This window comes from Nilaparvata lugens, chromosome X (genome assembly GCF_014356525.2).
Source record: "Nilaparvata lugens isolate BPH chromosome X, ASM1435652v1, whole genome shotgun sequence".
NCBI lineage: Eukaryota > Metazoa > Arthropoda > Insecta > Hemiptera > Delphacidae > Nilaparvata > Nilaparvata lugens.
The window spans coordinates 55,102,684-55,174,772 of record NC_052518.1 but is presented as its reverse complement, the minus strand read 5'-3'; the positions used below and the strand labels follow the sequence as shown (position 1 = coordinate 55,174,772).

General features: G+C 33.1%; 1 protein-coding gene across 2 annotated transcripts; it reads left to right on the top strand.

Moving 5' to 3' along the window:
• Positions 1 to 29,486: 29,486 nt before the first annotated feature.
• Positions 29,487 to 67,746, top strand: LOC120355058. 2 transcript variants are annotated; one of them, XR_005573400.1, is made up of 2 exons: positions 29,487 to 29,616; positions 67,429 to 67,746. XR_005573400.1 is itself a non-coding variant. In XM_039443352.1 (2 exons), the coding sequence occupies exon 1, from the start codon at positions 54,720 to 54,722 to the stop codon at positions 55,185 to 55,187; it is 468 nt and encodes a 155-aa protein (XP_039299286.1). In that variant the 5' UTR covers positions 53,593 to 54,719; the 3' UTR covers positions 55,188 to 55,248; positions 67,429 to 67,746. The 2 variants fall into 2 exon arrangements, 1 of the variants encoding a protein (XP_039299286.1); XM_039443352.1 differs by lacking the exon at positions 29,487 to 29,616 and adding an exon at positions 53,593 to 55,248.
• Positions 67,747 to 72,089: the final 4,343 nt, after the last annotated feature.

Here is a 72,089-nt window from a genome sequence, read left to right as displayed (position 1 = left end):
AGTAAGAGCACCTCATTTTTCAAACATGAATCTTATCTTGTCAGTGTTTTCTATCATCAATGAGATAACGCATTTTAATATTTAACCAACCAGTAGCAAAGTTGATGCATTTCATTTATTTACAATATTGCACACATACACTCATATGTTTTGATCTTCCTTTGTCAATCCTGTTCTAAGCCTGTCTCATCTGCAGAATCTCGTAAAAAATTCCAGATAAGTTGATTTAATTGTTCTTCTGTTGAATGAGCATTGTTTTCTATTATAACCTTCTTAATTCTATTGATAGACTGTTTAAGGATTGCACACTGACGATAGCTGAGCTGAGAGAAGCATATCCGATTATTTCATTTCGTCAAATCAACACATGTAAGTTCATTTTTACTTAAATATTTCTCCTCCGAGGACAATTTTGTCCTCCGAGGACAAAACCTCTCCTCCGAGGACAAAATTGACCTTCTACATCATACTGCATGCTTGTGATTTAACTTCATCTTTACCGCTCTTCTTTCTCACACTCTTAATATAAACAAAACGGTAAATGTATTACTTTTTCAAATAGATTTTCGATAATATATTTACAATAGACACATTGCAGATAGAATGAATTTTTATGTAAGAAATAACCATTTCTCGCAAAATAGTCTGCTTTATTGGATAATGATTTACAAAAGTCACAATGTAAATGATGATGCTTTTCAAAATACTCTCCTCGAACGGATGAATCTTCTCACACAATTAAAAGTTGAATATCTTTCTTCATATTCTCGTAGAATATTATTATCGAAATTCTCATCTTCAATTGTTATATTTCCTTTCCTTCTACACTTAGGGCTGTACCTTGCATGTTCCATTGCTGGTATGTCACTTTCTTCCCATTTTCCCAAATAAATTGAACAAAATACACATCGCACAATGTCTGGTGCAGATGAGAATATAAATCCCTCTTTCGCCATGTTTTCCGCGGACAAATTCTGACTAGTTTTTGTCAATCTTTTATCAAAAGATAATGATCTCAATCTTTCATGCAACATTATCTGTCCTTGTGATAACATCATGAATGCTTATTCACAACTGATTGTGAATTGTAGTTGTACTCCTTTACACACACACACTATTGCCTATGCCATCCTGATCATTATTCTTTTGTTTTTCAGCATCATGCCGAGGGAACGCAGACTTCGTGGCATCAATTCAAGCGCAGTCCGCCATCGCATCACCCTCAATGACGAGGATATCGACATTACCAACGTACTTGAGAGCTCGAAACGTCGAGTTTTCAATATAATTAGGGAACATGCGGCACGGTATGATGGGAATGTTAAATGGTTTATAGTTTTAAACGTTTTATTGAATAAATTAGTGGTGCTGGATGACAAGCAGGTTGATGAGTCTGTCTCATCTCTAATAAATCTACATAGTTACTCCAACATAGCGCTAAATGTGCTTGAGAACTATGAAGATTTTAATGAGCATTTTTTCTGGACTGTGAAAAAAATCCTCTCATCTTTCGAAAATTTCGTAAGACATGGGAGTGGATGGGTGCTAAAGAAAATTGAATCACTGGATGTGAACGTGATTAAATTTAATCCTATATACACATCCAGTTTCATTCAAACACCCCAGTTTTTGAAAAACAGAAATTGTATTATAAATGTCAAAAATCTCTCTGATGAAAAATGCTTTTTATGGTCAGTGCTCGCGTATTTCCATCAGAAGCCAAGGAACTCCAACTTGAGTGTAAAGTATTTGAGCAAGTTTGCTCACACACTTAATATGCGAGGTGTAAATTTCCCGGTGACGACACGCGATATTAAGAAATTTGAAATACTCAATCTGGACATTGCAATTCACGTCATCGCGTATGACAACAAAAAGTTTTTCCCCTTCCGTACAAGCATTTTCTGCACTCGTAAACACCAAATTAATCTTTTAATGTTGAAAGGTGATGCAGGAAAAACTCATTTCTGTTTAGTAAATACCGCGAACGGGAAAAACGGGCTATCACGTCTTCTCTCCCACCTTTCAAAACACAAGGGTCAAGTACATGTTTGTAATTTTTGTTTCCACCGGTTCATATCAAACAAAACTCGAAATGTAGACGGTAAAGCAAATTTGTTGAAACATGTGGAACTTTGTTCCAAGTTTGAATCTCAGTGCATTTCATATCCTAAACGCAGAGAGACAATTAAATTCAAGAAACTAGGCGCGACGTTGAAGAAAAAGTACACCATTTACGCGGATTTAGAAACTTATGTTGTTAATATCACAGATGATGATGATTCTGATTCTGATGAAATTACTCGTAGTTACACAAAGAAAACGGCGCGTCATATTCCCTGTGGCTATTGTTTTGTTGTTATAGATGTTAACGGGAAAATCGCCTACGGACCTGTACTCCATAGATCGAGTAGTTTAGACAAAAAAATCATGGAGAAATTTCTTCAGGAAATTACAGATCTCGGCGACATTTTGTATGAGGATATGAAACGAGAAATTCCTATGCAAGCTTTATCCGGAAGTCAAGAGCGCGAATTTCAAAATTCAGTAAACTGCGGGCTTTGTGCTGAACCGTTTTTAGACAGCGATATTAAATGTCGTCACCACGCGCATGAAACCGGTAATTACTTGTGTGCGGCACATGTTCCTTGTAATTTAACAGCTCGTACTCCGGAGTACATATCATGTTATTTACATAATTTCTCCGGTTTTGATTCGCATTTTATTCTGAAATCGCTCGGTAAATGTAAAAAAGAAATTTCCTGCATCGCAAATACATCAGAGAGATTTTTGACACTTTCAGTAGGCAAAATTAAATTTTTAGATTCCTACAAGTTTATGTCTGAATCCTTGGAAGTATTGGTGCGTAATTTGGTAGAAAGTACAGACATGGAAAAGAAGTTCGAACGATTATTTTTGGTGTTTCATGATCCACCTCGCGAACACAGACAGCTCTTGTTGAAAAAAGGATTATATCCCTACTCGTACATGAGCTGTCCCGAAAAATTTGCGGAAACATCGCTCCCTCCCATCGAATGTTTTCATAACGATTTAACTGATACACCTCTGTCTCGCGAAGAATATGAGCATGCGCAAAGAGTGTTCTCAACATTCAAGCTAAAAAATCTGGGTGAATATCACAATTTTTATTTATGTTTGGACATAATGCTATTAGCGGTAGTTTTTGAATCCATGAGGTCTACGCTTTTCAGCTCATACGGCCTTGATGTGACCCATTTTCTTTCTCTTGCGCACTTCACCTGGAATTGCATGCTGAAACACACTAAAGTCGAGCTAGAATTGATTACTCATCCTGACATGCATCTTATGTTTGTGGCAGTGATGAGGGGTGGGGTGTCATTTATCGGTAAACGTTATTGCGAAGCAAATAACAAACATCTACCCGAAACATACGATCCTTCAAAACCGTCTAATTATCTGCTTTATATCTATGCAAACAGTTTATACTCGGAAGCTATGAGCCGAAGCTTACCTGTTGGAAATTTCAAATTCCTCTCAGAGGAAGAAATTTCCAGCCTTGATTTCGCGAATTTGGACAGCAATTCAGAAACCGCATATATAATAGAATGTGATCTCAAGTACCCTCAAGAGTTACATGACAAGCACGCCAGCTTCCCACTCGCACCTCTCCACCAAACGCCGCCGCACGAATTGCTGTCCAACTACCAAACAAATGAGAACGGTCAAACTGGAACCAAAAAGCTCATGAACACACTTTTCGACCGTGAAAAGTACATTGTTCACTATGTCAATTTGAAGCTCTACCTTCAGCTCGGTTTGAAATTATTGAAAGTGCATCGCGTCATTAGCTTTTCCCAATCTCCCTGGCTGAAAAGCTACATCGACTTCAATATCCGGAATAGACAGAACGCGAAAAATAAATTTGAAATATCCTTCTTTAAGGCCTGTTGTAACCTAATATTTGGCAAGACGATACAGAGTAGTCGTGAGCAAATGAATGTTAAAATTATCACGGATGAAAAACGGTTAGATAAGTACATTTCAAATCCACTATGTAAACGCTGGCAAATAATTAGTCCGAAAATGATCACAGTTTTCTCTCGCAAGTTGGAACTTAAAATGAACAAGCCTGTCTATTCCGGCTTTTCCGTACTGGAGTTGAGTAAATTCCATATGTACGATTTTTTCTATTGCAAATTACAAAAAATTATACCATGGGATCGTATAGAACTGTGTATGACTGACACCGACAGTTTTCTTCTAAACCTAAAAGTCGAAGATGTGTATCAGTTGATTAGAGAAAATTTGACCCTTTTTGATACTTCTAACTATCCACCTACCCACCCTTGCTTTTCCATGGAGAGAAATAAAGTTGTAGGAAAGTTCAAGGATGAGTCCGCCTCAAAACCTGTCCATAGATTTGTAGGCCTTAGATCGAAACTTTACTCATTTTTAGTATGTAACGAGAATGAAGAACCTGTAAATAAATGTATAGCAAAGGGTGTACAGAGCGGAGTGAAATGTAGAAAACTTAATTTTAATTTATATAAGAAATCATTGTTAGAAAGTAGTGAACACATTGAAAAATTCAATATGTTAAGATCCTATAATCACACCATGTATCAGGTTGAATGTGCAAAAATCTGTTTGAGCCCTTATGATGATAAGAGGTACATTGCTAAGAATGGTGTTGATACTCTCCCATTTGGACATTATAGAGTGCCAACACTCTAACTGATTGCTCAGTATGTTCCGTGACAATCATCCAACACCACTGATTTGACTGTTGTAAATATCATGAATATTATTAGATCTAAGCTAGCTTTAGAGCTTCATAGCGTGCCGCGTGTGAACTATCCCACTCGCAAATATGAGTTGAAAAGTGAAAAAGACTTGCTTCAAGCAGATCTCATTGAGATGATGAGTTTATCGCGTTTTAATAAGGGTTACAAATATATCTTAGCTGTTATTAATTGTTTTTCAAAATTTGCATATTGTGTACCATTAAAAGACAAGGCAAGCCAATCTGTATTCAACGCTCTCGAGCCAATTATTTCTAAAAATAAGGGAGTTAAGCTGTTCCAAACAGCTCAGGGAACAGAATTCTTTAATTCAAAAGTTAGAGCGTTATTGAATAGATATAGTATTAAACATTATCATGTTTTTACCGATAAGAAAGCCTCCATAGTTGAAAGGTTTAATAGAACACTTAAAGCAAAAATTTAGAGATATTTAACTGAACATGGAACCAAAAACTGGATATCGCAACTAGACAGTTTAGTTCGTGATTATAATGCAACAATGCATTCATCCATAAGAATGAAACCTAAAGATGTGGGGAAAAAAGATCATAATCATGTTTTAATGTCTTTGAATTCTGCATTCAATAGACGATATAAATTGAAAGATTCAAAACCGAAATTTAAGCTAGGAGATGTTGTACGAATCTCAAAGAAAAGGGTTCTTTTCGATAAATCTTATAACATAAACTGGAGCGCAGAGTATTTTGTAATTCATTCTATATTTCCTTCTCAACCTGTAACATATAGCTTGCGAGATCTAAACGGAGAAGTAATTAGTGGTAGGTTTTATGCAGAAGAAATTAAAAAAACACAATTAAACGAAACGGAGAGACAAGTGTATTTGATTGAAAAAATATTAAAACGTGATAAAAAAGGATTGTTAGTGAAATGGATTGGATTTTCTAAACCTAGTTATATTAGTAAAGATCAATTATTAGATGAAAAATAATCTTTTGTAATCAATTGTAAATAACATGTATATTTATTGTAAATAATCTATTGTCAATAACATGTACATTTATTGTAAATAATCTATTGTAAATAACATGTACATTCATTGTAAATATCATGATGTACATTCGTTGAAAATATAATAGCTCCTCATCAAACATTGGTTCTCATTTCGTAATATAAGAATCTTTTGAACATCCATAATCTGTCTGATGATGATGATGATGAGGAGAGGAGGTGGAGAGTGTTGCCTGCATTCCAATCTCTGGGAAATGTCTCTCTATACATGTAGCGCCAACATGCGCTCGGTCATTGCTCTGACGGCATTGTTCTAACTATTGTAAAAATTTTCAGTACCTTATCAGATCACGTTCTGTACGTTTGTAATCATGAGTCAATTACCAATTGTTAACTTTGATAAATTAATTACAAATAAAGAAAAGCCTGCATTTTGTAAAAATGGAGAGCTACTACCTCACAATGCAAGAATGTTAATTATATCACCCAGTGCTGGGGGAAAAACAAATCTCTTATTTAATTTAGTATTTGCTGAAAATGGTTTAAAATTTAAGCACATTTACTTATTTAGCAAAAGTTTATATCAACCAAAATATGTTTTTCTCAGCAAGGTATTTGCAGGTTTGAAAAATATCGGATTTCACATGAAAGATGATGTGAGCCAAATTCCCCATCCAAACCGTATCCCTGAATATAGCTTGGTAATTTTTGACGACTTGCAACTGAGTAATGTCCCACAGATAAGAGAATATTTTACTATGGGACGACATCGAAATATTGACACTGCATATTTAATTCAGAGTTATGGAGCTACACAGAAACATTTCACTAGAGATAATGCAAATATGATAATAATTTTTAAGATGGATTTATTGAGTCTGAAATTAATTCACAGAGATCATGTTGGAGGAGATAATATCTAAAAACGTTTCATGCGGAAAAATTGAATAATTCAATCAGTTATAGAATTTCATATAATTCTAAAGATGACGTGTATTATATTGGAAATCAGCAAGTAATATTCGATAACGGTTATATAGATATTAATAATGAAAGATTGCGTTTAACACATGGTCTACTTGAGTTATTATTCAGTGCGAGACCAAACTCAAATCTTTATAATCAGAGAGATCTGGATAAGTATAAAAAAATCTTAACACTTACAGGCATACATTTAGATCGAAGAGGCTATGTTAAACGAAATCAGGGAATTAAATCGCAAATGATTCAAAAGTTATTTCCCAGTAAAAAACTTAGTAAAAGGAAGGGTTGGGGTTTATTGAAATTTGCAAAAAATAATTCTCATGATAGAATTTATCAATACTTTGATAATTTTGACGAATTAGTGGAAAGATTAAATTTACTCTATTCCTCAAAAGCTAGTGGCAACACCAGGCATGATGTGGAGATCGTGTCTATAATTGAAGAGCTAAAAGAAGCAAAATTAATTGTTTAGTGTTACGATGACTCTACATCGATTCGGACGAATTGATACGGCTAGTGCTAGCGGAGCTGTTGCTTATCTTACGTGTGATATTGACTCGATAACACAGAAGATAATCGAATCGATAAATCAACAAGGAATCAGCGAAGCTGTGAAATTTTATTTAGATTGCAAATAACCAAACTCGTTTCGGAAAATACAAAGAATATTGGAGTGAGCATAATTGAAAGAGAACATATTCTAAGTACATTACAAAATTTCAGTGCTAATATCGATAAAGCTATTGCAGAGAGAACTCTAAATTTAGAATCCGCTCTAGGAGAAGTGAAAACTTTAACAGACAGCTTTTCATCTCAGTTGCTTAGTATTAACAACGATAAAGTTGATAAAGCTTATTTAGATGAGAAATTAAAAGCCTTATCAGATAAAATTAAGAATTTGGAGGTGCTGGACAGAAACTGTCTCAATACTAAATTGAAACAACTTAGTACAGAAATTTTTACTGAAGTAAATGAAACACAGCCATCGGGAATTGATAAGCAATATTTAGGATCTGCTTTGCAGAAATTGATTAGTTCTTCATTAACAAAGGAAGAGTTTGAAAAACGATTATCTGAAATGGCGAGTGCAATAAAAGCTAATATTATGGTAGGTATTGAACAGTTCATTACAAAAGATGCTATTGCTATTCTAATTAAGCAAATTGCGGAAAAGTATGCAACTAAAAATGATATAGGAGATTTTATTAAGAGAAATGAGTTGGGAGTCGCTGTGAAAAGCGTTCGTGATGAAATAGCTGAGGCAATAAAAAATTCGGAAGAGGGTACTGTCATGAGACTGCAATGTTCGGCTCCATTCATTGAATATCTAAATTTATTCATTCACAGAATCGCCCTGGACATTGTATCCAAATACGCCCAGGTTTCTTTTCACATGAACTGGATTGAGGCAAAACAACATAACCTTTCCGAAAATCAGGTAGTGCAAATTATTACAGAAAAAATGGATTTAGCCAAATATAAGGACTTTATATTGGGGCCGAAAACATAAAATCTTGTAAACAGTTGCGTGAGAGAGAGTAAACGATATGTTGTTTCAAATTTCAGTCTAGACATTTTTGACTATGATTGATTGTGGTGTGAATTCATTTCCAACTCGATTGAAAATTAAACCAATTCAATTCAAGTTGATGTATTGATTAATTAACCTCAGTTAATGTTCAACCATTGAGTTGAAAGGTAATGAAAATGGTATGTAGGAGAAAAAAGTAGAGTTCAAGGAAACGGGGTAGAGGAATCTTGAGTTCAGCGGCAAGAGTTTTTAAAGGTGTGTCAGGTTTGGCAGGTAATGTGACATCAACTATTTTAAATAAGGTAATTGATAACCTGGGAGAAGAATATCATATTCGGGGATACGAGTATTGCGGGCCGGGCACCAAGGTTAATGAAAGGTTAAAGAGAGGTGATCAAGGTATAAATTCATTAGATAGAGCTTGCAAGATACATGATATGGCCTATACTCAAAATAGCAATAATAAAACTCGAGCGGTAGCTGACAGAGCTCTAGCAAACGCTGCATGGGACATTTTCAAAAATCCTCAAACACCCCTTGCCGAGAAAGCACTTAGCTATCTTGTTACAAACGTTATGAAAGCTAAAGCGGCGTTTGGTGGGTCTTTGAGAAAGAAGAAGAAGAAGAAGAATGAGAGGAGAAGTTATAGTAACGATATCAGACGCAAAGCTATAGCTCAGTTGAAACAACATATTGCAGGAAAAGGATATTATTTGAAGCCTTACCCACCGCTTAGTGGTGGCAGACTTCTAGCCGCAGCCCCACCACCATCATATGGTGTGAGTTTATTCCCTCAAGTTAAGAAACGTAGAACAACAAAGAAGGGTAGTAGGAAGAAGACAAAGAAGAAGAAGACATGAATATTGAAGGAGAATTGAGTAATTATGATTTGATTGATTGGTCAAAATTATTACAGATTCAGCTAAGAGGAATATATATGCTAGATGCATTACCCAAAAAAATTCTAAAAAACGAAAATGCCATTGTGAATTTGGCAAGGGAAAGCGAGGATGGTACACATTGGGTAGCATATGAGAAAGTTGGCTCTAAGGTATGGTATTTTGATCCAATTGGAAATTTACAACCGCCATACGAATTGGACAAATATTGGAAAAAAGAAAATAGGGTAAATATATTTTATAATGTGGAGCATATGCAGCCATTAAATAGTGATATTTGTGGTCATCTCACGTTATTGTTTCTTGCAAATCAGTTGTAATTAAGTGTTTGTGGTGAACACACAAGATGGTTGTTATTACCTTAAGATCAGAGTCAAGTAACCTCTATGAACATTTACAAGAAATTATAGAATTGGACAAAAATTGTGAATAGGAAATTGGACTGATTAATTTTTGTAGTTACAATAGCATTGAAAACGTAAACAAAGGAACAAATTCTAGCTTCAAATATGGCGATAAGTTAATCATGTTGGATACCGGCGCATATGAACTTGAAGATATTATAAAATCTTTAAAGAATAAATTGAATATTGATGGGAAGAAGAATAAACTTATTATACGTGCAAATGCAAATACTATGAAGATTGAAATTTATTCTGATAAGCCTATTGATTTAACACATTCTGATTCGATTGCTAAGATACTCGGTTTTGATAATGTTGTTTTGCAAGCAAATAAATGGTATTATTCCAAACATTTGGTTAACATAGCAAGCATTGACAGTATTCTTGTTGAGTGTAACTTAGCATGTGGCAGTTACTTTAACGGAAAAGAAAAACATATAATCTATGAATTTTTGCCAAAGGTTCCTAGCGGTTATTTAATAAACGAAGTACCCTCTCCAATTATTTATGTACCTTTGAATACGCATCGAATTCAAACTATTAATGTAAAGGTAACAGACCAGAACAGATCGTTTATTGATTTCCGCGGAGATACAATTACAATTAGACTGCACATACATGAAAAACAAAAGTAATGGGATATCTTGTTTTTAATCCGCGTTCGAATAAGACCAATCAACTCATTAGAGAAAAGGTCGCGATAGCGTCAACATCTACTAAAAGCAATAGGGCGTTATCAGCTAAAAGCGCGAGAATATTGGAAAAATTAGGTTTCATAGTTGATTGGCGAAATGTCAGGCGCAGCAATTAGTGATATTCTGGATGTGGAGACAGAGCTTCAGTTTTATAATGACATAACCAAATTCCAATTTCATACTCATACAGTTTATTCGGGACAAGAAATAAAAAACTCTGATGGAGCTCAGATAGGAATAAATTCATTGGATGTGTACACTTTACCTTGTAAAACATTTATATTGATTGGGGGAACGGTTAGCTGCACAAAACCGGCAGCGCCTGCAATTACAGTAGCAGGGGAGGCAACTCAACCGGCTGGTGGGCCCGTTGCGGCAGATTATAAATTAAGCAGTAACATAGTGGGCAACCTTTTTGATGAAATACGATACGAATTAGCAGGCCAACAAATTTCCAAATCAAGATTAATTGGTTTAACTTCTACAATTAAAGCTATTCTTGTGAAGAACGCATCTGATAAAAACACATATCATTTAGCTGGTTTTGACAGAGCAGGATATGAGCTAACAGATAATAAATTCACTTTCTGTGTGCCGTTGAAATCAATCCTTCCATTTTTTGAAGATTCTCGAAGAATAATTTTAAACTTGAAACAAGAGCTTGTATTATTGAGGTCGCCCTCAGACCTCAATTGTGTCGAGTCTGCAACCGGTACAAAGGTTAGTGTAAAAATTACTAAGCTCCAATGGCGGATGCCCTACATTACTTTAAAAGATCATGTGCGATTGAAATTTTTGAGACTGCTCGATGCCGACACTCCACTGAAATTAAGTTTCCGCCATTGGGAAATTTGTGAATTACCAAATTTGCAAAATTCGCTTGTTCATTCTTGGTCAGTACGCACGACATCGAATTTTGATTCTCCAAAATATATTATAATTGCATTTCAAACTGATCGAAAGAATAAAATTGAAAAATCAATATCTAATTTTGACAGCTGTGATATTTACAATGTTAAAGTATATTTGAATAGTGAGTATTATCCATACGAAAATCTTCTAGGTAAGAAGGAAGTTTTATACCGGATGTTCCTGGATTTCACACCCTCGTATTATAATCATTCAATCAATAGCGAACTCGGAACAGAAATCGATTTTAAAACGTTTTGTGAATCAACACCGCTGATTGTTGTAGATTGTTCACACCAACCAAGTCATTTGAAATCATCGACAGATGTTCGTATTGAAATGGAATTTAATAGTGCAGTACCTGCAAATACATCCGCGTATTGCGTTTTAATTAGCGATCGTGTGATGGAGTACACGCCTCTCATGAGCATGGTGAAAGAAGTTCAGTAATTTGTTGATAGAGTGCATCACTGCATGCAATATTATATATAAGGTGTGTACTGCGCCAAATGTAAGCCATTATCAGTTTTACCTTTGAACAGGAATCATGTCCTATTCTTTGTGTTCTGATATTTTGGACAAGCCACAAACTCGGACTGTTGGTATCCAGTGTGATCTCGATTCTGATATTTTGGAGAGTGAGAACAAAGCTCAAACTCAGTCGGTACTTTACGATATCGAATCTGATAGTTTCTATTATGAACCAAGGAGAAGCAGTACTCCAATCCAGAAGTCGGGAGAGGAGGAGGGAGAGGAGGTGGAGGAGCAGAAACGTGAGGAGGAACAGATATGTGAAGAAGGACAGAAAGGAATGGACAAGCAGACGTCTACGAAAATTGCTACGGTTGATCTTCACTGGTTTAAACAAACTTGTAATCAAATTATTGTGAAAGAACTTGCCATAATTGATCAGTTTAATAATTATGCTGTATTCCATTTCAAATCACCATTTGCAAAGACAGAATTGAGTGCAAAATTGTATAACGATGTAACATGGTTAGAACGTCACTATCATAAAATAAAATGGGAAGATGGAGATTTAGAATACAGTGACTCATTAATACGTGATTACCTTGCAGGTTATGAGGAAATTTTCACAAAAGAAACTGAGAAAGCAAAGTTTTTAAGAAGATTGCATTCTAACGTACAATGCATACCAGAGGATTTTCCAAAACCTGATTTCAGCTTTTTCACCACTTCGTGGTGTTATGATGCATGTAAGATACATAAATATAGACCCGATGGAAGATGTGCTTTATTCTCTGCCCAACATTATAATTCTTTGCTATTTAAAAATATGTATCAAACGAATAATTTCTTGTGTGAAAACAATCGAATGCAAAGTATGAAATTGGCACCGATGTATACGAATGCGCAGAAAAGAAACTTTGCTCGTTATGGATTCTTCTACAATGGAAAGGATCTACAATGTGTTTATTGCCTGCATGCATTGAGACTGCATAAAGCACGCACGTGTTGTCTGTCGTCAATTATTAATGAAGAAAGACTGTTTAATTACTCTATAATAGTGCCTGCCTACACATAGTTTACTTCATTCGCTCGACAACAATGGATCCGACAAAGTGGTTAGCTGCTGACAACCAGTTGGAAGTGAGGTTAAAAAACTGCATAGACTGGTATGATGAATGCGAAATTGCAATTAAGAAATCATCTCGTGAAAATTATAGTTTGGCGAAACAATTAAAGGCTATTTTTCTAAGCACAGTTAATTTGAAGGATATAAAAGACTATTTGTGCTATTACCGTCCACATAATTTGTCTATAGATAAATTAATTAAAATTGAAGATGAAGTTATGTATTGTTGTAGTGAAATGTTGTAAACAAATTTTTAATTCAGATATTTCCTCGAACATTTTGGTTTAGTATCAGTGTAGACTTGATTGAGTGAGGACGCAAGATACGCCCCCCTCAGACACAACTGTTACAGCTAAGTGCACATTCCTACCTTATCGAGATACGCCCCCTCAGACACAACTGTTACAGCTAAGTGCACATTCCTACCTTATCAATTATAGTTCATAGCTTGATCTAGGTCATGCAGTGTTTTAGCTTTGCAAAATTCAAAAAATTAACTCGCCTCTTGATGTCAATTTCATTCAATGTATTTGATTCTATTGCAAGAAATATTAAATTTTCAACAGGATTCCAAGGCTATGATGTTGATCTAGCGTTAACAAAAACAGAAAATGTACATTTTCCAATTTTATCTGAGATTTTCGAACTGCTCGATATACTAGATACAGGCCATCTACATTATTGTAGTGCAAATGATTTCTCAACTATTGTTACAAATTCCGATGAACTTTGGAAATGCTTGTATGACATTGCAGATAAAAAATGTAAAAGATCAACTTAGATCATTGACCTCTCTCTGTTAAGACATCAATAGAGCTGATACCCCAAGTGATATAGGTCTGAGGATATCTATACCTATTTTTGGATATGCTTGTTCATTCTAAATTTACTATAGATATTCTCGGAGAAACACTTAAAAAATAACGCCTGCGGTTTGTACAGCACATAGAAAATTTCAATATAAATTTGTGAAATTTTTCTTAACTGTCGGGTGGAAAGCAAACCAATTGTATTAATTTGCAATCAATTTAATTTTACAGTATAAAGATGTAACAGATTCACTCAGTATAAAGATGTAGAAATATGGATTCACTTTAACTGACAGTATAGGAAGGCGGTTAGACTCAGTTACTTGTCTGATTTTTGTCATGGCTTTTGTAATAGCAAAAAGGAATTTAGAAATATGGTGATTTGAGAATAGGAGATAACGCATGGGCCAATCTGTTTTTTCCACCTAGTAGTTTGCACAATCTTTAAGCTTATGCGAGAGACAGAGAAACGATGGGTGTATCACTCTCTCTCTTGTACCCTCCGAATTATTCAATTTGCAATCACTTCAATTTTACAGTACAAGTTATTAGATGTAACAGATTCACTTTAATTTGACAGTAGAGAATACAGATTCACTTTAATCTGTCAGTATAGCATTAGATGTAGTAATATGGATTCACTTTAATTTGACAGTAGAGAATTTTTCCCTCTCAAAAAGATTTTTTTCCCTCATCTAGCATTCACTTTAATTTGACAGTATAGCATTAGATGTAGAAATATGGATTCACTTTAATCTGTCAGTATAGAGAGGGAAATTATTTTTTCCTCAGGGAAATTATTTTTCCCCTCACTGAGAGAGAGAGAGAAAGAGATATATCTCTCTCTTTTCAACCCCCTCACCACCACTGGACAAGGGGAAGGGGAAATCTATTTTTAGAAAGAGAGAGAGAGAGAAAGATATCTCTTTTCATCCCCCTCACCTCCACTGGGGGAGGGGAAGTGATGAAGGGGAGAGAGAGAGAGAGAAAGAGAGAGATTGCGCAAAAAAGTCAGTCCAAAGTATCTAACTTCATCTACTGACATTCCTTACCGTAGCTCAGTTAAAAATTTAGGCATTATTCTGAATAATACTCTTGACTGGTCAGAACAAGTGAACAAAACTTGTAAAAAGGTATTCCCAGCCATGTATGCATTGAAGAAAATGCACGATATCCTCCCTAGAAACATTAAATTATTATTGGTTCAATCTCTCATCTTCCCACATTTAATGTATTGTAATTCTGTTCTTAATGATATGCAAGTCACTCTGAATGATAAACTACAGCGTTGCCAAAATTATTGTCTACGTTTCATCTACTCTCTCCAACGCCATGATCATATCACCCCAGCCCACATTGCTAGTTCAACATTGAAGCTTCCCGATCAGAGGCTTTTTCGAATAGTCAAGCTTGTTAGAGATATCTTGAAATACGGTAATCCGAACTATTTTAAAGATTATTTCAAATTTGTCTCTGAAAGTAGGAGGATAGATGCTTCACATACTAGAACCGGAGAAAGTACTTTAAGGATACCCAATCATCTAACTACTATTTTCACAAAATCCTTCTTAGTCAGTGCCTGTCGTGCATGGAATACACTTCCTGTTTCTATCAGGTCTATCGAGAGCCGAACGAGCTTCAACCTGACTTTAAAAAAACATATTTTGGAACAAATGACTGAAACTGTCCAGCTCTAGAACGATCACATGACAACCATCCCTCACCCATTCCACCAATATAAACCTTTAAACCATGTTATAGAACGAATTGTATATATATATATATATATATATATATATATATATATATATAATATATATATATATATTATATATATATATATAATATATAAACTCATGTTATTTCAATTATCCACTGCATACTGCTGTATATTACTGAAGTTTGATAGGTAACCCTGATCTACTTTCAGCCTACTTCATTTTATTAATCAATTATTTGATCTTATCTACCTATATAATTATTTTACTTCATCAATTTTCTGTTTTTTTTCTCTTCAATATTCATATTGATTAAAACTTTTACAATATTTCCATTAATAAATAAATCCTTAGTTTAAATAACGAAATTAACGTTTTGGTGGAGAGTTAGTGGGGAGGATATTTTTAATATTCTTCCCAAAGAATGGGCATTGATATGTCCAAAGCTCTGACAATTTATGTAGATGCATAACAATATGATTATTATCTATAGTTATTATATTACAAATTGCTTTTTCATATCATATACAGTTCAATAGTTATTTTCTTAGTCAATATTATGTAAATTCATCTATAACTTTGCTGTATTGTAAGCTATTGTATATAAGTGTATAATCCAGTATATATTGTAATCTACATAAATAAAGTACTCAATCAATCAATCAATCAATCTCTCTCACTGCTTTAACTCCAGCCGCTGCTGCCATCATGTTCTTCTTCTTCTCTTCTTCTCTCTCCTATTGAATAATGACCCCACACTGTTTTTTCTATCCCATTTGACTCAATATATCTCTTTGTGTCAAATGGTGATAATGCAATTTCTGCATATCTTATCTGATAAATATCATGGGAATAACAACGTAATTGTAAAAAGCATTTGCATTGTATTAATCTATCTGTCAGATATTTCATATACATATCATACCTCAGTTTATTATCTATAACCGTTCTTGCTACATCCTTAGCTGTATGTTTACTCATTATTTTAGAAAAACTACTTGCTGAATCCTCACCACAACTATTACTACTACTACTACTACTACTTATGCTGCTGCTGCTGTTGCTTAGAATATATTCAAAACTGTAAAGTTTCACGCGTAAACCCAAAAAAGCACTTATTTGAAATCCAGGTACCTCATCTTTAAATGTACCCGACACAACACGATTTGATTGGCTATAACAACAATGAGTGGTGGGGTAAGCACTTGTTTAAAAATGTTGGTGATTTTGTTTGATAACTGCATAGATATCGTCTGATTTGATATGATATAGCAAAGAGTCTGTATCGCTCATGCATAATTTCACACAGCTTGGATCGAACATTTTCAAGAAAATGTGGTAGTGGAAATTGAACATTGTAAATTTACTCAAATCAAGAATAGAAAAACCAGCATAAATTGGACGATCTAATTTCATTTCTGTTTTACACATTTGTACACCAACAATGTCTTTGTCAAACACAATCCATCGTTTACAACTTGGTTTTGCAATCAATCTTTCTAATGATTTCTGACTGGTAATTAGCTTAAAATCTATTCGTTTCCTAGAACTTTCAAGCATCTTGCCGTACAGTGAATTACTCAAAAATTTAAAGAGCTGACGTTCAAATGAATTTTTAGCCTCCTTCCTAAGTTGTGCATTCAAATCAATGAATGGTTGAAGCCAGTATGACTGTTGAAAAGCGATTACTCTATGTACAGCAGTCAATTTCATGCCTAAGCTTGAATAAAGTTTCAAATTTCTATAGTGAAGAACATAACGATTACGATTATGAAGGGTTGCTAACAATCTTGTTGATGCGCTAGCGCGCGCGTCCGTCACTTGTGAGGATGACGGCGCTTCTCTGTGCACAACATTGTCTTCTGTTTGATATGATGAGAACAGGCTGTGAGGCGGCTGATCTTTTAATGGTGCAAGTGGAAAGTCATTATGTAAATCATGTAAATTAACAGGAAACAACAGGTTTGCTTCGATTATATAGCCAATGTCTGCTTCATCATCAATACTTGTAGAATCACCTAAAACTGTAATTTCATCTTGTGATAAAAATCTAAAATTTGATTGTGGTAGTTTGTATGAAATCATTCAATGAGTGTATAAGCTTGTACAATTAAGATACAACAAAAAAGTAGATTCAATAGCTGGATTATAATTACGGCCCATTAATTTATTGTTAGCAACTGCATGACGATGGGGAATGACTGACAAGCCGCCACATAAACCAGTTTCTATAAGCAGGTTCAAATCAGCATTGCTGATTAATCCCAAGTGTACTTTTGACAAATTAAAATTGCATTCAATGAAAAATGTGGTGATAAAACAAAGTGAGAAATGTCAAGCTTCTAAATCGAAAAAAATACATCCCTTAAGTATTGAGAAATATCTGCCAGCAATAAACAATCGGTGAGAAGGTAGAGATCATGATAATCGCCCAATGTTTGAATGTCAAAATCATGCCATACTTTTTGTGCATGGTTGTAATCGCTTACTTGTAATGCTGTGTTATTAAGACTACTGTAAAATGCCTCAATCGGTGGTAGTTGCTGTTCATCAAATTTGTCTGCATCTGTTATATATTCATAGGGGTACACACTCTTGCATGATAACAGTGTTGTTGTTGGTTTTTTTTGTTGAATATGCTACACATTACTTTGAAATTTTTTTCAATGTTTCCTCTATCACTTGCAAGATTGGCAACAAGTGTCTGTAGACTTGAGCACAAAAATTGATAGCTATCAAGAAATCTTACCCAATCTACTGTAATGTGAGGAATTTTTCTGATGAGTTTGCAATACAATGATTTTTTCCTTTCGTCCTGCTAAAGCCTTTACAATGGAATGACTGTCATATCCACGAAAATTATGAAAAAAAAACAGTTTAAGAATTTCGGTGCTTTTGCATTTGAATTAGAAGTCTTTTGCAGTGCACCCAGATACAACCCAGTCATATGCGAATGATGTCCGCTTCGAATATCGTTGTCTTTAAATTCATCGATGCACAAAAAACAGTTTTTACTATTGTTAAAATCTGATAATTGTTGTTCATTTAGTTTAATCATTGGCACTTTGCGTTGCATATCAAAAGAACAGTTTCGACCTATGGCTATGATTTCATCTGGAAATTTTTCAACAATTTTCTCACTAACACTTATAGCTCTATAGACGTGTGGACCATGAAATATTTCACCTAATTCATCTAAAATAATAAATGAGTAACCACAAGCAACGTGTTTTTGTGTTTTCCTTGTAAAGCTATTTCTTATATCAGTTCCAAGCAAATCACCATCCACATCATCATCATCATCAACATCATTATCATTATTTGTTGGTACAATAAAACTTTCAAAATCAGCAAATGCAATGTATTTATTTTTCAAAGTGTTCAAATAATTGCTAAACTTCAAAATTTCACCCTGTTTGGGCAGTATTGTTTTTGTATAGCAAATGTTGAGCACAAATCTATGTGCTTGTCTTAATTTGCTTTTCCATCACAATTTGCTTGTCTATTAGTTGTGAATTTATTGAAACAAAATGGACAAATAAACACTTGTCCATTATGTGATGACAAGTGGTGGCTCAGTAGTCATGACAAACCATTATACCCTTGACGTGTGTTTATCAGAACATAGTGCCATTTTTTCGGTGTTGTATCATTTGACAAAAGTAAAAGATTTATTTTGTGTTTGCGTTGTCTATAAATTGAACAACAGTACGGGAAAAACTTATTCTTACTTGAATCATAGGCAATCACTGTGATAGATATGTTCATATTTTGTAATTCAAATTTTTTAATGTCATGCACTGTGGTAGGGAACTTTATACTGGTCAAATTCAGTGTATTTTCAAATTGTTTAAGATAATCAACAGTCATACTGCTACGTCTAAAATGAAATAGCTAAGTATGCTCCATAGAAAAAATTTGCTATCGTTTCTGTTTGTTTTTTTATAATGGCGTTTTTTGCTTTTATGAAAGCAGGTGTTCCACTATATGTGCTATTTCCGACAGTTTACCCTTCGGTAACCCACACTGCTGCACTGCGTGCCACAGATTTTGTTTATTCATCATATCTTTGTTTTGAAGTTGATTTGTTGACATAGTCGGCCAGCTAACATATGCTTGAAATGTTGTGATTGCGTCAGCACGTTTCTGGCTATTCCTCCCACTCCTGTCAGTATGATCTCGACCTTTGAATTGAGCACTACAGTTGTCAGCACTCCGGGCTGCGCGTGGTACAACACAAAAAAATAGTCTGCACTCTATGCCGCACGCAGTACCACGTGATTTGAAATTAGTGAATGAAGTATATTAGTGTATATGAGTGTATCAAGTGTAATTGTATAGTTAGTATAGTATTGTATACAAGTTATATATGTAGTAGTGTATATAGTGTTATATACACTAGTTATATCAAGTATATAAGTGATTTATTATGAGTGAACAATCTACTTACGGACAACATGACTACCAGCGTGTCCTACAAGAGCTCTCAGATGAGGAACCGGGGAAAAATTATGATTTTTTGGACAATAGTGATGGCGAGGAAGAAAATATTTTGGTGGATAATTATTCAAGTGACAGCGAGCAGTCTGCAGACGAAGATAGTGTATTTCCTGAAGTAAGAGATTGCGATTTTAGTGTATTCATGGGCAAAGACCAAGAAACATTCTGGCTTTCTAGTTCACTTGCACTGCCCAAGGCAAAAACACCAAGTAGAAATATTGTGAAGACTTTACCAGGGCCTACTGGCATTGCTAGGGATGAAGAGGGACGAACAGGGATGAAGTTAGTGAAATTGATTGGTTTCTGAAATTCATCTCAATTAATATGATTGACGAGATAGTGTTACATACAAATCAAAACATATTGAGTCAAAACGTGAGTTGATGAAGGAAAAAAAAATGGCAGAAGGGAAAGAATACAGGGATCGAGACTATAAACTTACAGATAGGGCAGAAATGATGGCCCTTATCGGTTTACTCATGATTTTGTCAGTGCGTAAGGGTAACCATGCCAATGCACGTATTTCTTGGAATTCAGATAGTACAGGGATGCTGGTTTGTAGAGCTGTATTCAGCTACAACAGTTTACAGCTCGCTACTTCTTCAAGCCTTCAGGTTCGATGATCGAGAGACAAGAAGTGAAAGACAGCAGACTGACAAAATAGCAGCAATCAGGAGTATATACGAACAGTTCAACAAAAACTGTAAGGAGAATAACTGTTTATCTGAATACGTAGCTATTGACGAAATTCTTCATCCTTTCCGTGGGCGCTGTGGATTTGTACAGTACATGCCTGCAAAACCGGCCAAATATGGTTTGAAATTATATGCTCTATGTGACAGCAAGACATTCTACACATTCAACTTCGAAGTGTATTGTGGTACTCAATTTTCAGGTCCCTTTGCAGTCTCCAACAAGCCAGAAGATGTAGTGAAGTGGCTTGTACAGCCTATTATGAACACCAACTGCAATCTGACTACAGATAATTATTATTCCAGTTATGCACTAGCCATGTATCTTCTTGACAATGGAGTAACATTCACAGGGACTATAAAAAGAATAAGAGAGATTCCCCCCCGAATTTCTGGCAAATCGACAATGTCCTGTTCGGTCATCTCTATTTGGTTTCCAAGACAACTGTACTCTTGTATCCTTTGTGCCAAAAAAGAATAAAAGTGTTCTACCACTTTCAACAATGGACAGTGTATGGAAAATCGACATTGACACCGGAAAGCCCGAAATGATTCTACATTATAATAGTACGAAAGGAGGGGTTGACACTGTTGATCAAAAATGCTCTGCATATTCAACAGCAAGGAATACCAGATGATGGCCTTTGTCACTATTTTTTCGATTTCTTGATAAGGCTGGTGTAGATGCTCACGTAATATATGTTGCAAATAATTATGGGAAAATCGAACCAGAAAAATTCAGGAGATCACAATACCTGCAAGGATTAGCATTCAGTCTTTTGGAGACAAACTTCAAATGTAGAGCAACGCTGAAAAATCTACCCACAGACATTCAGTTGTATCTTTCTTCATATCGTGAATCAGTATTTCAAGCAGCTGTGATGGGAACTGAGCTTCCAAATGAACGAAAAAGAGGACCATGTCATGAGTGTGGTAAACACAAAGAAAATAACACAACAATTCGATGTTTTGAGTCCAAAAAGTTTGTTTGTAAGAATCATTAGAAATCACTCACAACTTGTCGATCCTGTGAGTTGATACAATGAAAAAACTGTTGTTCATTGGTGTTGTTTTTCTCAAGCACAGACTTGTACACACGTAAGTTACTTGAATATACATATACGTACTACTTATTTGTGAACTCACTAAAAACATAAAAAGCTTTTAGAGTTTCATAATAGTATATACATTATTGAATCTATAAAGTTATTTCAATAAAGGTTGGAAATAAATGAAATTGATAACATAATATTCGAGTTAATATCTAGACCTAATACAGAATTGTAGATTCAAATACTGGTATTATAAGTTAAAGTGAAATAGGCTCACGTATTCAAATTTTTTGTAGGCCCACAATTCAATTCTTATTGATAAACTCCTGTTTGTTACATGGACTTATTCAATAAATTTTTTTTTTTTAACTTGTCATTCATAGTTATGATCTTGTAGGTTCATTGATTGATGTTCAACACCTATCTCGAATATATTTAAAAAGTAATCACACTTATAATTCAGGATAGATTCAGCAATTACTAGTTGTGGCACGGAGTGCTGCATGCGATACAATTTGAAGAAAAGTGGTGCTCGGGTAACAGAGGGTTAAAGGATTATAACAAATAATATTTGAATCAAGGGAAATAATTTTAACAACATTCCATCCACTACCATATCTTATAAATTTGTCAAGTGTCGATTCTATTTTTTTTACACCTCTTATAAACTGATCTTGCAACACATCTAAATGTTCATCAACATTAACTAACACAGATGTAAAACTATAGAATGATGCATTTGTTGTAGTTTCAATAATTTCTTGTTGTTGTTCATTGTTATCAACATTTACTTTTTTCAATAAAACAGTTGTAACAAAATACCATTTAATATTTCTGTCGAAATGTTCACTTTCTTCAACAATTAGTTCAATTAGTTTAGGTTTCAAAATTTGCAGTAATGTTTGAACAACATCGATAAATATTTTTCTAAATAGAAGACTATATCGTATTGTGCTCGAATTTATGCTGGTTATTCTTTCGATTGTATAATCCATTATTTACTTGAAGTACTAGTATTAGTAATAATAATAATAAGTAATTTCTCACCGCTTGAAAGTTGTTGTTGTTGTTGTTGTTGTTGTTGTTGTTTGTGGATCAATGTTTTCTTTATCGTTATTGCCATGCTCGTCCTTTGCAGCAGTCACTCTAGCACACATGTTGTTGCTATCGCACAAAATTGCAGCTGCATCTAGTCCCTGCTCACTAGTACGACTGGTTAATGAATTCTGTAACCACTCCCCCTCCTCTGATGGCGCGAAGATTCGTCGTCCTCTTCCGACACCGTGTTCTTGCATCCAATGCTTCTGGTCTAGTATAATTCGACCATGACCTTTGCCCAGTTTTGGTGTAGCTTGATCAGCACAAAAAAGTTTTGTTCGCGGTGAAGTGCTGTCAGCCGCATCGGCTTCATAGTCCATTATATCCTCCTCCAGACTGGAAACAACAAACATATAGAATGAAATGTGTGTGTGTGTGTGTGTGTGTGTGTGGTGTGTGTGTGTGTGTGTGTGTGTGTGTGTGTGTGTGTGTGTGTGTGTGTGTGTGTGTGTGTGTGTGTGTGTCAGTGAAAGTAATAATCATATACTTTCTGCAAACCCTTAATCTCATGTTTCTCCCATTTCCAATACTCTGTCTCGACTGCATCATGAAGGGTTGCTCGAGCCATATCTTCCTTATAGAGCTCCCAATGTAATGACCACCTTGGACAGCTGAAACATAGCTGCATAATTGGAAAATTAGTATGTACAATCTCAGCTTCAATGATAGCGAGCTCAAAAGGAATATCTCTAACAGGATCACTAATCAATTTGATTCTTCTTTGGAAGAACTTGAGAAAGCAGTAACTAATCAGTTCACAGGCTCTACACCGATTGCATCTTTGTGAGCTATGCAAATGGGCAAGAGCTTCATATGCAGAGCAGCTTTGTTTGTATGAATTAATTGATCTACATAACCATTCATCTTTGTATGGACAGCTCAATATATTTACATTACTTTGAGACAACTGATTTTCATACATATTTCACAGAAAAAACAATAAATCAAATAGAATACACTCGGGTACCAACCTCTGTTACAAACTTACAACAGCACTGATCGCTCACACATACAAAAGTATGATACAGGTGGTGTGTGTATGTGTGTGTGTGTGTGTGTGTGTGTGTGTGTGTATGTGTGTATGTGTTTGCTCTACACTAGTACTAGTGAGCTATACCAGTAACAGTTATGCTGCTTTACAAAACCAGTACTAGGTGCTACACACAAGTGCTCCACTGAATGCTCTAAGCCTTGTGGGCACTGGGTAGGCAAGCTATTTGCAGTGGGCAATGGATATGAAATGCAGCATGTGTATATGCTCAAAACTAGTATTATATGCTTACAAAGCAAGTAACTATTCCTATATACTAGCTATGCTGGATAAACGAATATGATGATACACAGAAAACATATTTATAATAAAATGGATACTTGTGTAACCTCTTTTGTACAATTGAAGATCGAAGACTATGTAGCAGACTGGACTGTGTGTATATGTGTGTGCTCTACACTAGTACTGGTGAGCTATACCAGCAATGGTTATGCTGCTCTAGAAAACCAGTACTAGGAGCTATACACACAAGTGCTCCACTGAATGCTCTAAGCCTTGTGGGCACTGGGTAGGCGAGCTATCTGCAGTGGGCAATGTGTATGAAATGCAGTGTGTGTGTGTGTGTGTGTGTGTGTGTGTGTGTGTGTGTGTGTGTGTGTGTGTGTGGGTGTGTATGTGCTCAAAACTAGTATTCTATGCTTACAAAGCAAGTAACTAGGTGCTACAACTTGCAGCGGTGTGGCATTGCTGGGTGTTTGTGATAATAGTATTAATTATTACACACACACACTAGGGATGGGTATCGGAAGACAAAACATCGATGTTTTGAACATCGATGTTTTTTCACCTTAACATCGATAAGTGAAAAACATCGAACAGTAAACATCGATGTTTTCAAACATTGATGTTTTTAAACATTGATATATCGCCCTACGTTTTTGCGGATGATACTATGAAGACTATTGCATGTCATTAGAGTGACTCAGATAGTGAAAATCAATTCCATTTTTATGTACATATAAAAGAAAGGGACTTTGAAAAGTAATTAACAATGAAGAAATATTACTGATTGGCAGCTGCAGCCAAACTGAAAGTTTATAAATGTAATGTTCGTAGGTAATCAGACTCAACGTTTAAGCCTAGGTTTCTCTGAACCACTCAGCGTTATTGCGTGATGCGTCATCAGTGATACGCGGAAATCACGCGTGCGTGATAAAAAAAGCTGGTGTTTTCTCTGGCACCAACCTCGCAGCGCGCGATCATATTTTCAGTCATAGAAAACATAGATGTTTTCTATGACACGTTGCTGTAGTTTTGATGCTGGACGAAGAGGATAATGAAAAAAACCACTAATGAACTTTGTAAATGAAAACTAATACTATCCATCAGAGTAAATTCTGTCCTGTCTTGTTGTGTCGGCGAGATATCGGTGTGAAAACAGCTAATGGCTGATTTGGCTGTTTGGTTTGGTGTATTGACAATGCTATTGGATTCATTTGGATTCAATGCAACATTGGATTCCATAGTTACAGTTGTATTATATAATAACCAGTGTCGTATCCAGGGGGGATATGGGGATGTATTGTGAAATTTGACAAAATTATGAAAAATTGAAAAAATAGCGAATGAATAAAGTTGAAACTAAGCCTATACTATGGTGTTGAAGTATGTATAAAAATTTGAGCTGAAATTATAGTTTGCTATCTATTAATGAGTTGGCCTATTCGGGTTACTAAAACATTATTATTTTTGAAACAATTGGATTACTAATGAAATTCATTCCATTCTATTTGTTATTAAATAAAAGAATCATAGGCCTATGACATTTTCAAAGGGGAATCGAAATAATAATTTCAATTTCAATTTATTGCCAATTGGAATATTTCTAGAAATATTACAAACTCTTTATATTATGACATATCATTAAAAATATAATTAAATAGACATATATATTCAATATTCATAAATTTAATTAATTTTATTCAATTAAAATAGAATATGAAATCTATGCATCACCAGAAAAAAGAAAATCTTTGCTCGCTGGGCAAATAATATTTCGAAATAATGCAGAAAATCTAGGCCAACTTGAACAAAAAAAAAACCTTGAATGAAATTTTATTTTTGAGTGGAAATCGCTTTTTGAAGATATATCATAAACATTTTCCGGGGGGAGAGCCCACAGAACCACTTTTTGTGGAGGATATTCAATATCCCCACGCCCCCCGGTGACCCCCAAAAGCTTAGGCTCTTCCTACGTCAATGTTATGATCCCCCATGATTTTATTCTGGATACGCCACTGTTAACAACACGTCTTATCACTAGTAGATGGTGGAATGAAGGAGGTGGAATGGCGACTTCTGGCGAATAACTACTGCGTGCCACGCAAAAGTCTGGGATCCCAGTGCGTCGCGCACAGGGATCACGCATTGCTGAATTGGCGGGAATCACAGAGAATTGCGCGCAAGAAGTCAGAGAAAACACTTCTTTAGCAATAGCTGCAGCGGACCTTAGCGTGATTACGTCATCGCGCATCCCGCAATGATGCTGCGTGGTTCAGAGAAACCTAGGCTTTAGTAACGGAAATTGATATTTAATCGAATTTAAAAGAGAAAATCCAATATTCTGAAATATTGTTTCATGGATTTGAATTCTTGTTAGATATAAAACGAATTAAGACGGTATTCTATAGTCCAAATTTTGTGAAGAGAATAAAGTTGAACTATTACTTTTTTTATTAAATGGATGAAAATAATGATCAAATAATTTTGAAAGAATGAATACTCAAAAGACATGTCAGAAACGATGGATGGATAGATTTTATTAGTATCAATATTGATACAGTGAAAATGATATAATGTGCAGTATAATATGATACTTTACACTCTTATTCTTTTTAAAATGATAAAACAGGGTGAAATCAATTTAATTGAACCCACATCACTTCTGTTAATAAGCACACAGCGAATTAGTTTATTATTTTGGTATATAGATTGGAAGTCACTTATTTCGGAAGTTGATAGAGTTATTGGTATATATTTTTCATAAATTTCGAAAAAGTGATTCTAAAGTGACTACAATTTTATCCAGAGCTATTGTTCCAATATACTTTATCAGTTACTAACTGGAATTACAGAAATTTTGGACTTGTGGTATCAAGTAATAGTCTTTTGAATAATTGAAGTCAGGTTGTTACAAGAAAGATTCATCAACTCTTGTTCACAAGATTTGTCATCTTCATAGTTGAGTCAGAAACCTCTCGGGATATCCTCGAAGATTCTGTCTTGAAATTTCATCCTGAGCTAATTTTATCAATCATTGATACTCATATCGTATTCATTCAATACCTGATACGGTTTCATTTAGGGAATGAAAATGAATTGAGTTTTCTTTTTACATGGATATCTGCACTCCTCACAATATGATGACTAGTTGGTGTTAAACGCATGTTGAGGAAATCTCTTGTAAAAATTCAATTCCAAGTGAGTATCTAACCTTGACACGGTCCACAGAAGTTATGTAAATCTTCAAGAGTATCCAACAGTCTCACATAAAAATACAGAGAGCCTGATTGAAAAATAAAAATAACAATCTTCAGGAAGACAAAACTTATGCGAGATCTTGCACAAGAGTGATCTATATGCACGAAGAACACTAAACAGAATACTACACTAAACATTACAAAAATAATGATTATATTTCATTACTATTCCAGCATCTAGAAAAAGTTACTCTTCCTCTCAAAAAATAAAATAAAAAACTTAAATAAAATTTAAAAAATTAGATTTGTTTTTACTTCTTAGTTGTGAAAAACATCTGATGACCGATGTCTAGTTATAACCATCGATAAGTGAAAAACATCAAACAGTAAACATCGATGTTAAAAACATCGATGTTTGATGTTGGAACATCGATGTTTAAAAACATCGATGTATCGATATCCATCCATAACACACACACACACAGTAACACAACCTCTGTGTGAAAAGATAATATAAAAAATAACTTGTGACACAGACTTCAGGAGCACACTCTCTGCTAATGATCAGAACACTGCACTGATGCTCCTCAACTGTTCTACACACTATGTATATGCTTCCCTGAGTTAGGTATATGCTTCCCTATTTTTTTCCCTAAGTTAGGTTAGGTTAGGCTGTTTTTCTGTTAGGTTTGATTCTGGTTTTATACTACTCTTTGTGATCTGGAATTAATTAAAAGAAGAAGAAGAAGAAGAAGAAGAAGAAGAAGAAGAAGAAAGAGAAGAAGAAGAAGAAGAAGAAGAAGAAGAAGAAGAAGAAGAAGAAGAAGAAGAAGAAGAAGAAGAAGAATCTTCTAGAAAGAGAAATGAATATTTGAACATGCTGGATAGCAAGAAGAAGAAGGAGAAGTCGAAGAAGAATAAAAAAGAAAAATAATCATCATCACAACAATCCCAACAGTTATAATAAATGTAAAAATCACAACAATATTCTTGTAATCATAGTCACTATAAGATTGAGAAGAGGAATGAGAGAGAAAAATAAGAAGTAGAGGAGACGATTGAGAAAGTGCTAGATCATTTTAGATGAGTTTTAAATAGGATTGAACGGTAAAGTATGTGAAATATTATATAGTATTAGAAGTATAATTAACTATTGGGAGTTACAATAACGATAAAAGTAGTAAATTGAGTACTGTAATATTTTTGTGATGAATGTCTGAGATAACGTTGAATGAAACACAGCCCCTATATAAGCATATGAACAGACTACCTACCTTTCTGTTCTATTAATAATTTTTTACACATGGCTTCTAGCTGTGACGTGGCATGAGAGACAGACGCCTAGACGAGACCTGTCTCTAGCTTCAACGCGTACCTACCATGGTCAGTCAAGGGTGTTTAGCATGCTAAGTAATGCAGCGCTACATCAAAGATTTATTGCCTGCTTGTAATTGGAGATGTTGACAGTTGTAGCGAGTAGCTCACATGATAACCGGGGTCTAATACTCGCCTTGATGTAGCCTTAATACGATCATATACAAATGCAGCCATTTCATCTAGATAGGGTTGATTTTAATACCGTGTGAGGAGAAAAATAGTACTCTAGAATTCTACATATGATAGAATACTACTGGAGACTATCAGATTGTTGAAAAGATAGTCCACCAGTTGAAAAATGCAAAAGATGCGTATCTTCTTGATGAAATGACTTGGTGGGGGGATCGAATCAATTATTAATGGAAGTTTTCTTCAGTGCTTCAATCAGGAAATCATGAAAATCTTTGCGAAGAAGACTCCTTGAAAGAGCGATCACAGCATTGTAGCTATGTATATTGCAATCTATGTATTCAATAATTATTATCAATGATAATCATAACTATAATGTAATATATTTGAAACTTATTCCCAATATTCTAATAGACGAGAATAGTAATATTCATGGATCTTCGAAATTACACAAACATTTACAAAGTTGAACTGGAAATGGTTTTTCTCGCAAGTCATGAAGGCCAACTTCGATGGATCCCCTCACCCCGAGCCTTGGGATCCACAGGCCACCCATCAACACCATTGTATTGCTATTATACTTGGTATTTATCTGAAACAACACGTATTACTTATTCACTACACGGTACACAATGAACTAATACACTCTCACACGGCACATATATATATATATATATATATATATATATATAATATATATATATATATATATATATATATATACTAACCAGAGTAATCAATAACTTGCGCTATTGGTTGATTTCATTGCTGAATAGTCAAATTTATTCCCCACCGATACTCACCAAAGATGCCTGACTGAGAGTGTGGTAGGTTGAGACATCTACTTACTGAACAGTTGAGCAGCTGAGTCCGTTTGAGAGTGTCCGCATGCTCTGACCGTCTTATTTTGCTTTCCAGCCGGCTCATTGATTAATCTGATCTTCATGGAATATCTCGAGTTGGTTATATGATTTTTCAGCTATTGGAATTTTCCAGCTGGTGAGTACACATTTCTATTTCATTTAATTTTTGTGATTTTTATAGAAATATTCTTTCATAGTTTTTCTACAGAAATACAATACCATCATTCTGTGTACACGATTTTACCTCTTTCCTACATGATCTAAAATTCAGTTTCAATACTTCCTACTATACCCATTCACAGCTTATGTATCGGTTATTCATGCCGGTGATAGGGCTGTGTATAATCTTGGAAGATAAAGGGGGAAGTTGAGAATGTTTTGAATGCTTTGAATGTTTGAGTGCTTTGAGCACTCTCATTTGAATTTTTGTCTTAGCTGGGAATGCTTACTACTATATAACTATAATTTTATCATAGAAATTCTGTAGATGATGAATTTGATTGGAATGATAACTCAGTAGCTATTCGGAAAAACGTTACTCAAAAATCTTTCGTCTCGAGTTTTCGATATTTATACCAATAAGTTATACTTCAACAATGCCTTCCTGGCGGATTGGGATTTTGAATTTCAAGCTCTGAGCACTCTCATTATCCCGCTCCCTTATGTAAAGTTGGCTAATGGCCAAGTCTCAAGCACATCTGGCTCTGGATGATAAGGGTTGGAGTAGTGCTTTGCGGGGGTGCAATGATCTAATTATTTCGGAACGAAAATGTGTCTCCATTTTTTGTGAATTTCTTTTCTTCTGTGATGTGCTATATTATCTTTTTATCCTAGTTGATATTATCTCAATCTCTCAATTGATTCTCTAGCAAGATATAACACTATTATTTTTTTAAAAACAGGTTTTTTCAGCTATTCGCGAAAAACTTAGAACATTTACTCAAGTTATAATCGCTTAGCTGCTATCAATAATTTCATTCATCTTGTCTTATAAACAGTTTATTATAGGTACGAATATTATAAGTTTGTAAAATCCTATTCCAAGTAAGATTCAAATAATTCTATCCTTATGATTTATTGTAGTTTACTAGAGATAACAGCTGAACTTGGATTTAGCTGAGATTGGATGAGTGACGTTCTCTGGAGTTAGAAAGGTCAGCACATGGCTAGTAAATAGGTCAATATAAAGGTACATAGGTACCTATAGGCCAATATACAGGTCAATATATAGGTTAATATAATGGACCAATATATAGGTTAATATAATAGACCAATTTTTATAGGCCAATATGGGTACATACTATTGGAGTCAGCTCTCCAATCCGGTGACCAAGGATCGTTGGTACTTCACGCCAGCTCCACCAAGCATGAATACATTGTGAAACAGCGAATATGGCTTCACGCTTAATTGTGTTGAATGTAATTTATGTATTTAATTTCACCAACACTATATTCTAATCCTTATTGGCAGTAGTTGTAATGAGCTTCAAAATCATTTCCTAGTACCCTAGGAACCCAATAAACGGTAGGTCTATCTTTCTCTCTTCATTCCTTCCATAGCCTAGGGGTAGAGGTTCTAAGCCCTGCTCTGAGCTTATATTTGAAATCATCATTATTCAAAAATGATTTAATTTACATGATCTAGTAGAACTTAATGCTAATTTCCATTTAATTTTCGTTCTCCCTTGGATCAATTCCCAGACCATGTATCGGGATAGTTCAACCATGATCAGTCAGGTGACTACTAATTATTTTTAAAGTAGGCGACAATCAACTTTAAATTGAACTAATGAGAAATTGATAGATATTTCACTTTAGGCTTTTCATGCTCATTCAAATATTTTTTTAAATGTGTCGTTAATCACTTATTAATTGATTCAAGAATACAAAGCACGAAAAACCGGTCTCAGCCCAAATACTAACGTATTATAAATTGTTGATTCCAGATAGAAGGGTACTACTTACGATTTGTATGTTTCATATACTAAATATAGAATCGATGTTAACTCTAATATTTGGTTACTAGAATCCAAGAATGAAAATAATTTTTGGCTGTTCCTTTTTTCCTGTACATATAAATAAATTTGTTTGCCTCATCCAATCAATGTTATCATGCGTATTCCACTTATTGAATCTATTACGTTCAATTTTACATTGAACTTCGACTTAATTGAATTTGTAACTATCAAATGACTTCATTTTGATAGCTTGAAACTATAAAATAATCCAAAAATCAGAAAAGTGAATTTACAAAGCAATCGACGAGTTGGGCTGCAGGGTTATTCTAGTCTCTATAGATATCCAGTGGATGAGGAATTCATTTCTTTATAAGATTAATAAGAATGCCAAAAAATCACAGCCCACTTGTAATTATTATTGAACGTTTTGAGTCTCGAAATTCGACAATGATAGTACAAAAGGCGACATATTTCTCGAATAAATTCAATCTAAGTCGTATAATGACCATTTAGTATAGTTTCAATTACATTTTTATAATATTATGTCAAATATATGCATTATGTTATCGCAGACTTTCAAATTCAATATTGATTGTTTATGTCTGCCATTGCAATGTTGAATCAGAGTGAACTAGAACTTAAATATGCATTTATTTGTATTCATGTGCTTCTAATCCATCATTGCATTGAAATAATATAAATTAGAAGTTGGTTATATGTTAGAATATTGGCTGGTTTCTAGAACTATTATCATTATCATGATATATTATTATTTATTGATAAGCTTTTGGAATATTCATTATCATTCATTAATAAGCTATTAAAACTAATATTAAAAATAGGTACTAATATTAAAACTATTACCTACACATGACTTTCTATAGCAATTACAGTGCTCAATTAGCTAATGAAGCATCAGAGGAGGAAAAGGGGAGGAACAAAGGGAAGGTTTTGTTTTCACTTTATAGAATAGAATAGAATATATATCCAGCTGAACAACACTACAGATAAAACGATACAGATTCATCCCTACAGTTGAACAACGTCAAGTTGCTATTGTCATTGCATATCATTGCAGTCACGACAGTCATTATGGCAGACATTATTAGTTGGCAGTTATTATATCTTTTTGAAATGTGACCTTCGATAGAGTTGGCTGCTCTAGGTTGCAAGACTGCACAACTCCCCAGAAAAATAATTTTTTTGAAACTTTCCAATGACGCTTCAATATGGTAATAGTATATTTCGCACCTAGGGCCGAAAATGAGACTTTTCCGGCTCGAAATCGGTTTTCAAGTCCGAGGCCGTAGGGCGAGGACTAGAAAAGATTGAGAGCCGGAAAAACATTTTTGCCCGTGGTGCCACACAGAAAAATAAACAATATATATATGAGAAAAATTGTTTATTAAGCACTTCCAAAAGCAAAAGTGGAAGGTCATAGCTCTAGCAAATCTGAGGTAATCTGAATATCAGGGAATTGTCAAAGTATTTTTATTTTTTATTCTGATTTGTCTAAATAACCTAAAAGATTATGTTCATTTATGTAAGAGGTTGAGTTTATACTTTTTTATTCATTTAAATGACAATAATATGATATTATTATAAACGTTTTAATTATTATTTAATAATAAACACGGATAATGAAAAGTGTTTTGATCAGCTGTTTGAGCACACTTGAAATTTGGCCAATCTGAATGTCAAGGTCAACAATGCTTGTTGTCGACTTCGGAAGTTTGGGTTAGAAGTTCTTTCCCACTCTGAAAATCGAATTTGAATAGTTAATAATATAAATCTTATCTGTATTTCATTCATCCAAATGAAATGATAGTATATTATTGCAGAATACTTTATTCAATTCTAGAAGCATAAACTGATTCCGTTTCATAAACTATTTGTGAAAACGTTCAGCATGCCATGGATATTGCCCAAGTAGTTCCAAAATTATCCACCAGGTTTCGTGATAAGCGCAGTACTATGAGGTTTGAGGTTAGATTCTATTATACTCTGAAAATTGAATTTGAATAGTTTATAATATCTTATTTGTATTTCATTCATCCAAATAAAATGAGAGTAACTTATTGCAAAATACTTTATTCAGTTCTAGAAGCATAAACTGATTCTGTTTCATAAACTATTTTGTAAACACGTTTACATCAAATCAGAATTAGCTGACTTCAAGGCTATTTTACAGCCCTAGGGCCGTGAAAATTTTACCGGCCTGGTCAGAAAACAATCACTTTCGGCCTCCATATGACGCACGAAAACCAGCTCATTACATCCAAGTGGGGCGAAAAAATATTTAGTAATTATTTCGTGGATAGTACTCTGCAAATTGGAATAGGTACCTACATTAGTAGCAATTATGTACATTATGTGAACTGATTCAGGGTGGCATACTATCACCGATTCCACTCGATATTCATGTAAACGATTTCGCAAGCCTGAAATTTAAATGGAGATTCATGCAATATGCCAATGACAATATTCTGTATATACGTAAAGATCTATGAGCAGGTTTAAGATTCATGCAGAACGATCTTAATTTGGCAATTAAATACTTATTTAATAATAGTTTATTTGATAATTGTTTTAAAATAAAGTCACAAACGTCTAAAGTAATAGTATTCAGAGATCAGAGAATAAAGGCCGGTTTCCGAGCTTGGGATCTATATAAGTTCTGGACTTACAGAGTCCAGGACTAATATAAGAACTCTGGTCTAAATCGACTTTCTGAGTCACTGGATAATCTCCTAAACTCCGGGGTCTATTAAGTTCTCGACTCATTTGAGTCCAGGACTTTAATGCAGTAAACATGAGGGGAATTAACAATATTATATTGTTGTTATTTTGTCAATGGGAGACAGCTGATTGAAGCGGGCTTATTCAAATGAGAATGCTCTCCAAACTATTTTGTAATAGCCTAATGTGAAAATACGTCTTGATTCATTTATAGGCCTATTCATAGCAAAAACCAACTTTTTGATATATGAATGAATAAATATTTCATTTTAAGTTATGCTATTATCGATCATTGATCCTAAAATCAGTGATTTTGGAATAAACATTTTAGTAGGCTATTGAATTGGAAAACGTACTCGTTTTGAAAAAAAAAACTGGAATGATAATTTATTATTGTTATATTATTATAATCATCAATATTTTGAATATAACATTGATTATAATAACAATCACATTGGAAGATACAATTGAAAGGCAATCCTTCTATAATTTTTCACGAACATTTTCAGGTTATGTCACAGTCTTAAAATAAGGTTAGTTTTTCACGCATAATTCTGATAGATCTTTATTTTATTTTAAAATAGACTTGCAAACTATTAATTATGAATGTAGAGGTACTAATCCAAATAATTTACGTATTCCACGACATTTATTTGGCTATTCATCTACTACAATAAAAATCATTGAGATGTGTTTGCTCCGTAAAGTCCAGAACTTAATTTCAAAACCTACCCTAGTCAATAGTTTAAAATCACGCTGTTTTAAGTTCTGGACTTAGCGATTTTTGATAAATCATTGACTCAGAAAGAGGCAAGAATCTAATTCAAGTCCTGGACTCATAAACCCTTCACTCAGAAAGCGAAATTATAAACTCCAGGGTCTAACGTGATCTTTGAATTCCAGGGTCCATTTGAGTCCTCGACTACGTTAACGCTCTGACTCGGAAAGCCAATTTTCTGACTCCAGAGTTCAAAACCATGTGAAGTCTTGATTTTAGCTAAATCCAGAGCTCGGAAACTGTCAATGGGAATGCATTTTTTGAGTTAATTGGTCATAAAGCAGAATGTCTAGCTAATCCACACATGAATAGATGTGATAGTCAAAAACTTGATTTTTGTGACAGTTTAGGAATAATATTTGGATGATTACATGGGATTTAGATAACATAATAATTCATTTTTGAAAATAATGAGAGCTGCTCTTTAAAAATGTTCAAGAATTAGCTATCACTTTCTCATCACTACTAAAAGAATGATCCACTATTCAATGGTGCATAACACTCTCTTCTACGGAATCATCAGTCATTATTTAGCTCTCAAATATATATAAACAGCCGTATATAGGGCCGTAGAAAACATAATAAGAACACTTTTCAATGGTGTTGAACGTCACTTGTTCGGCATTATGACGGTGGAAGTTAAGGGCCCTAGGGCCCTAGCCAGGTTCACAGATTTGTCACGAAACTACTTCAAGAACCAATATAGAGAAATGAATGAAATAGAATACACATTGAGACATAGAAATTATAGAACCCAGAGAAATAACAATGCATAATATGGTGAAAGAGCTCCAGGATTCAGAATCTCATCTCTTTTAAATTCATTTCCGTTAGAGTTGACAATGATACAGAGTAAAAATGACATTCAAACAAAACTTATAGTGTACCTACCTCATAAGAATGAAACATTTTGATTAGTTTCAGGAATGGATATTATTCATTATTGAGTTGAAAACTATTCCAATTTTAGAAAGAAAATGTATTATGATTTAATAAATATTTGTGTCAGAGTGAATAATAATTATCCCAAAGTGATGTGTGAATGTAAGTGTTTGATTGTCGCTTACCGAACAGTGTTTTTTTCTATTTTCTATCTAAGTTATGGTGCAATGAACAAAATAGAACAATTAGTAACAGAAATATGGAGAAATATATATAACTAAGTCGATTAAGAAAACAGAACAATTGTTATTGATTGTTTTATTGCATGTAATAAATTATTCTTATATATCTCTCAAATATCTTACAGCTAGAGGGATACTATCGCACTGTTGTAATATTCACTAAATAAATAAAAATATGATTGTATAATCATTACAAGCACTGCAGACCTATGTTGACATTATCATGCTATGACATCACTTTGCAATGAGGAGTCAAAATTACTAGTGAGAAGATTATAATAACACAGAAAAACTGCACAAATAATCATGAACGGTTACGTTTATTAGCCTATAATATAGGCTTTATTATGCAAGTAGCAAATTACACATATCTTATAATATGTATTTATAACTGTGCCTTAAAAAATGTTTATGTTTTGTTCTCTATCTTTTTTTTTGTTTGTTCGTCCTCAACAATATTCTCTAGTCTAGTTCCTATTCAGGCACTAGTTTCCCATATCGAGGCGAATACTAGTACAAGTAGTCATCACTTCGACTCACTCATCTTTTTCAGTTCCTCATCCATGAGCTATTGAAAAATATTCGGATAAAACCTTTCTGGATGGAAGCATGGAACGGTCAAGAGAAAACAATCCCTCCTTTAACGCCAGTGAAATGGGAAACAATAACATGTCAATGTTCAACCAATATTCAACAATTATAGATCTCCTTGTCTTCATCCAGATAATTTTAGCAACATACAGAGTGGGTGAAAAGTCCGAGAACGGCTTAATATCTCATAGACAGAGGTAATTTGATGGTGAGTGTGATTGGGGATCCTACTCAAATTGAAAATACTACTTCACTATGACTTTAAAAATCTGTGCAGCCATCTTTGATCCGCCATATTGAATGCAGCTCAATTTTTTTAATGGGAAGGTGGTCATGCGATACATGATTCGGATACGAAATTTCAATAAAAAAAGAATGGTGGAAACCGCATATCGATATCTCAAACCGTTTAGAAGATTATTACAATATTAATCAATACTATTCAAAGCAGAAAGGAGAGAAAAAAGTCCTAGAACGGTTTAATATCTCATAGACAAAGGTAATTTGACGGTGGGTGTGATTGGGGATCCTTCTTGAATTGAATATACTACTTTACTATGACTTTAAAAATACGGTCCGTCATCTTGGATCCGCACATATTGAATGCAAATTTATTTTTTTCAAATAGGAAGGTTGTCATACGATACAAGAAAAAATGAATGTCGAAGACCGCACATCGATATCTCAAACCGTTTAGAAGATATTCACATTACTAATCAATACCATACAAATCAGAAATGAAATACATAAGTGGTATTGATTGATAATGTAAATATCTTCTAAACGATCTGAGATATCGATGTGCAATTTTCACCATTCATTTTCTCTTGAAATCATGTACGCATGACACAACCTTCCTATCAAAAAAAAAAAAATAGAATAGATGGCGGATCCTAGATGACGGACCAGATTTCAAAATTCATAGTAAAGTAGTATATTATTCGATTTGAGTAGGATTCCCAATCACACACACCTTGGAATCACATTTTTTATGCTATACTAGGCCGTTCTCATACTATTTTCTCTCCTTTCTGCTTTGAATAGTATTGGTTAATAATGTGAATATCTTTTAAACGGTTTGAGATATCGATATGTGGTTTTTGCCATAAATTTTTTCTTGAAATTTCATATCAGAATCATGTATTGTATGATCAATCTCTATAAAAAAAAGTTGCATTCAATATGGCTGATCCAAGATAGCGGACCAGATTTTCAATTCCATAGTATAGTAGTATTTTAAATTCGAGTAGGGTCCCCAATCACACCCACCGTCAAATTACCTTTTCTGGTGAAATTACATTTTTTTCTACATTTCGTCTAGCGTGATTAATGACTTTTTTGTTCCTGCAACTCTATCATGATAAAACTATGAACTATATGCATCTGCATCCTGTTCTGTTTCATACTAAGTAATCGTCTCAGCAAGCTGATCCCATACTTGACACACTATACGATAAACTTTCCTTATCAAATCATATTTATCCTAATTTTGTTCCTATTCTCAAATCTCCTTCCCCATATGTTAAACTATGAATTAATTATTCCTTTCGATAATCATCTTTGCATGGAGAGTTCACTCTCTGGTAATTCATATCCCAACTCCTCAATCATACTTCACTACTATCAGGTTATGATAGATGTTCATGTTGATGCATGTAGATAAAGAGTCCATACATTGTCAAATTTTAGTTAGCATTTTAGTTACAGTGAGCTCAGCTATAGCCTGATCGATACTCTATTCATCATTTCAGTAATGGAAATAGGAAGAAAGTGATTGGTGGACTAGGAGTGAATTGGCGTACGCATAGTAGAAGAGGAAGCAGGGTAATTCCTGCTCCGTGGAGTAGCTTATTGATGTGTGGGCAAAACAGATGCACTGGATTTAATGCCTTAGCGTATTGTGCTCCGTACGCTACCTCTTGATGAGAATAATGCAATTTGACGATCGTAAATTCCGATCATCAGTCGAGCTCGTTGTAAGTTAGGTAAATCGAGGAATCTAATTGAAAATAATCTCGAATTCTGAGTAATTCTATTTGCGTAACATTATAGTACTTCCCATGATCGCTTCTCAGGAACGAATATTTAGCAGAGTACAATCAACATAATTATATCAGCAGCCAATCATTATGATTCCAGTACTTGGCTGCTGGGCAACAAATTTGTACTCTGCTAACTCGGCACTTTGGAAATGTAGATAATTTAAATTCTACCCGATAATAATAGTCACTTTCAACATACAGTTCACGCAGTTAGGCTATCTTGCTCCACTTCTACGTAATCATCCATATTCTTAAAACAGTATTTATAAGATTGGCATCTCAAAAGGATCAAGTGCCTTCATCTATCCGTAAAAACGTAGAACGTATCCGTAGAGCATTCATCAATTTCCGAAAAACATGATAATGATGATTCTCTGTTTCATTCATCACTTAATCTGAGAATCAGCTGGACCAAAGACAGGCAGGTGTGTTCGGTAGGACTCAAATGTTTTGCGAATGAGTTCATTATGAATTAAATTTGAAGATCCAGCTGGATACTATTGAGAGTGACTTGGAAATGAATGAATGAATAAATGAATGAATGAATAAATAATAAATGAATAAATGAATAAATGAATAAATGAATAAATGAATAAATGAATAAATGAATAAATGAATAATGAATAAATGAATAAATGAAAAATGAATAAATGAATAAATGAATAAATGAATAATGAATAAATGAATAAATGAATAAATGAATAAATGAATAAATGAATGATGAATGAATAAATGAATATGAATAAATGAATATGAATAAATGAATAAATGAATAAATGAATAAATGAATAAATGAATAAATGAATAAATGAATAAATGAATAAATGAATAAATGAATAAATGATAATGAATAAATGAATGAATGAAGAAATAAATAAATGAATAAATGAATAAATGAATAATGAATAAATGAATAAATGAATAAATAATAAATGAATAAATGAATAAATGAATAAATGAATAAATGAATAAATGAATAAATGATAATGAATAAATGAATGAATAATAAATGAATAAATGAATAAATGAATAAATGAATAAATGATAAATGAATGAATGAATGAATAAATGAATAAATGAATAAATGAATAATGATAAATGAATAATGAATGAATAAATGAATAAATGAATAAATGAATAATGAATAAATGAATAAATGAATAAATGAAATAAATGAATAAATGATAAATGAATAAATGAATAAATGAATAAATGAATAAATGATAAATGAATAAATGAATAAATGAATAAATGAATAAATGAATAAATGAATAAATGAATAAATGGATTGATGAATAAATGATGAATGAATAAATGAATAAATGAATAAATGAATAAATGAATAAATGAATAATGAATAAATGAATAAATGAATAAATGAATAAATGAATAAATGAATAAATGAATAGATGGATGAATAAATGAATAAATGAATAATGAATAAATGAATAAATGAATAAATGATAAATGAATAATGAATAAATGAATAAATGAATAAATGAATAAATGAATAAATGAATAAATGAATAAATGAATAAATGAATAAATGAATAAATGATGAATAAATGAATGAATAAATGAATAATGAATAAATGAATAAATGAATAAATGAATAAATGAATAAATGAATAAATGGATTGATGAATAAATGGATGAATGAATAAATGAATAAATGAATAAATGAATAATGAATAAATGAATAATGAATAAATGAATAAATGAATAATGAATGAATAATAAATGAATAAATGAATAAATGATGAATAAATGAATAAATGAATAAATGAATAAATGAATAAATGAATAAATGAATAAATGAATAAATGAATAAATGAATAATGAATAAATGAATAAATGAATAAATGAATAAATGAATAAATGATAAATGAATAAATGAATAATGAATAAATGAATAAATGAATAAATAATAAATGAATAATAATGAATAAATGAATAATGAATAAATGGATAATGAATAAATGATAAATGAATAAATGAATAAATGAATAAATGAATAAATGAATAAATGAATAAGAATAAATGAATAAATGAATAAATGAATGAATGAATGAATGAAAAATGAATAATGAATAATGAATAAATGAATAAGAATAAATGAATGAATAAATGAAAAATGAATAAATGAATAAATGAATAAATGAATGAATGAATAAATGAATGAATGAATAAATGAATAAATGAATAATGAATAATGAATAAATGATAATGAATAAATGAATAAATGAATAAATGAATAAATGAGTAAATGAATAAATGAATAAATGAATGAATGAATAAATGAATAAACGAATAAATGAATAAAGAATAAATGAATAAATGAATAAATGAATAAATGAATAAATGAATGAATGAACAAATGAATGAATGAATAAATGAATAAATGAATTAATGAATAAATGAATAAATGAATAAATGAATAAATGAATAATGAATAAATGAATAAATGAATAAATGAATAAATGAATAAATGAATAATGAATAAATGAATAAATGAATAAATGAATAAATGATAAATGAATAAATGAATAAATGAATAAATGAATAAATGAATAAATGAATAAATGAATGATAAATGAATAAATGAATAAATGAATAAATGAATAAATGAAAATAAATGAATAAAGAATAAATGAATAAATGAATAAATAAATGAATAAATGAATAAATGAATAATGAATAAATGAATGAATGAATGAATAAATGAATAATGAATAAATGAATAATGAATAAATGAATAATGAATAAATGAATAAATGAATAAATGAATAAATGAATAAATGAATAAATGAAAAATGAATAAATGAATGAATAAATGAATAAATGAATAAATGAATAATGAATAAATGAATAAATGAATAAATGAATAAATGAATAAATGAATAAATGAATAAATGAAAAATGAATAAATGAATAAATGAATAAATGAATGAATGAATAAATGAATAAATGAATAATAAATGAATAAATGAATATGAATAAATGAATAAATGAATAAATGAATAATGAATAAATGGATGAATAAATGAATAAATGAATAAATGATAAATGAATAATAAATGAATAATGATAAATGAATAAATGAATAAATGAATAAATGAATAAATGAATGAATGAATAAATCAAGTATTAAGTGATGTATTAATAAATGAATAAGTCAAGTATTCTATCAATTGTACTTTGACACACTACTCAATAATTTTTGAAAGAGAAGCTAGAAGGGAAATCAGTCTGTAATTTGTGAGTTCGTTTTTGGGTCCGGAATTGTGGATTGGTATAATTTTTGGAATTTTCAGGTTCTCTGGAAACTGGCCCAAATGAAGGCTCAAATTAACAATGTGATGGATGGAATATATTAGTGAATTAACGTTATTTTTGATGATTTTATTCGGGATAAGGTCGTACCCAGGTGCACTCCTGCCTTCAAGACCATTTATCACATTTGCAACTTCTTCAAGTGTTACAATCTTAAACTCAAATACTGAATCAACTCCACAATCATTATCATTAATTTCTGGTTCTCCAATTGGGTTCAATGATGTGGCTAGTGAGGATTCAACTGAGGTAAAATATTTATTGAAATCTTTACAGATAACATTGATATTTTGTTGTAGGGTCGTTTCACTATCTCTGGGAAATGCATTGATTGGAAATGATTTCGCGGCTTTGGCTTTCCCAGCAATTTCCTTAACTACAGCCGAGAACTTTTGAGGGTTATTAGATACTTCATCAACCTTACTCCTATAATAATTATATTTGGCTTTTTCAATAGCGGATTGTAATATATTTCTGAAACGGATAAATTCTTCTTTCAATGCAATATTGTAAGGTTGTCTAATGAATCTCCTTTTATATTTGTCGCGATGTCTGATATAGTTAATGAGGTCGCTAGTGATCCATGTTTTTATTTTTGGGTTTTTCGCTTAAATTTAAATTTTTGATGACTTTTCACTGATTATCTCCTGAATTGTTTGTATAAATGAATTAGTAGCCTCATTGATATTGTTTTCATTGATGACATGGTTCCAGTTTTGGCAAGACAGAGAATCTTTCACACCTTCCCAATCAGTTTTCACGTAATATTAAACTTCGTTATGAGATTGGATAGGTTCAGGTGTAGAAAATTTCATGCAAACGGTATAGTGATCGGTCATTGAGGTTTGAATTACTACTGATGTCACCTCAAATAAGGGAGGCGGCTTGATAACATAGTGATCAATGCAGGTGTTGCTAGCTGGACTGGTTACTTTGTCAACACAGCAAACGAGACCTGCATCGTTCAGCACATCTACAAACCTCTCTTCTATTGATTGGGAAGTGACATTTAAAACATTACAATGATTCATATCACCAGCAATAATTTTTATACACTTATCATTATTCGTATTCCTCTGATTGTTATAATACGAATAAATCGAGTTGATGGAAATGCCAAGACTAGAATTGGGACTACGATAGCAGGCTAATAGTTCACAAGGCACCCCGGCCCAGTCGAAGGTAAGGGAGAGACAAGTTGCAATACCGCCTAATTGAAGCTCGCGACAAGCAGCAGATATATCACTATCTATATATATACTACTACTCCATCGCCTTGATTTATATTATTGAATTATCTGAGCAAACTATAACCTGGGATTTCCATCAAATCACTCTCATTTGCATGAACAGTATTGTATGGGTTACTTTCTTGGAAGATAGAGTATTATCTAAGTGCCTCATCCTCTAGGGCTGGAACGTTGAGTCAGTGCTTCATTATCAGCATAGAATATTTTAAGTTACAAGATATGCTAATTTTAATGCAGAGTGATCTTTCGACATACTTTATTCTTATCATTCCTATCTGAATGCTACTTTTTTCTGTTGGTGATTCAATTGGAAGTAATCGCGCATTACTAACCATCAACTTGAGTTCTCAAACAGATTACCACTTATTATATGAGGCTCTAATACCTAAATATAATATATATATATATATATATATAATATATATATATATATATATATATATATAAATGGAAGATATTACTTAACAGCCAACAAATACCCGTAGGGCAGGAGAACTGAAATTCAGACGAAATCTTTCACTCTGTATAACTTGGTAACTAAGCATTTTCAGACACACCGGTATGTCAATAAGATTTTTTTCCCTCTTTTGATGTGAGGAATTACCCCCTGGCTTATGGGCACCTTTTTCCAGAACACTCTGTATATTATAATACAGATTATATTATATTTTATCTTTATTACAGATTAAAATACAAATAGGCTACCGTACTAAAATATTTTATCTATGGATAAGAGTTACAGACCAGCATTTCCTCGATTGAATAAAATGCTTTATTCTTCAACCATCCTTCTATTGCTCTCTTTAAACTATCAAGATCATAATTCCGTACTTCCAGTGATAACCTGTTGAAAATTTTCACTCCCATAATAGCAGTACATTTTTTGTGTTTTGGTAAGCCTAGCACGGCCCAGATCAATCTAACTACCTGTCCGTGTGTTATGCTCATGAATGCTTCCCCTCGAATTGAAAAGATTAAAGCTTTGCTTTACAAATATTAAGCAATTCATAATGTAAATACATGGAAGTGGCAATATACCATTGTCTAAGAATAAAAGGCTTACAGGACTCCCTCATGCCCAGATTAAAGATAGCACGCAAAGCTCTTTTTTGACACAAAAAAATAATATTCATAATTCTAATGGGTTCTGATAACCCATTGTGATAAAATAGGTGTTCAATGAATAAATGAAGCCTAACAACTTGAAATATATTTCAAATTATTTAAGATTAAATTGATTCTACCTCGGTGCTAGTCAGCTTTACATTTGTACATGTATCATTGTCAAGATGTCGGTGTGAAAACGGCTAATGGCTGTTGGGGTTAGTGTATCAAAAATATGCTAACATCAAAAACATTAAAGCAGATAAAGGTAGAGAGGAAATAATAAGTTATCTTTCTGAATTTCAGTTCTCCTGCCCTACGGGTATTTGTTGGCTGTTAACTACTATCATCTTCCATTCATATATATATATATATATATATATATATATTATATATATATATATATATATAATATTTAGGTATTAGAGCCTCACATAATAAGTGGTAATCTGCTTGAGAACTCAAGTTGATGGTTAGTAATGCGCGATTACTTCCAATTAAATCACCAACAGAAAAAAGTAGTATTCAGATAGGAATGATAAGAATAAAGTATGTCGAAAGATCACTCTGCATTAAAATTAGCATATCTTGTAACTTAAAATATTCGTTACCACATTGCAAAGGATGTTCAGTGAGGTCTACTGTTATGTGGACTACTAGAGTATTGTAACTCCTAATGTCAGATTGGGTAAGAGCTTGATTCCTATTTAGTGTACTCCATGTTCAATAATCTGCCACTATCTTATATTAGAAAAAACTTGCTTCTGAATAAATTAAAAAACTTGTGATATTCATCGAAGAATAGATATGAAGGGAATAGAAACTTTAAGGGAACGTATTTCACTGGGACAATAAGAATTACTCAACTTCTGATAGAGATTATTATAAATGTAAATAATAAGTGTATATTACATGCGGTTAGATTTTATATAATAGTCCATATACGTACTTGAACTTGAGAATAATGATGATGTGGGTACTTACTTCGCACACTCTCCATCAAAGATGTGTCGTGGCTCTGTTGTTTCCCTAGAACAACGTTGCAATATGCACTCCCTCAACATGGTAACCCCAACAAACGTTGGGTTGGCAGATGAATATGATTGATAGTGATATGAGAACTATCAAAAGTTCTATTTGCCATACAAAGTGTCATTGAGGCGCGACTTGCACACTCGCGTACATTACATTTCAAATAGATACGCGTTTGGTCGCTGGAGGTCACCCGATAGAAAAATCCATCGTCGTCATTATGGTAAAATGTAGTATTGCGGAGCGTTACGATTTCCTTCACCAATTCCATGTCGACTGAATGTGTTTTGTCAACTATTGAACTCGCAACGCAAACGCACAGGTAAAGCATCCTCGTAGAGGGGAGGCAAACAATACTAACCAAAAATCTATTTTTTCCAGGAGGGGTAAAATATGGAGAACACATGTTAAATATTTCCTGCCGCCAAAGTGCAGTACTTTATATCTGGCACTAGAATTTTTAGAAATAGAAGCGTTTGGTTAACTTTGGTTTTACGTTCCAGTGAACATACTCTATGAGCAGGGTAGTTCTACCTGAGGACACTACCAATGACTAATTGACCGGGCTTTCCAGAAGTACCTAACGGGAATCATTTGACTTGTTTCATGGAAGCAAGGCATTGTAATAATGAATGAGTATTAATTTATAGTTCTATAAAGCAAGGCCTTTTGGTTCTAATACCTGAGACGTCAGTCTGCAGATTGTTGTTATGGAATGCAGAAAACGTCTTTCACCAACCTTGAAAAATAAATGTTGTTTCAAAAGATTGAAAAGATAGAGACATGCCGCTTCCAAAATCTATGGATATGAAACAACATTTATTTTTTAATATATTATATATATATATATATATATATATATATATATATATATATAATATATATATATATATCTGTGAGTGTAGCATAAGGGACACACTATTATTCCTCACCCACCATATAGCATATAATATATCGAACTCTCTCACTCCCACTCAACCACATCACTCTCTCACACATACCCTTTCCTTCGGGCTCACTCTCTCTCTCACATGATAATGAATTGAAATGCAGATTTCTGTTTTTGACACTAATATCATTCTTTAGTAAGATCAATAATGTTTCAATAGCCATCTAGATCTAGGTGAACTATTTGTAACACATAAACTAATAATTAAAACCACCCTAAATAAACCTTGATTGGTCCCAACCGATATGGTTTTCAGTAACTTTAAGGACATGACAATAAGACAATTATTGTGGGTTGGAAACGTGATTTTGAATATTTATAATAATAAAATATAAATCCCATTTTCCTGGTGCTCTAAACTCATTATTTAATAATAAGCCTATAGTTTAAGAGCCATCACTGATGAATACGTCACTTAGTATAAATACAGAAGAACAAAATTCATGAACCTTATTCCGGGCCACTTTCTCATTAATTCTGAATTCTTGTATATGTGTGTGATAAACGAAATTTGAATTTGAAATCACAACATTTTTTGAAAAACATACAGTTTTGAATTACGTGCTTATTCTACGAAAATTGAAACCCCTTTCTTAGCTGGCGTCTAGAAATAAGAAATATATAGACCGATGAATACAAACAATTTGGATGTAGATTAGGCGATTAGGCCTTGTCTAAAGAATTCAGCTCATAGTCTGTTATACAATAAATGAGCAATTCAATTCATAACATCTTAGTAGTCATCTTATGAATAGTGTAATCATTCATCAAATCAGTCTTATCAAGTCATAATTATCATCACCCAGTACAATTGAATAAATTGAGTCATACATTGAAAAAAAACATAAACTATTTATAAACTCACAGCACTGAATATTGCATTTTCATTCAGAATTGGATTTAGTGCGTTTTTTAATTTATTCAGAGGCAAGTTTCTTCTAATATAAGATAGTGGCAGATTATTGAACATGGAGTACACTAAATAGGAATAAATTTCAAGCTCTTACCCAATCCGACATTAAGAGTTACAATACTCTAGTAGTCCACATAACAGTAGACCTCACTGAACATCCTTTGCAATGTGGTAACGAGAATATTCAGCCATCTACCAGGAATGCTATCTTCTAGGAATAATGTTATAATATCAGGGCATTTTTGAAATGTTTGCCAATGGCCCCACTAAGAAATCTGATCAGGCTGGTTGGAGACTTCCAATCAACCATACGATCACATTTCATTACATTACATTACATTACCAGGGCTACCAGACATTGTTTTGCAGTAGTCGTCAATATACTATATCATAATGGGAAAAGTAGAACTTTGATATCAAAGTGATGAACTCACTTCGTTACAAATAAAATCTATTGGTGTGCTAATCTAAATTTTGCACTACTTCAATCCTGTAAAAATGAATACCGGTATAATAGTTATTCTGAATTGATGGAATCCAAAGTCCCATTGCGCTTATGATAATTTTAAATGTTACTTTATTAACTCAGTAGGTTCAGAAAGTTATTGCTCAGTTGAATCAGAGCTACGATTAAAAAGATGATTTGGGAATTATCAAGTGGCACTTTTTGTTTTTCACTGGGATTTTCATTTTGTAACATGTGGAAACGCTTGTAGAACAACAATCTGTTAAAAATTTTATGGGAAAGATTTCATGATAGGCTATTTGGCTTTTATATATTCCATTTCATATTCATATTGATTATTCTTTCGTGTTGAAGGTCTAATATATACTTATTAGATATATTGGAATAGTTATCTTGGAGTTTGGTAGAAATATATTACATTTGCATAGAATTCAATTTATTTATTTAAGTTATCTTCATACTTCTATCTATCTTCTATCTAATTCTAATAGGTTACCAACCCATCCCTATCTTATATGATAAACCATTAATCATAATCATATACCTACATGATTAAAAAACAGCAGACATTCAATTTACTAGAACAAATAATGGAGTGCCTTCAAGTTCAGATGTAGGCAACACGCCTAACTTCTTCCTACATTCGCTACCTTGTCTCTACGACACTGACCTTGCTTCTGTGAAACACCTTGTTCCAGTGAGAACTTGCTTCTGTGAGACTGCCATTTATAGCGCTACTACTTTGGACGGAGACCTTGTCTCTATGAAACTGCTTGTCTCTGTGGGAACTTGTTCCTGTGAGACTGCCATTTATAGAAATACTTGCTCCTGTGAAACTTGTCTCTGTGACACTAATATCGTTCAAAACACTACTTGTCTCTGTGATAACTTGTCTCTGTGAAACATCCTCGATATCACAAACTGTTTCAAAGTTATCCACATTCAAGAATACTAATAAATGAAATCATACCAACATTTTTGAAAAAAAAATGAAATGAATGAGTACATAAAAAATCTGACAGATCATGGTTCTCTGTTCAAAGTGTTGAATCATTGATGTAAGTCTTTACTTACATGGAAAGGTGTGATATTTTACAGTTTATATTTTGGTTAGATTCTCTCTATGTACTTAACTTTTAATTTTATATTATGCATTTATCTTTGAAAGTGAATAACTTTGAAACGGTTTGAGATATCGATGTTCGGCATTGGACATTCATTTTATCTTGAAATTCTGTATAGAAATCATGCATCGTATGACAATCTCCCCATCTCAAAAAATAAGTTGGATTCACAATTGCGAACCGGAATTTTGAAGTGATAAAAAAGTATTTCCTCTAATCGAATAGGATCCTCAAGGAAGCCAACTGTCAAATTATCCTTGTAAGGGATATCAAGCTGTACTATAATTTTCACCAACTGTATAAGACGTTTATAAAGCACAGAACTCACTCAAATGATTCATTTACTCACTATAAATAATTGGGATATTCCATTTAGAGTAAACTGGAGATAAGGTGAACGGTCAGGTAATAATTCAAATGATTCAGATTTTCTCTAGCAAATGAATAGTATTATAATATTTTTCTCTGAAAACCTTTCTAATTCTTACTGAAAAAAATAATCAGAGTTTTATGGATTATCACTATTGAACTCATCACCAGCGAGAAGGACTTTGGAAAGTAGAATAATAGTATCATAATTCATTAAAATTGAATTCTTCAATTTTCTTCTATGAGAAATTCATGTATTCTTCGTATTCTTTTGTGATTAGAGATTTGAGTCGGCAAGAATATAGAACATCAAAAAAATAATGAATGATCACGAACTGAAACGATTCAGTCGGAAAACAAGTATACATTATTCTCTCATCATCGTTGTACATACAATACGTAATTTATCAATAATAAATTCCACCGTCGAATCATTCCAGTTATCGAGTGTTATAATTCGCCAAACTCTACTCCAGATTCTGATTTGTAATCAAATTCCACTTCCTGTCCATAATATGAGCATTTCTCTGAGATTCATGATCAAGTTTCACGTCCAGTTAGAAATTTGTAATCGTATTTCACTTCCGGTTTGAATCTGAATCCATTTCCTGTGAATAATATTCACTATGGAATTCTTGATGAAAATTTCAATTCTCGCATCTGCGATAAAACACTTTGTTCGTTCACAATAATTGGCAATTATTCATCAATGAAAGAAATTCGTCACATTTCGTGGGTGGATCGACGGATCACTCTTTTCCTTCCGATTTATCATATGGAAATGGGACCAATAAGAAGTAATATGTAAATGAATTTATCTCCTCTCACATTGTTAAAAATGATCGCAAATGTCCTGGGAATTTTTAAAATCTCCAAAAATCATTATGAAAACGTGATTTTTCAAATAACGTTCAATCAATGTTGGTCTACTCAATCCGGGTATTGTTGATTCATTTATTCATAATTGATTTCAAAAATGACTAGAAATTTCAAAATCTCTAGATCTAGTTCATATACGTACCAAAAACCAAAGACTTTAATGATTCAAATAACTGAGAAACTTCAACAGTACCAAAAATTCCACTCCACGAAAATAAACTTTCACCTTGAAGAGGATTTGACTTTTTGGTGAATTTAAAAACTTTTCCCAAATGTCAATTAGGCATTCAAATTCAGAATATACGTAGGAATTACACTGATGAAACTAGAGCTTAAAAACTTGAATAGGAAATTTTGTCAAAAATTATATTTGGATTACTACTTAATTCAGTTCTGAGTATTAGATGGCTTCAAATTGCCGCAGCTGCTAGATTACAGTCATGATACTGAGATCTTTAATTCTATTTCTGTACTTTGAATTATTATTGATTACATCTCCCTTACCAATCATCTCTTCTACTATCACTTCAACTGTGACATTCTGTTGATTAATTATTACATAACAATAGAAAAAATACATTTTTAAATAGATATCACACATGCTTCATCTCATGAATCACTCTTATGCCTAACAAACATTTAATCATCCTTGCACAAATTAGTTAATATTAAAGTATTGTTGGAAAGTTGGTTGACCCAACAGTTGGCTGCATACAGGTAGCTTATCGCTCAGATTGGATGAGTAACGTGCTCTCGATACTTCCGTTGGTAGATGTCTGCTTGAGGCCTGCTCCACTAGCTGACACTTGCTATGATTTTTATAACCTGCCAGTGGATCGGAAGTTACTAATATTCTGTACATTGATCATCCCGATAAACAATCACGCTTATTTTGTCTGTGGGTTTCTTCCTCAAGATGTGTCACTCAGGTTATTCGTTATGAGATATGAGTTTCAAAGAAAACTTCAGTGATTAATAATTTGCGAGACAATAATTATGAAACAGAAGTTTTTGCCATTGATTTCTCGCGTTCAGGTTTTTTGAAAGCAAGGGAGTTAGTGTTATGATGAGTATCAGTGATTTATAGTTTTATTGAATTCTCATTTTGGTTGGAGTATCAACTTGTACTCGTTCTTTGGCTTTCTCGTTCGTTCGGCTCAGAACTCGTTGGATGGCTTCGCACATAGTTGATTTGTTCTAGAACTGCGATCTTGTACCTGATACAAATTAGTTTTTGAGCTAGACAGCTCTGTTGGGGTCGTCATAAGTTACATTTTGTTCAGCGAGCAGTGGTCAAGTGATATATCACTTTTGAAAAGTGAAAATCTTGAGACTCGTGTGCTTGAAACATTTCACATCATTATTGCAAGTAGAAGTGCAGAGTTAAAAAAAATGATATCAGGAGCCCGTTCCTCAAAAGTCCAAACATGATATCCGTCTTTGAATATTTCAACAGAACAGGTGCCTATAAATTCACTATGGTGAGGTCCACGTTATAATTGCTGTGATGGAAGAAAGAAGAACAGGGTTGCCAATTCATCATACTTGATTTTATTTTGTCACAGACTGTTCTATTACAGAGCCATTTATATAATAAAATAACCGTAACTAAAATTATCATATTTTTTAATCTAATATTATTTTCTATTTTCTTGATAATAATTAAATATCAGGGCACCGAGCTTCGCTCTGAATTACAAAAGCATAGGAGCATAAAAGCAAAGTTTATATTATTTTTATTTATTGATACACAGAACATAATTCTTTTAAATGATTGAGGAAGGACCAACAGGCACACCCAAAAAACTGTTCCTTCCCCGAATGTTGATGTATACACTAAAAATACGGTAGTCCAAAATGCAGTTTATTTTCCATACACTTTTGAATTTAAGTCCAATTTCTAGTCCAAACATTTGAAAGCAGAAAAGTTCAAATTTACATTTTTATTAAACCCAATCGAGTTACAAAATAACACTTTAAACAGTAAAATGATGATCAACTTTGAAAATTTTGATATTGATACTCTAATTTAGAATGATATACTATGTTTCCTGCAATATTTGTTGATATGAAAAAAAATATATATAATTGATCTTGAATAAAATGTTCAAAGACAAACTTCAAATTGTTCAATGCAAAATTTCATGATTATTTGGGAACTGTTTATGGGTTAACAAAGTTTTAAAAAAAAATTTTAGAGTTTTAAACTCTCTGCAAAAATTAGCTAATTGATGCTGTAGGCTATATTGTGAACTGTCATTGTAAATTGTTAACTGTTCACGTCGAGTAGTAATTTATTTTCCATCCATCGTAGTGAATAGCTTGAGTAACGTATCCAGGTAACTTTACTCACGAGAAATATATATAAAAATGATTGTTGTCCATCACGTCGGGATCACCGATATGAGAAATTTGCTTTTTGGATCTTCTATGATAAAATAGGTTAAATGAAACTGAATGAAATAAACTGAATGATTAGATGTTTTAATTCGCAGATGACAAAATAGAACTGATAAAATATTAATAAACAAACTAATACATGTTGAAATTGAAAACAGGCTGTTAATCACAGGTGGCAAATATCAGATGATTCGCCACACCATCTTGTGGCTACTCTAGCATAATTAGCATTTGAATACTCAAGAAAGGATGAAGAGGAAAATGTTTGGAGGACAATTTTTGACTCCACAGTTCTGTTGAGGGTTGTAAGGAGATAAACATATCAAAAGTCCCCACCCCTACCCACTGTTCTAAGGGGTTGGGACTTTTGATATTATGTTTATCTCCTTACAACCCTCAACAGAACTGTGGTGTGTTGAGGGTTGACAGGATCCCCACCCACTTTTCTAAGGGGGTGGGGACTTTTGATATGTTCATCTCCTTACAACCCTCAACAGTACTGTGGAGTGCTAAGGGGGTGGGGGTGGTTTGAAGATACCATTTTTTGGTTTCCCACATAAAACTTAAAAACTATTGATCCTAAGGACTGTCATATAAGAAATTAAAGCTTACATAATTTACTACAATATTCAACTCACAATTTTTTCCATCTCTCCTCTAGTTTCCGAGATATCCACTCTTGAAGGTGTGACATTTTTGAAAAAAACATGTTTGCCACCAATTTTCTTTCTATTTTTGCTCTTTTAAATTTTCAAATATCGATATGAAAGATCCATATTGATAATAATCTTATAAAGCATTAAATTCTCTTGAATTTGATGTATAATTTCACACTTTTACGAATTTCCCTACATCTTTTGCAGAAGCTTTAGTGTTGAGTGTGAAATCTCCATTTTTGCAACAATAGAACAATTGACAAAGGAATTTGGAGAAAATGTTATAAACAAATTTTTTGACTTTGCAGCTTTGTTGAGACTAGTTAGGTGGAGAACATATGAAAATTCCCCATTCCTAACTCATGTGTTAAGGGGATGAGGGTGGTTGAATGAATATTGTAAGAAGTTATGTAAGCTTTAATTTGTTATATTACAGTCAAGTCCTTAGGATACATAGTTTTTGAGTTATATGCGAGAAACCAAAAAAATGGTAACTTTAAACCACTTCCAACCCTTCAGCACAGTGGGTAGGGGTGGGGACTTTTGATATGTTTACCTCCTTACTACCCTTAAAAGAACTGCGTGGTCAAAAATTGTCTTCTCAACTTTTCCCTCTATGGCTGGACTAAATAACGAACTTGTTACTTGTAATAAACATCATGTGTTTTCATAGTGACATTATATTACTTTTTTCTCCAGATGAATTACTATTCTATAATTCACTTTCAAGAATTAAATATTAAATGGAGAACTCAGCATATAAAAAACATAAGCTCTCCAATTGAATTAGTGGTAGCTAAGGCTGATTTTTATCAGTCATAACCGATTTATCAAATAAATTAACGAAATATCATAAAAATTGGAGGTGATTAACAATGGTGAAGTTGGAGAAAAGATATTTTGACATTGAAGTTATGATCGAGGGCTCGATGTGGACGGTTGTAACTCGGCTGACTGGTCGCTTATCTGTGTGTACGTGCTAGCTAAGGCATTCCTGTTCCGACGATACAATTTGACTTCACTTATCGACTCATTCTCTCTTCATAGTCATAAACTCACTTCGCTTATTAACTCTTTCTCTCTTCATATCAAATTCTATATTCTTCATATCCGTAAATTCAATATGAGTGACAAATGTAACAAGTGTAAAAAATCGATTGGTGGTAAGAGGCCGAAGATTCAGTGCAGTGATTGTGTGAACGTATACCATGGCGCCTGTGTCAACCTATCTGCAAACGACATAAGCTTTTTTGGGGAGAGGATAGCTGCTGGAGATGTACGCCATGCAGGAACCTGAGAAGAAATAGTCGACGAGTGGAATTAGCCATATTGGAAGGAAATACGGAATCACAGGTACTTGCTTATTTGAAAGAGAAACAAATGAAAAATTCAAATCTCTCGAAACCGAGCTCGGCAAATCTGTGGAAGCATGTCACCAAAGGATCGAGGACTTAGTCAAAATTGTTGAAGATCAATCAAAGCAACCGAAGGACTACGAAACTAATTTCGACAAACTCACTCAAGAGAATGCTATGGTGCGAAAAAAGGTTAGTGCCATGGAATACCAATTGGACGATGCCGAACAATACTCGCGCGTTAACTGCTTGGAGATAAATGGCATTCCGGAAATCAACAATGAAAACGTGGTGGAAACTGTGAAGACGATCGCCAAATCTCTCGATGTTGCATTGACTGAAGAAAGCATCAACGCTTGCCATCGCCTGGGCAACAAGCAGGACGGAAGGAAGCGGGGGATAATCGACAAATTCACCCGAAGATTCGTGAAGGAGGAGCTACTACAAAGAAGAAAAGTGAAACGCAACTTCAACACAAGCGATATAGGACTCAGTAGTGGACCCGCCGACACAATTAACATCAATGAAAGTCTCACGCAGAATCGTCGAAAAATCTTGAATGCTGCTCGTGAAGAAAGAAAAGAACTTTGCATTCATGTGGGTGAAGAACGGCAAAGTATTCCTGAGAAAAACAGAGGGAGATAAAGTCATCGTTCTCACCAGTCTCGATCAAGTGACTGCCCTGAAGGAATGACTATTTTAATCTGTAAGTTCTTTTTTTTTCCATTTCCGGATCAATTAATGCTCCGTTAATATTGCTCTTATCCATATCATAAATTTCAATTATCTCATTAATTAGTTATATATTATATTACGATAGTAGATTAACTAAGGAAAGTATTATATAGCATTTATTGTCTTTAACCAATAACCAATGTATTATGATCCCAAATGTTTTTAATGAATCAGGATTTAAAAAAAAAAATGAAGTCAATTTCCACCAGATAGATGATTAATTTTCAACCATATATATTAAATGAACTTCATGCCGGTTTAATAGTGATTCAACAAAATATAACAAGTATGAGAAAAAATTTTGATCTATTTCTGACGAAGCTGGAATGCTTACAAAAGAAGCCACACGTCATCATCCTAACAGAAATATGGATTGATGACGATGAATTAGATCTATATTACATTGAAGGTTACTTCAGATATGCGAAATGCAATCGCCAGCATAGAGCTGGAGGAGTTTGTATGTTTATCATTAATGACATCCAGTGTCAGCATATATCCAATAACGATTGTACTGCATTCGACTACGTTCACATTAGGATTTCACACAATAGATCTTTTGATATCATTGGGATGTATCGTTTGCATGAATACAGTAAAAATGTATTTCTTGATGAGTTTCAAAAATTCACGAAGAGCATCGACAATAAAAACGTTTTGATTAGTGGAGACATGAACATAAATCTGCTAAAGAATGATAGTTTCGTTGATAATTATAGAATTTTTTTAGCAAGCTTTGGATTAGAATGTAGAATTTATGAACCCACTAGAATCACCCAAGAAACAGATTCTATCATAGATCACGCTTTGTTTGGATGTAGCATTAATTTAATAGGTATGACTTGTGAAAACAAGGTTTGTGATTCCCAAATAACTGACCATTGCATGATAATCTCTCACGTTAATTTTGGGCAGCCAGTCTTTAGAAAAACAGTCAGCCACTCCTACAAAATAGACTACCGTTCCTTGAATTCAGAACTAGATAAGTGCGATTGGTCCCCGGTCTATACAGCATCTTCGGCATCATTAGCTTTCAGGAGTTTTTTTGATATATTCAAATTGATGATAGGGAAGCATTCAAAAGATAATATTAACAATAGCAGCAATATTTCTAGAACAAAAAAAATAAAACCATGGATGCACAATGATTTGTTGGAAAAAGTTATAGAAAAAATTCCCTATACAGAGAATGCAAGAAATACCCAAACAATGAAGGTTCGAAACTGAAATATAATCACGCTAAGACCTCCCTAAGCTACGAAATAAAAATATGTAAAGAAGCTTATTACAGAAATAAATTCATAGGTAGTGATGGTAACCCAAGGAAACAGTGGGATGTAATGAACGATATAATTGGGAAAAAACTAAAAATAGTAACAATATGATTAGTCTTAAAGATAGAAACAATTTGAAAGAATCGTCTGATGATAAAGTAGCTAACATATTCAATGAGTTTTTTTCTGAAATTGCCAAAGATTTAAGGAATAAAATATGTAGAGATAGAGACATTACCTGCAGAATGACGATGCCATTAAAAATAGTTTCACAGATAACTGTAATCTGAACTCTATTTTTTTAATTCCTACAAATGTAACTGAAGTATCATCCGTAATAAATTATCTCAGCAATAGAAAGTCCCCAGGTTTTGATAAAATAACACCAATTCTCATTAAAAACATATCTGAAAAATATTGGATATACTAGTGTATTTAATAAATTTTAGTATGGCATCGGGAGAATTCCCACAAGACTTAAAACTAGCATTAATAATACCATTGCACAAAAAATTAGATAAACTTGACCCCTCCAATTACAGACCAATTGCCTTTCTATCGATATTTTCTAAAATCTATGAAGAAATTATAAAGAAGCGTCTAGTTAATTTTCTGAATAAGAATTCATATTTCAGTATCAAACAATATGGATTTAGAAGGAAACTGAATACTGGAGATGCCTTGTTGTTTTTTTCTGGATAAAATCTATAATGGTCTAAATGAAGGATTCATTTGCGCAGGACTCTTCATTGATGTCATGAAGGCTTTTGATACATTCGATCACAAAATACTGTTGTATAGATTGAATAGAGCAGGCATTAGAGGTGTGGCTCTCGAATGGTTTGCTTCCTACCTGGCTAACAGGTCGCAACGAGCTAGAGTAGGTACGGATTTGAGTGACTTTAAAGTGGTTTCACATGGCATTCCACAAGGATCAGTACTTTCTGGGCCTCTTTTTTTGATATATATAGATAATCTATGCAATGGAAAGTTTGAAGGAGAGCTATCATCATTTGCTGATGACACAGCTCTATTCTGCAAGGCCAAATCCCTGGATGAATCAATGAATAAAAATCAATCGAATATTAACCAATTGAAGGGATGAATTGGATGGTAATGAGTCCCAAGTCCAAATATATTATCTTCAATCCAAGAAAAATGTTTTCATTCACAGCCCCTTTGAAATATCACGAAATTTCATGTATAGCCAATAATTGCGATTGCCCTTCAATTGAGCAAGTTAAAGAAATGAAGTATTTAGGGCTTATGTTAGATTGTAATCTAACATGGAAGTCACATGTCATGCATTTGAAAAATAAACTTATGAAATGCACAAGAATATTTTATATGCTCAAATCTATATGTCCCCCTGATGTGATGAGAATGTTATACTATGCTTTTGCTGATTCAAAATTACAGTATGGGTTATCCATTTGGGGAGGAGCATAACATACAACACTCAAACCATTGATTACATTGCAGAAGTCATTCATCCGCATGGCTTGTAATGCAGGGTATGTTGAACATTCAAGACCTTTGTTTAGAGCAATGAGGATATCGGCATTCCAAAATTTATATATTCATAAAGTACTAAAGATTTTCTTCGATAGAGCCAGCACTGAACGGAGGTGTGAAAGACCTGGATTAAATTATATTTTGAGAAATCGATTGGATGTGAATATCCCAAGACCAAATTTAACTTTATTCAAAAAATTTTATTCCTTCTTGGCTCCAAAGTTTTATAATTTACTCCCTATTACACTAAAATTATTGAATAATAAACACACTTTTCTTAAAGAAGTGAAGGAGTACCTTATGCAATTAGAGGATACTAATACTTTTCTCATATATCCCTGATATAACTCAACCTGTTGTACTTTGCAATTCAATGTCATTATATTTGCATATGGTCTCTTACACTGAATTATTGTGCGTATACTTTGTATTTGTATCTCTATGTTTTTCCCGTGGAATTACTTTATGTGAAATGATTTCATCATTTGTCATCATACCCCTTATAGAGTTAGAGGTAAATTTTATATGATACATTTGGTAGTCAGTGTATTTTAAGAATTGTATATCCTATTATAATAGCTCATTTATGTGAAGTCCACTTTGTTTCTTCTAATTTATGTCATTCTAGCAGTATATTTGTAATATTCAGAGACCAGTCGGTCGCATCAAATTACCCATCTACGTAGTTCTTAGCTCTAGTTTTAAGATTTATGCATACCACCCCACACAGGCTAGTCCTCGGGGCGTTTTTTGTTTTATTCATTCTTATAAAAGAATCTGATCATTTTGTTACATCATTATTAATGTAAATGTCTATGTTTAGATGATAAGGAACAGATTTTTCCTGTTATTTTACTAGTTTTTGGATGAATAAAATCTTTTTCATTTCATTTCACATTGCCAAAATGCCAATGTGAGAAGACAGGTGACGTTTGCTTGAGAAACAGGAAAACTATTGAGTCTGTTCAATTTACTAGTGGATATGGCACTTGTGGCTTTCAAAATTTTACGTTTTTACGTAATTTACGTTTCTAAAATTGGCATTGGCTGGGAAGAGGCCTACATTAAAACCAGTGAGTATCGATACTAAAATACATAGACTGGCTATTATTGGCGATTCGCAAGATTGATGCCATTGCTATGAAGAAGTTAAATAGACTTTGACGAGTAGGAGATGTGAGATCTAAATTAGTCTACATAAAAATTATTATAATATAGTCGATAGATACTATATATTATATAAATTGGATAGATTAGATATTAGATACTAGATACTAGATACTAGATAGTCGATAGATAGATACATAGACTTGCGTAATAGGTAGGTGTGTAATACAAGAGAGCCTAACTTTGAGTATCAAGGAGTATCAAGTCCATACACGCTAAAGATAGGACATCTAAAATAAAGATGGTGCTTTGAAACTCGTCTGAAATGATACAAATTAATAATTGATATATATTGTAAATGTGAAAGACTGACTTTATATCAGGTTGTCGATCACGATAATATTCAAAAGGATTGAAACTAGAATGAATGGAAAATGAATTTATTTAAATTGGAATGGAAAATGACAAATGAGAAAATGAAAATGAGACTTGCTCCAATCAAATGTCCTTGAGTGACTAGGCTCATTGACAGTTCATTGTCATCATTGCAAACATCGCATTAGAGAATAACACAAGCTCATTAATATCATTCAATGTAGCATCTGACTTCAGGATTCATCTGTACAAATTCTTTTCATCTGTACATTTGAATTTCTTTCAAATCATATTCATGTGTTTTGAGTTCAATAATTATTGGGATTTGGTCATAGTTTTACAACTTTTCAATTTGAAATTGATCTTTGAAAGACATTTCTCAATCTTTAAAAAAACTGTATTGGAACAGAAAGATTTCTATCTTCTTGACTCTAGAGACAGACAATTCCTTTATCTTCGATATCAGGTGTTAGTAAATAGTATTATTACAATATATCTAGATACACAGAGATTCTCTAGTATTGATAGGTCATAGAGATTAGCTGTAGGCCAATGTCTTTACTGTAATCTGGAATAGCTATTGTTATTAATATCACTGCGTTTGAGACTTGCTCCAATCAAATGTCCTTGAGTGACTAGGCTCATTGACAGTTCATTGTCATCATTGCAAACATCGCATTAGAGAATAACACAAGCTCATCATCATCCTCATCCCAATGAATTCTTGATTATACGATCTTATGTTTAGTGATCAGTGTTATTTTATTGTGTCTTTTCTAAAAAGTTGACCGCTGGAGCGTGGTTCGAAGATGTCGATGATTGAAAAAGTTCCTCTATTGATATATCTACTTACTAACGTGTTATATTGGATAAGGCGGAATTGAATAATCTCTTACATTTGAACGAACTTTATCGAGATTCTAACATTGGAGACTGATGGTCATTTATCTTTCCACCAACCTTGATCAAATATAATATGGTCGAATGTCCATGCTCAGAGCTTGATCAATTGTTGGAACGTTCAACATACAGAAAAAAGAAGCTTTTTTTTGTTCAATTTACTGTATAACAATGTGTTCCTGTCACTCAAATCGTTTGAGCATGGTTAACTTTCTATATATTTTTTTAAAGAGAACCTTCACTTTCCAGAAGTAGACTAGCTTGATAGCAGAATTTTCGCTACTTCTAATTTTAGCAGATGTGTTACAGATGTGTACACATGATACAGATGTGTACAGTATTTTTTCATTTACATGTTTATTACATTCCTTGATAGAGAAACGTATCTATTGACAAAAAGAAACAATGTAAAGATTTCACGAATTGATGGGGAGTACATAGACCTTCTACTTCAATATTTATAGCGTGCATGGAACTGAACTATCAAACAATCTTTCACTCTTTTTTAATAGTTTAATTGCATTTTTGACAGCCAACAATAAATTCTGACAACTATTTTGACGGTTATTTTGATTGTTGAACGTGAGTGGTGAAATAAGCTTTTTCTTATCTCACTATCAGAGAGATTTTGGCAGCTTTCAGATCTTGGAAGAATAATTTTTTGGAAATTGTTTTTCCAACAGTAGGTACTGTAGGTTGTAGAAACTGGAGTTAACCCTCGACCATCCAACTGATTATGCATTTTGAGTTTATTGTCACTTGAATGATTGACGTTTAAAACATAAATATTTATTGATTGACACTTCAAAATGGAAATTGATTATTTGAAGACTCGAATTATGAACTATTATATACAATTATTTAAGTCTGGAAGACGATACAACAATAACATGAAGTTTGTGCTTGATTACAAGAATGTATTGAAATGATTAATCATATCAGTAACTGAATTCTGGATTCGTGATTATGTGATTCGTGATTCACAATGATTCCATTCACACTGAATCAAGTAATCACATTCTGTGATTTCTCAATGCAGCATTTATCTTCTACTATCCGAATTCTTTGACTCGCTCTTGTTTCTCCCAAATCCACTCTGATACGTGCTAAAGCCGGCTCCAGACATGTGTCATTCGGCAAGCAGCGAATGTTCGGCGTTTGGCGAACTATTCATCTTGATATTTGCCGATTAACGAGCACACATCTACACACATGCGTGGTTTGCCGAGCACTTGCTCGTTTTGGGAATAGCAAATACTCGTCAACTGAATGTCATCTACTGTCAACATGAAACAGCTAAGTTGAGTTCAAAATTAAAGTGGTTTCATTCTTTATTTTGTGAATTTTAAGTTTGTTTCATGTTTTTACGAAAGTTTTATTCTAATCTATATTCTCAGATTGTGATTTGGAGTATAAATTGAAATGGACATAACCTATGTATAATATTTGGACAATTTGATACTAAATTAGGAAATTGGAAAAGTTTTAGGCAATAGCCTGTTTTTTTTTCGATCATTGTATTATTAAATTTGTGCTAACCAAACAAATAAATAAAATGACATGGATCTCGATATTGAAGATGCACTTCTTGCTTATATAAAATAAAAGTTTATTTATATGATATAAATAAACCAAACTAGTCCTATGTACCCGGGTCAATAACTGTATAGGACATGGAAAGCCCTAGAATTTTAACTTCGATTGATTAAAAAAAATATTTGTAGAAATTTTAAAACATTTTAATAATTCAGTAACCTGGACGGGACTGGTTATTATCTAGTTTTCATCAAGATTTGAATTATTCATCAACTAGCAGGTAACCCGTGCTCAGCAAGGGTCTATTTTAAAAGTTGACTACCGTAATTAAAAACTTGAGTGAGCAGAATCTTGAAGAGCTTGAAGTAGCCTTAAACCATCTTCGGTCAATTATATATATATATGCGAAATTTCAAGTTAATTTCAATCCACTAGTTTAGGCGTGATGATGCATGAAACATAATTTTCCCATCCCGTACGTGTATAAGCCAGTTTTTTCTTTATTATAATATAGTTACGTTCTTCAACTTGGTACTTACATACGTGGGCATACAAGGAAAATCCACTAAGTCTATAAAAGTAAATTTCTCATGAAATTAATTTCCAATTTCTAACATCAATCATAATTTCCTTATAGTGATTTTTCACAAAATAATATCATACTGCAGGAAATGAAATATTCTTTATTTGTTTGATAATTGATTATTTGATTTGATATGATTTGATATTCATAATTTATAGAATTAATTTAAAAATAATGAAAAATCAAAGTTTGGAAAAATTGCACTTAGTGCATTCTCCTTGTACGCCCATGATAATAAAGTGACAGAACTCAAATCTTGTTTAGAAACCTTCCTCAACTTAATGCCAACCTTACAAAATTGAACTGGGTATTAATTTTAGTTACCAATTTCAACCATCTGTTCCGGAGAGGTAGTATCTCTAGATTATAGCTCTATATTAACATATGGTATGGCCATTCGTCCAATTTGATGTGTTCAAAAGTCCCACACCGACCGGGAAAACAACGAGCACGAATGTTCACTTCTTGCCGAGTACCAAACATCCATCCACACTACTCTAGATTCGGCGTGTATGCTAGGTGTTCGCCGAATACAGCATGTCTGGAGCCGGCTGAAACAACGAGCATGAATTTTCGCTGCTTGCTGAATAGACAAACATCCATCCACACTACTAGCGATTCGGCGAGTCGCTGCTCAGTGTTTGCCGAATGATGCATGTCTGGAGCCGGCTTAACGTGCATGTTCATATACATCGTTTCTTGGCTTCTACAACAAAACTATAGTGTATATCTTTGTTGAGTTGTTGATAAATTTATTGTGATTTAATGTGAGAAGCATGGCTTATGATGCTATTTTTATAATATTTCAATAATCAATTTCAGTAATTAGAATGAAGTCTAAAACATTAGGAGGTTCTATTAATGTTCAACACATCAATATAAAAAAACATCTTTTGTATCAATTAGTATGGAAAGTATTTGTGCAAATTAGTAGCCCTACAGAGCTATAACAAAAAATTGTTGCCTGACTTGTAATTTGAGATGTTTGTAGTTAGTTGTCGCTGTAGCTCCCAACATGAACAGGGTCCAGATTTTAATATGGACACTTCGATTTCAGGTCTAGCAGAAATCTTTCTTCTTGGTTTGAATCTGTGTCCATTAGTTTCAATATCTCTTGTTCTCTGTGAAAACATAGCTGCCTTTCCGCAGAGAGAAGCGTGCTTGACCCCCCAACTCTCTGGATGGCTACCTTTCCATAGCCGTCTCAAGACTTTATATGACAAGTGTGAGGTAAATCGTGCATATATCTAGTTTTAATGAAAATATTGGAATGTAACCAATTCGGATGTCTTTCACTTATTATTCTCTACAATCAATGAAATATACCTTTTCATCGTACCTGCCACTGTTTGAGAGTTTATCCATGTACGAGCTGAAATAGTTTGCATACATATATAAACGTTTCAACTTATAAACTTATAAACATACTTGAAAACGTTTTCAACGTTTGCAAACTTATATACTTTCTTCAATAGCTCATTATGCAAGCGTTCAAATTAAACATGCTAACAATAGAACTTCTAGTATATAGAAGTCTTCTGATTGATGTACAAAGTGACCACGAGAAACATAATTATTCATATTTTAGAAAAAAAAACAATATTAGTTTCAGATTTATATACTGAAGAGAGGAACTGATAAACAGTAATTGGGTAATGATCAACCGTGACTTGAAAGTGCTAAGCTATTATTATAGAAAAGATGATATCTTGGTAAGCTTTATTCGATGGCATTACAGTAGTATTTATTCACACACTATTCAGAAAAATAGCACCATATTATGTTTTATCAATCATTGGAATGTATTAGTGTTTTTTAGTCGGCTATCTGTCTAATTTTTCGCTCTAGGATATTTTGATGCTGGTTTTCTATATTACATTAATTTATTCTTATCAAGAAATAGATTCTCTCTAATGGCCTTCATTTCGAATGCCAGTTTCTATGATTATCTCCAGCTTTTTATTTATTTAGAAGTGGTGATGAGAAATTACCTAGTTTTACTTCCTATCGGATATTATCAGATTGCTGCGTTCATATGCAACACACATACCAACCATTTCAATATTTGAGTTATCACATTGATATCCTACTGTAAATGCATTATACATTCGAAGAATGGGTTTTCAACTATGGAAAAATACCACTACCGCATGACATTAGCCTACATGTCTTGATCACACGAGAGGTTCTCCACAACTAACATCTAGGAACAAGAAAGGAGTCTTTAGTTGAGTAGGCTATACATGAGATTCAGATAACTCATGAAAATTGAAAATGAAATTTATCGATTCCTTTCACAAAAAACATAACCAATTACAATTTAAAAAGTAGGAACTAAGTAGACCACTCTAACCAGTATTCGTGGTCAACTTACAAAAAAAAAAATATTTCTGTTACTCGTAGAGAAAAACAGGTAGGCCTATACCAATTACTTATACTCTATGAATAATGTATTGATTCATTGAAGTCAAACACGTTTGAAAACGAGCTGATGTTATTTCACACAAGGTGTTGTAAATATAATACATTACATTATATAGGCCTACATGTCGTGAATAGTTTAAGAAGAGAGTGTCTGTGGATGAGAATATCAAGACAATTCAAGTGATGTCATTCACGTCAGCAATAAAATTTACTCATCATTTCACTCAAGTTGTGATGATTTCATTATATTTCCGCTCTACAAAGAATAATAATCATGTTGTTTTGTGACCATCAGGAACGTATTAATTTATATTGGTAAAAAAGTACAAGTACATGTACAAGTAGTGCTATTGATAACATTTTTCAGTTGCACGCTTGCCTAATTGATCTATTGAAGTGAATAGAAATATATGCAAACCACAGAATACAAATACAGCATTGCTGAATACAATCATGTTGTATTCTGTGATGCAAACGTTGGATATCAAACTATTTTAGCTTGTACACAAATAAATTTTAAACAGTTGCAGCTACGATGGTATATTATGTGACATTAATTGTAGAGAATGATGTAAGGGAATCATCAAAATAAATTTTGTTGCAATATTTCTTTTAGAACTGTAGATATGAATGATCACGTAAAGATTGCCTTATAAGCCTTCGTACAGCGTTGGAGAGGTTGCCATCCAGAGAGTTGTGGGGGGGGGGGGGTGTCAATCTATGCTTTCTTAGAATGTTTAGTAATGTGAGTGCTATTTGATTCCATGCTATTAATCTCATGCTAATGCTGACTGTTTCACTGCTCACATTTAAACTAAATTCAGGGAAATTAAAATGTTTAGTTGTTTCACCTTTTGCTCTATGAGCCGCTAGCGAGCTAGCGGACGTTTTTAGAAAGCTATGTCACAATGCAGCTCGCACCGGTGGCGGAACTATGTGTTGATGGGAGGGATATTATTTAAAATAATAATATTCTTTCTTTTTGAAAAAGAATTATGTTTCCCATCAAAACACAACCAGCAACCGGCTCCTCCCACTATTCGATAGTACCGCCGCCGGTGCGAGCTGCATGTGACATGGCTTGCTAAAAAACTTCGACTAGCTCCCTACCGCCAGCGGTACTGGCGGTAATCGGTCTGACAAGGCCTTCAAATAGCACATAGAGTATTGGATTTAGAGCACATAATTTCACTTGGAGATAATAATATCTGATGATTATCAGAAATTTTGATGAGTATTGGATTAATAGCACATTTAATAGCTAGCCAGAGATTTCTTGTTTTTAAAAGAAATTTTGCAAACCACATTCAAGCTTATTGACGGCCCATGGAAAATTTCATGCCAGTTCTATACATCATTTTCCATCATTTTCAGAGAATCGAAAAATATTTGTTGAAACACCGCCGATTTATGTAGTTACATCTCACTATCATATCCTATCAGTCCAGTCACTATACATTGGTGCATGCAATTTATATTGTAGTTCTGTATTTTCAATATATTATTTGAGTACATAAGAGAAGTCCAGAACCATTTTCTTCATGCAAAATTCCCTTGTGCTAGATACAGGGTGGCCCAATAACCTCGTATTTTCCAGTGTTCAGCTAATTCTGCCAAATCTCGTGATCGGACAGAAAAACTTGCTCTCGCCTTTTTTCAGTTTATACAATACTGAATAGAATGAGATCATCCGGAACTCTCCATCTCCAATGAGTACTGAGTTATGATTTTTCAAGAATGAGTGAAATTTGAAAAAAAAATCAATTTTGATGAATTTTAGTAATTGATCAACAATATCTTCCGATTGTTACCATTCAGATGTATAGTTCAAAATTCCTCTACGCGTAATTTTGTGCTCTACAATCTGAGATCAGGTAGAGCGCTCTATCTCCAATAGATTTCCAGGTACACCTGACAACAATGCTCCTTGTATTGTGAAAAACACCTAATTTTCAGCTTCAATCATCATCTCCAACTACATTGTCCTCACATTGATATTTTGCACAATGACATAAGTTCATTTCAATGCACTTCATTCCAGGATTTCCTAGTGGACAGGCGCGCTTGAGGATACCTGAAGGATCAAAATTTCAAACACTTATAACCTTTGACACAATGCTCAGATTTCATCGTACTACACTTCTTTTTTCTCGGCTCGTCAAGGCGGTCCAAAATCATGCATCATAAGTCAAATTCGGTCGAATTGGCTCTGGGCTTCTCTCATGCACCAAAATAATAATATATTGAAAAATCAGAGCTACATTATGAATTTCGAACACACCCCTTTTTAATGTCTTTATTGACTGGACTATATACTATTAAACGAGCAATTTCTGTTCATAAGTCTGTATTTCACTGGATCTCGAAAATGGCTCTAACGATTCTCACGAAATTTGGAACAAAGTAGGTTTATGATATAAAAATTCGATTGCACTAGGTCTCAACCCTGGGATAACTTGCTGAAGGACATCAAAGGATAAATTCATCGTTGGAATAACAGCTGGAAATTTTATCGTCTGTCGATAATGGAAGTGCGCGAGCGAGTGCATGTGTGGGTTATTCCTCAGCTGATCTCACGAAAAACATAATCTAGCAAAAAAAAATTATTTTTGTTTATTTTTTTTTATAAAACATGTCAACTTCATAAAGTCTAAAATAGTAACTAGATGCTGTTAGTGTGGAATAGTACATAGTATATGAACAAATGTTGTAGCAAACATAGTATATCATTCTGAATCTAATTCATGGTATATCTATTTGTAATTGATGATGTGTTAGTTTTTTGAAGTGTAAATAAATTGTTATTTTAATGAGTGATAGTATCTCAACCTAGATTTTGATATTTGGACTGTAGTATGAATTTGAAAAGGGACAGTTTTGGGCATAAGCCTGTTGTGCATTCTCATATAACTGTAAAAATAATTGTATGTGACTAAATAAATGCATAAATATGAACCATAAATGCGTTATAATTTCATCTTCCGAAACAAGTTTTTTAAGCTTTCTTAGTCCAGAGCGAAGCTCCGTTTCCTGATATTCACCGTTATTCAGATTGCATTCAATTTTTATACTCATTATTCAATTTCACATACCTTGTGAAACTCGTTGAATAATTACAAAACTGTAATTAAATATAAACTAGTTTATAAGACATTATATATTGTAACATACGGTACATAAATAAGGAGAATAGAAAACTAAGTACCCTTTATGAAATTGGTTAGTTAGAATATGGCATATCATATAGCCGAAACATTTTTATTTATTTTCACGAGTAGCCCTAAATAAGATAAATAAGGAACTCTCTAATCTCTAATCTAATCGAAGCCGGCGACAACAATACTGCACTTCAAATCTCGCAGCTGTACGCATGCGCTTTCGATGAAAATCTCTTTCCGTACCGTACATTCATTCATGTAAGGCAATCGAGAAATGTCAACATCACGCTGACATTTCTTGAAATCTCGTATGCAACTAGGAATGCATACATTTTAATCAAAGATGAATCAGACGAATAGATATTGGAGTATTGATTATTATCTGTGGTGAAATTCAATTTTCCCCACCATAGTCAATGTTATATGAAATTTCCTGGTCATTTATGTCACCTTCTGCTCCTTCATGTAATTTATGAAACTAATGCTGATTTTGATGAGCCAAGATCAGTTGGCATATTTCAATGGATCTTCCAAAAAGCTAAATAGTTATGATCGACTGATTTATTGTAGCTGATTCGGTTAGTTATATCCAATTATTGATGTATCAGAGTTGATAGTTTATAAATAGAATTATTTTAGAAGAAGCAGAGAAAATATTGTGTTCTTATCTTTCAGTCAAATAATGCTTTATAGAATGATTTTGAATTCTGAGTCATTATCTAGAATCTCAGCAAAAGTAGATTGTGATCTACATTGAATGAAATAATTCAATTGAATCGGAATCATGCAACATCATCTCCACCACGACATCTGGCTGCCTTGACAATCAATGGTCATTGATAACCGGCCCATGTGATGTTTTTGTGGGTCGTTTATTAGTTCCATCAGCGCCCCATGAAGACATCTCTTTGGTCGGTTCTCACTTACACCGGCTTAAGAGAATTGGACAAATTTAAAGTGGATTCCTGGACTTGCACTGCTATTACAAATAACAACTGTGGTTCATCTCAGATCTTAGATTAAGCCAAAATTTGATTTATCTAATAAATTCTACTCTCAATTCATTCCCAATCAATAGTTTTGAAGGTAATATTTCGCTCAAATAATTATTGTACTGTGAAATGACAGAACTGTAAGTATGAGTTTCGAACACATGATTGTTTTTTTGAATGGAACCATACACAATCATTATTCAGGGAATCTCCGGATTTATATGTTGATACTGTTCTCATTTTCTCATGTGATGAAATATATATTATAAGATTATTATTATTTTCCCTGGAATATGGGTGGTGATACGATATTTTAAATGTGAAGAGATCTATTTCAATGCTCGAAAGTTAAATCGCAATACCAATATCTTGACCACTGTATTTGTATAAACTCAATTAGTTAATAATATTTTCTATACAGAATTTTAATGAGACTTCTCTATAAAAATTTTTAATTATTTTTCCAATAAGACTGTAACACATTTATAGAATTAAGAATTTAAAGAAAAATTTGTAATCTGCCATTATCTTGAAAATGAAGCAATTTGAGACAATTTGAAGCAATCCATGTTCATTGGATTTTTCTCATTATTTTAATGCTAAGAAACTACTTTGGAAGTTTTTATATCTTGGAAACATTCTTTATAAACTTCAAGTGCTCTCTGATCACTTCGTATTTTGCTTATGAGTTAGTTGTCACCGCAATCAGTTGTGTAAATGAGCGAAAGTTACCTGACCCTTAACTGACATTCCATTCTAGCTTATATTTCAGTTGTAGACTAGAATTTCAAATCCAAATAACATAGTTCACTTAGGTGTGGAGAGCCTGCTCGATAGAATGCTGTCCTATGTGATGTGAATGTGGGCTTACTCTTGGTAATTGAAAGTTAGTGGCCCACTATCACAGCACTTGAAGGACAATTCTTGACGCTCGGAGGAGATTTCATCGTAATCCCTGCATTCATCGAGATTGAAACGTTCAATCAGTGTTTCTCTAGTATTCATTATACAGTTCAATCTGTTATGAATTCTAGTAATAATTTTAATTTACAATTGATTTCTACAATATGTTATGAATGTCATTAGTGTGATTTCAAATACATTAGAAATCTGACAAATCAATGTTTTTCTTTCATAGTGTTATATTTAATTGTTCTCATGATTTTCACTAACCTTGTATATGAATCAGGTGGAAATGTGTGATTCATGTGGATCTGTGCTGTAAGATAGAGGTAAGAAAGCTCTTTGATAGCTGTAAGAAATCTGTAGCTATGTTTGATAGCTCTGTAAGCGTTATATCTGTAGCTCTGTAAGCTTTGATATCTTTGATAGCTGTAAGATAGCTCTTTGAGAACTGCAGAGCATACAATAATAGATCATGGGGAATAAGACAATATGTTGTATCCTTTTTCTACTTATAATTTGCAGAATAATAAGATGTTATAACTTATAACTTTCAAGTATCGATGTACTGAATCAAATAACATAATTAATTTTTATTTGAAATTATACTATATAGTGTGTAGAATTCTAGAAGTGTCTAGGCTATGATTGAATTGTTGAGAGAGGTGCTTTTCTAATTTATGTTGATAATTAAAAAATTATATGAGTTGTTCATTCTCTTGATTTTTCAATATTTTCTTGAATCATACAATATATCCATCCGGTCTTTTTGAATGATGTATATACATGAGTGAAATACATTCATTCTAGCCGTTATGAGTTTTCTCTTCATATTTCTTGCTCCAAACACTATGCTATTTCAACTCTCCTCTCAAAACAGCTAAAAAATTACCTACTTAATTGTTGCTCTGAGTGCTTTGTTATCTTTTGGTTCAATTTAAGCTTCATTGTTTAAATTTTCATCTATTTTTCCACACAGGTTCAGAATGAAATCAATCATCAGAAGAGAAACAACAGGATTAACCCAAAACTGTTCCTCTCCCGATTTTTGATACTTCTTCATTCATAGTTTCAATTTATGAGGCTATGTATTAAGTTCGTATAACTATTCAGAACATTTACAGTCCAAGCGAGCATGTCTATTTTATGAATCTCAAATTTTCAGCTTGGTTATTTATAAAAGCAGGAAAATTGAGTTATATTGGAAACTTGGGAGTAGGGAGGAGAATGGGTGTTCTGGTCCAGAGTGTGTGTGTGTGAGAGTGTGTGTGTGTGTGAGTGTGTGTGTGTGTGTGTGTGTGTGTGTGTGTGTGTGTGTGTGTGTGTGTGTGTGTGTGTGTGTGTGTGTGTGTGTGTGTGTGTGTGTGTGTGTGTTGTGTGTGTGTGTGTGTGTGAATAGTGGAGAGGTGAGGTGTGTGTGTGAGTGTGTGTGTGTGTGTGTGTGTGTGTGTGTGTGTGTATTGTTTTTTTTATTATTATTGTTATATATTATCATTATTATTATATATTATATATATATATATATATATTATATATATATATATATATATATATATTATATATATATATATATATATATATATATATATATATAAGTTAACTAACATTGTGTTGTTGGAGTTGGGAAACCTCCTATGTGACAAGCCCTACAACCTGTTGAATAGTTACTATGTATAAATAATTCTATAGTAATTTTTTTTTAGGGAAACCTCATAGCCTACATTATGTGTTGAATTTCATTTTTTTTCCTATCCCCCCAAAAAAATAACGAAAAACATCAAATTATATTTCATTGGAAAAAAATTAAAGAAACAAAAAAAAATTTTCTTTTTAAAAAAATTTTCTTTTAAAAATTAATACATCTTCATTTAATACCTATATGCTTTGACGTCTTTTTTACATGAATTACTTAAGTAGCCCTACCCTAGGTCTATGAATAGACCTACAGTATGATAAGTTTTGCCTACCCAGTTTTTTATGTCTAGAACCGCCACTGAGAAGATCCCTACATCATGTAATTCCCTACTTATTTAACAGACTACCTC

What these genes read in the sequence shown, in the direction of transcription:
- LOC120355058 (XM_039443352.1), top strand. Translation starts at nt 54,720, where the DNA reads ATGGTGCGAAAAAAGGTTAGTGCCATGGAATACCAATTGGACGATGCC.